The sequence below is a fragment of the Python bivittatus genome, unplaced genomic scaffold (assembly GCF_059951505.1).
Source record: "Python bivittatus isolate LINGU-HERP-01145 unplaced genomic scaffold, Pbiv_v1 ctg000700_np1212, whole genome shotgun sequence".
Classification (NCBI taxonomy): Eukaryota; Metazoa; Chordata; class Lepidosauria; order Squamata; family Pythonidae; genus Python; species Python bivittatus.
The window spans coordinates 87,952,848-88,024,936 of NW_028277098.1; the positions used below are offsets into that span (position 1 = coordinate 87,952,848).

Below are 72,089 nucleotides of genomic sequence, written 5' to 3' on the forward strand. Positions count from 1 at the left end.
GAACATTTGTAATGCCGTTTACATATTTTAGTTGAGTTTTGATTATTTATATTGGGTGTAAATATTTGTAAACCACATAGAGTCACAAATGAGAATGGCAGCGTATAAATTTGAAGATTTTTTTTTTAAAATGCATGTAGCACAGCATTAGAACTTTCTCTACTGAAATGGATATGATCATGTAACAAAAATGAAGGTTTAGATGCATCATGTGAAAAAAGTCATCCCAGATTTATTCTCATATCAACAGAAATGCATCAGTAGATAGTCCAAATAAAAAAACAAAATATAACCCTACAGAGAATTGCTTAAACCGTCCAAACATTCACAATGCAGAGAGAGACATTATTCTTGGGATGCACCATCAGGATGTTCCATGTAACAAGATCCATTTTACAGTGTAAACAGGTTGTGTTCTTACTTTACAAAGTCCAGATGGAAAGGCACAACTTGGTGAAAACTGATCCTAAGCAAATAATAATAATTAAAAAATATAACTGGAGACACACACACATACAATAGTACAGGTGCAACCATATTACACACATCATTTTGTTTTTTTAAAAAAATATTATTATTATTATTATTACTACATCCACATTGTTTCACAGGCCTTCTGCATGAGCAAAGCTGGACTTTGAAGTTGGAAAAAGCCACATTTCTATTCAAGTCCTCTTAATACCAAATCTTAGTTCAGTTTTCCAATGCAGCTAACACACAGGCAGATCCTGCTGATGAAAAGAGAACGGAGGTGGCCAGTGGATGGGAGACTAAACACGACTCTCCCCCTTCCATGACACACACCTCCAAACATATTCAGATATCCCTAGAAGCATATCTTATTTTGGTTCAAATAGTGCACAGTAGTCTCTGTTTGGATCTCAAGTTCGACACAGTGGTTATTGTATAGAAAAATAGAACTTAACACTACCATAACAAATTAATAATAAAAATAATAATGAGGTAGATAACTTAGAATCCAGAAGACCATTCCAGTAACCTTCATACAGTACAAATGCCACATCAGGGTTTTGTTCCAGGCTTTCTCCCCTAAAAACTACAAATATATAAAGTCCAAAGGAAATGTAGGGCTCCCAAAAAGTCCCCTACTCTGGAAATATGGAAATTATTCAGTTCTGCTGTATGAGAAGTCAAAACTCACACAGGTATATGTCTTGCTGGACTGCAGCCCTGAATTGCTAAAGTGGAAATGTCGTCACACACACAAACACAGATGAAACGCCTACTTCATTTTAAATACAAATTTAGGCAGACTCCCTTCCACAAAGCGGGGATGAGGGACAGTGACTGAGAAAGATCAAAGATGCATAAATGGTGGAAAGATTTCCTTTCACTAAGGGATCTGCTTCCAAATGCCATCACCTGAGATTCTGAATGGAAACTGCAGAAACAAAGCAAAACCTCAGCCTTGCTAGGATTCGATTCCCCTTCAACAGTATGCCTCTGTCTGCATGTTGGGGTGGGTGGGTGGAAGGCAACACAGTGCCATGAAGAGTCAGCCTTTTGGCACTGTAGATGGTGCACGTACAATGATGTAGTATTTAAATAAGCAGCAGTAATCAATACAGAGTATTTAAGGTTTATAATGGACAACAGAGCGTGCCTGTTTAAAAATTCAATTTTGGTTTTTAAACAGCATTCTTCTGGGTATATCAGATTCCCATATCCAACAGGCATCATAACACTATTACATTCAAAACCACACCAAATTAAAAACCCACAAACAAACAAACAAACAAACAAAAAATAGGAACCCCTCCAAAGGATGGCATTCTAGGATATTTACCCGCATAATTATTTTCCACGTTATCAGTCGTGAATTCCATGAGTGCCATTTCCCCTTGTCCCTCCAAATTTCAAGAGATACGCTTCTGTTCTGCTCAAAGCCCCACATGGTTTCTATGTAAGCCATCTTAACAAAAGCAAATAAGCAAACAAAAAGAAGAGGTAAATGTTAGAACCTTTGGAATTTCACACTGTAAAACATCTAAGGTTTTACAGGTTTATGCTTCCCCTGTAAGAACTATCTTGCAAGACCCGCATAGAGAGAGAGAAGGATCCTAAACTGGCTTTGCTTTTGTTTTGCGCAAAACGTGGGCATGATTGTACTCTGGGCAACTCTTCCCAAGACAGGCTTAGAATCATTTGCACGTCAATAAGAAAATAAGGATACTTGAGGTGTCATCTCTTAAAAATATAATAGGAATAATAATTCCAATAGTGATTTTTAAAAATCCATTCTTGCCACCTTTCAAGCTTTCTGGTTTTTAGTTAACGGCAATTTTGTTCTCTTCCATGAAGTGAGGGAATTGGTGTTTTGGCACATTGTCTTCAGCAGTGTTGCTTGGCTTTTCCATCTCTGAGCCAATCACAGCCTGGGAACTATCCATCTTGGAAACTGTGGCAGAATTCATTGCTACATTGATTGCTGGACCTCCTGCAATTGTGGTTGGAAGAGAACGAATGCCTCCACTTTGGATCACAGAGATCTCATTGGTTTTCACAGCTAAACCATTACTGAGCACTGCAGCATACTGGTTCCATGCTGATGGATCAAGGCTCACCGAAGGAGTCACCACATCCTTGGGGAACATTTCTGATACCTTCTTTGAATCACTGCCAAGCAGAGCCATCGGGTTGTCAATGGACAGTCTTCTTCCTCGCCTGGCAGAATTGTTCCACATGTGAGTTCCAACGTGGACCTTACGGAAAAGAATGTCAAAATTATATTTCTGTGGATATGGATCTAGGCAAAACTTTGGCAAAAACAAATGGAAACTAAAGCACAGGTTCCAATGCTTGCTCCCTAACAGTGGTTGCCACAGCATCTTGAGCAAAGCTCCCTCCCTCAACTTCTACAACTCCACAATTTTGATCTGGAGAGAAGTGTGTGTATCGGGTGAGCAACCAAAGGCCCTGAGGCTGGTTTGAAGGTTCCTCTGCAGTTCAGACCTCTGGTGATAGCTAATTGTCTCTTACACAATCAGGAGAGAATGAAAAGGACTATTCCCACCCACTCTGGCCTCACCCTTTGGTAGCTTCTAGCCCTATTATCATATACTCCTTATCCATCATCCAAGGACATATAACCTCCACAGAAAAAAAATGTTGCCTATCTCTGATATGTAACTTACCCCACATGTCCTAGCAAAAAAAAAGGAAATCAGGTATGCAATTAAAGAGAAAGGAGGCAATGACATGAGTCCTTCACAAGAAAGAGAAACAAGAGATGACAACATCTCATGAATATGGCACATCCTGTAACATATGCAACAAACAAGCCTTCTGTTCTACAATGGTCGTATTCTAGGTAACATGTTGAGTTTGCTTTTCATTATTCAAAACAAATCCAAAGATAAGCTGTTAGAACATTGCATCAGATGGGAGCAAGCAGAATTTAAAACATAAACGCAGGTCTTCTTTATACATTTCTTTAAGCTCAATGTTTCTTAGAGGCAAGGGGGTAGGGAGAGATTAGGTTAACTGACTCTAATCCCCAGTCTATGCCAGCCTCACTCCCAAACTCTGCACCCTCCACGTGTGTGAACCAACTGCTCACCCTCTCAGCAAGACTAGCAGGAGAATTTAGGCACAGATCTGGAGGATGCTCAGTTTGGGAAAGGAGGATCTACTCATTCAACAGGATGAGTGCAAAGGTATTCTAGCTTACAAACAGCTAACTCCATGGGTGTAGGCACTCTATGTGTTTGGATCCCTGTACACTGAGGCCTCCAATCTCATAAGCAGATAGGTTGATAGGTGTAGATATATTGTCAGACATTTTGCAGAACATGTAAATATTGGGGCAATGTAACCTGTACACGTGGCCCATATCACCCCTGAAGGAACACTGTTCTTGGTGGCCAGCTTTGTTACTGTTATCCCTTCCTTCCATACACGCTACAGAAAAAAAAAGCAACCACATCAAGCAAGATTCTTTATGTCTCTACTTATACGGATCACCATTTCTCAATAATTTTTCCTATTCATTTGTTTGCAGTATGCAACAAGAAGCATAATGAAAAACCGTCACCAGGTTTTTTCCTCATTTGTTTTTTCGCTACTAGTATTCAATAGCTTATGAAGTTCCACACTGGATGAACTATTCTAAATCCATAAAAAGGATTGTATGATAGGAGTCAGCTAGGCCATTTTACACCCTTCATGTCAAAAATACAGAATTCTTTCATTAATTTATACCTCGTAGTCCTAGACTATTCTTTTGGAGGTTGAGGGAAAGGGACCGACCTCTAGTCAGTCTAAGAAATCTAAATCTAAATAGATCAAGATCTTTCTTTCTCTATCACACAAAAACTCCTGTAGTTTGGAAGCACTAGTCAACTATCCAGAAAGGCTTGCTGTGCATTTGAGAATCATGAAACAGCAGTAAGTTATATTGAGAATAAGAGAAATAGGAGAAGCTGTCCCTTGTCACCTGATGCCCTCCCCATGGATTGGAACTAGAAATGAATATGCTATTTGAGCATTCTGGGGGCTATAGCCCTAACAGATCTGAAGGAAACTAAGTTGGAGGGGACTGCATATACTGAATGAATGTTAAGAGCAGCAACTGCATCTGTTAGAGGAAAGGAGGCAAAGTCAGTTTTGGTAGAAAGTAAGGAAGGTGACCTTGATGGAGATATGCAGGATGTGTGGTAGGCAAAAGGGGTTGAACCATTTTTGGACCCTAACAGTCAGACTTGCAAGATTCTGCTATTATAGCCAGTCTCAATAAAAGTAGTTATAGCCTTCCTGGTGTGGTCTACCTAGTGGGGCTGGGTAGGGTGGAAAAATTGGGCTTCCACAGGGTGGAAAAATTGGGCTTTTACCACAGCCTCCAAAGCCAGTGTCTTGCAGTGCTACTCTTTCTATCTTCTACCAAATACCTGAGAAGATAATACCAGCTGAAGGGAATTCCTCAGATTTTGCACATTTCACCTACCTGTTTCACCAGGCTACTGAGGACTCCCAGCCTAGGACTTCCAAATCCTAAGACCAACAGTGAAAGAGGAGCTAAACACACATATCACTGCCTTCAGTTTGCTCACCTTGAGGTTCCCCTTTGTGGTAAAAGCTCTTCCACAGATGGTGCATGCAAATGGCTTTTCACCTGTGTGAGTCCGCTCATGGATCTGAAGAGCACTTGCTGAAGAGAAGTTCTTACCACATGTAGTGCAGATATGCTGCTTAGCAGTACGGCGAGGGGGTGGCACCAGAAGAGGAGGCACACTGGGTGACAATGCAGGAGGGGCAATAAAATGGCTCGTGCTGATGGGGCGATCACTAGACATCTCCATTTTTATAAGAGCTGGTGGGGCTCTGATAAATGATGGGTGGATGCTGCTCCGGCCTGAAGAATAAAAAGATAAGTGTATGTTGGTGTATGGCTTGTGCCGCAAGTTCCATAAAAATCATCCAAGCCCAATTGTATTGTTAAAAACACAGTTGAGTGAATATGTGCAAGTCATAAGGTCATATGCTGAGGACAGAGAAGACCTGATGGAGATGAAAATAATTCAAAATGTGTGGGATGAAGACTTGAGGAATATATACTTTGACAGTTATGGGGTGTACACTTATCCCAGCAAAGCCTCTAGATCAAGGCTGGCTGGGGAATTCAGGGAGTTGAAGTCCACACATCTTCAAGTTGCCAAGGTTGAGAAACACTGCTCTAGATGGAACAGATTGTTGATAGGACGTCAAACCCCGAGAGACTGGCAAGTTCAAGAAACAAGATCCGCTGTGCCCTGATCAAGTAACCTTACTTAATACTTAACTGTTTTGGACCCTATCTGAACAAAGGTGTCATTTTTTATACAACAAAAAATAGACAAACAACTCAGACATTAATTTTGCAGTGTGTGGTATCTTCCAGTCTGTTTACCTGGGCACAATCTTCCATTCTGCACTGGAAACTTGATTCATATGTAGGGATATCTCTACGTATTCCGAGATGGAAGTGCGGGGGGTGGGGAAGGGAGGGCTGGGGCTGTTCTTATCCTACTCACATTGCCTGGAATCTAGCCTCAGGAAACAAATGGTCATGAATTCAGAGCATTTTAAGAGAAAGCCATTGCATTTAAGGTTGTTGCTGCAGCTGTAACAATCCACAAACACTTCCATTATCAAATGAAGACAGGAGTTCTGGGCGCTTCAAATATAAGGCTTTGCAGATACGACTTCGCTCATTTGTTGACTTGGTGCACAGAAAGAGGGGAGAGGTTGTCCCCTAGGCCCCTAATCATGTGGGGTGCTGCAGGGTTCAATGTTCTCTCCCCTCTTTTTAACACCTTCATGAAGCCTCCAGTTTGGGCTTCAGTATCATCAATATGCTGATGATACCCAATCATATCTTTTGACCCCAGGCCTGCCAGGTGAGGCCACTGGAAGTCCTGTCCCAGGGCCTGGAGGCTGTGAAGGCCTGGATGGGGAGAACCAGCTATGACTCAATCCTACCAAGATTGAGTGGCTGTGGATATTAGACCCCCCTGGATTCAAGGACTTTCCACACATACTATTGGATGGGGTAGCATTTCAAGAGTCGTGCACAATTTGGGGGTTCTGTTGAACTCACAGCTTCTGCTTGAAGAGCAGGTGGCTGCTGTGGCCAAGGGGGCCTTCGCTCAGCTCCTTCTGATATGCCAGTTGGACTTCCTTCAGCAGTCGCTAATGCCCTAATCTCCTCAATGCACTCTATGTGGGGCTACCCTTGAAAATCACTCAAAGGCTTTAGTTGGTCCAGAACACAACAGTGCAGGCAATGATGGGCATTCCTTGGTATGCCCATGTGACACCTCTGTTCTATGAGCTGCACTGGTTGCCAGTCTGCTTCTGAGGTGCGATTCAAGATGCTGGTTATGACCTATAAAGCCCTACATGGCATAGGGCCAGGTTACTTGAGGGACTGCCTATCTCCCATGACTTCTATCCAGCTGGTATATGCCAGCAGAGTTGGCATGCTGTGGGTCCCTTCAATTAAACAATGCCATCTATCAGGACCCAGGAAGCGTACCTTCTCTGGCACCTGCCTTTTGGAATGAGATCCCCCCCTGAAATCCATGTGGCTCCCTCCTTCTTGGCATTCTGTAAAGCCTTGAAGACATGGTTGTTCTTCCCGGCCTTGGAGTAAGATAGATAGGGCCCCAGGTTTTTCATTTCTGTTTGTATATTGTGCCTTCTTGTTTTGGGGTTGTACTGGTTTTTATTTTACTATGTGAACCACCCAGAGTCAGTTGGAGCCGGGTGGTGTCCAAATTGAATTAAATAAATAATGAATTAAATACATTGTGCTAAACCACAGAGTAGTACAGGCAGTCCCTGGGTTAAGAACATCCAAGTTACGGACAACTCATTCTTATGAACAGGCTTCCTGTTACTAAAAATGGTGGAGCATGTTCTCCTTCCTGGAGCCAATGAACCACTGAAGCCACACGATGTTTTCATGAACTGCTGAAGCTGAGCATTTTTAATATACAGACTGTTTTCAACATTTTCAGCAGTTCATGAAAACATTGTGTGGCTTCAGTGGTTCATCAGCTCCAGGAAGGAGAATGCCATCTGCCATTTTTAGTAACAGGCAGCCCATTCGTAAGTATGAGTTCCGACTTACACAAATTCAAGTTAAAGACAGAACTTAGGAACAGAACTCATTCTTAACCTGTGGACTGCCTGTACAGATAGACCTGCTCTTCCACTTCATACCAGCTAAGTATCAATCATGGAGATTTTTTAAAAGCTGAACAGAGCTTCTGAATACACCACAATAGCCTAATCTTTTCTGAACCCATCTTTCCTCCAAACTGAAAAAGCCATAACTCACATTTCACACTGCTAGGTTCAGCACAGAATACTTAATTCATTATCAGAATGCTCGACCAGGACCTAGGCTAGGACTAGGGAAGCCCAGTTTAAGTCCCCAGCCAGCCATGAAGTTCCCTGAGCTCAACATGATAAATGGTAAACTCAATCTGCTCAATTTTTCATCAGACTATAATTTTGTGCAGATATCTTTTTTTTTTCTGACTGGAATTTTTATGAACCATTTCAGTTGTTCAAGAAAAGCTTGAGGAAAATATAAAGGAGGGGAGGGGAAAGTAAACTGAGATAATAATTTGAATGGATGCATCATTTTTTTTTAATTAGGGGACCCCCTCAAATGCCCATTCATCTCTTAGGTTCACCCTAGGAATGTATGGTTAAGTGCACTAGAGCACCCAGTAAGATTCAAATCAAATTGATTCAAAACTTTACTGCAAATGTATTTTCTGAACAGATCTGAAAAATAATTGAACTTACTTAGAAGCACCAAATTGAATCTGACCATATGATCTGAATCAATGATCTTACTCAGAAAAATCAGTTCTAATGGAAATTTAAACTTTGAATCAAATCTTTCCACGGCCTTAGTTCACACATCACACTAAGCCATAGTTTGTTTAATTATAGTTTGTTGAATAAGATATTACTGACTGGATCCACTCCTAACAATAAGTCATAAACCACAGCTTACAATCCATGAACATTAAGTTCACACATTGGTCTAAGCCAAAACCAAACCAACCACATTATGGCTTAACATGCTACGTATATGAACCAAGTCACTGTTTACACTTAGGAACATGTATTTTCCAGATATGAGTATTAGCTACCAAGCAAACTGTACAAGTTAGAGGAAAGAAAAATACCCATATATCCTATTTTACAGAGGACAGTTCTTTGTTGGAAGGACTGTCATTCTTCATTTGAAGGGCTACCTGCTTGCTAAGTCTAGTTAAAGAGAGAACAAGAAGAGTCTTGTAGTTAGCCATCAATGTCTAACAACTAGATGCCAGATCAACATCTTCCTCACCCTGGTGGGATACATTAGAACATGGTGTATAAATCAGAACACATGTATTTTCTGCGTATCAGAATCTGCTTTTGCTCTCATTTTGGGTGGGTACCTTTCCTCTTTTGGTGACGCATAAAAAGCCACCCTTCTGAAATGAGAATTTCTCAAGATTCCTACTTTGATTTATAATTCCGTATCATGTAGGGTGAGAAGCCAGAATGTTGTCTGGATAATTTGGTCACAGTTCCCATCCCATCCCACCCTGCACGCAAGGCCAACATAACTACCTGGAAAAAAGAGAGTTAATAATTCAAAACATCCACATGATGCCAAGTTGAGTAGCAGTACTTTCCCACTTGTTCCTACAGCCGTGAGTTTTATTTTAAGTGGTTTTAAGAAAAAGAAAACTAGAGAATTTTCTTGCCTAGGAAATTAATCCACATTTACCTGTCTTTCATAAAGTGAATTCTATATTATACATTGTCTAGCTAGGCTGACTTCAGATTTAATATTGCTGCCCCTGAAAAACATGGCAGAGACCAAGGCAGGGAAGGGAATAATACAGCCATGCAAACAGGATAGCTACTGATTACTTACTTTGCTCACCTCTTTGGTGAGAGATATGGAGTTTTTTTTAGATTTCAAGAGCAATTGATTTTGATCAAATAGGTAGGTGTCATTTTTCACAGTCAATACTCCTGCAAGTAATAGGTACTAGAGAAAAACATGGCGATTGGGGTGGTGAATGGAACTCAGGTTTATGAACTAAAGCTTTCTGGCCTGGGAGGGTCGTGGCATAGACAGCAAACATTTAACTCCACCCATATATTTAAAACACAATAATTTCACAGTAATTGCTAGGATTTTTGCTTCCCTTCTAAGTGACTCACCGTATTCTCCATTTGGGAAGTATAACCCAGGTTCCTCTTTGATCACCTTTCGACCAATGTTACTGTATGTTAGATCCAAAGCACGCTCTCTTTCTGTGGGTGGGACTTCAGGACCTTCAGCCTTACTTCCCGCTACCCCATCTTCTTGGATATTAAAACATGGTGACTTTGATCTGGTGCTCTCTGCCTGACTGTTGGTTGGAGACATGGCTAGAAAGGAAGCCGATTCAGAGGTGATGGGGCTACGGCTACCATTTTGATAGTCCAGATCACCTGCTACTGAGGAAGAATCATTGGTCATGCCATCACTCTCTGCTGATCCGTTATCACTGGACTTCAAACTGCTCTGCCGCTGTAAAGTCAAAGCTGAATTCACCATTTTCATCTGGTTTTCTAGCACTGAAATACCGGAAGGCACAGATGTTGAAGGATCAGTCTGAGCACTGAAAGGTTTAGAAGAATGGCTTAGACCATTTGGTGATTCCAGGTCTCCGTCCACTTCCATGCTTTCCACGTTACTCTCTAAGCAACAGGGATCTCCATTTTTCTCAGCTGAAGTAGCCTCTGTGTCATTATCAGGTGTGTTTTCTGCCACTGGGATATTGGGGATCTGCCCCCCCATATGCATACGGATGTGCTGCTGCAGCACCACTGCATTTGTAAATTTCTTTTGGCAGATGGGGCAGGAGTGCTGCATCTTCAGGGGGGTATTTGCACGGTGCACGCCATAATGCGTTTTGAGGTTGCCTTTGGTGGAAAAAGCACGGCCACAAATCTTACACTTGAAAGGCCTCTCGCCCGTGTGAGTGCGGTAATGCATTTTGAGGGAGCTCTGGCAACTGAGAACCCTATGGCAGATCAAACACTCATTGGGGTCAGCTGTGGCTTTGTCAATGTTCTCCACCAATAGCTGGAGCTTTGTTGTTTCAGAGCCTTGCTCACCAACCTGGCATCCGTGGAAAGCACTCCCACTGCAGCCGGCCTGCGGAGAGCCCTGGTTCTGTTCAGCTCCTGATTCGTGACTGGCTGCGCCTGATGAAGAATCTCCTTCACTTTCTGGAGAAGGCCGAGGCTGGACATCACTCAGAAGTGAACTGGAAAAAGGATCCTTGCTACTTGTGGGGTTGGAAGCGTTTGGTGGTAAGACAGGGCCTACAGAGCTAGGCAGGGTGGTCAAAATAGGTTTGGAATCCACAATAAGGTTAGATTCATCTAATGGGACAGACATCCCATAGGGTATGCCAGTGCTGGTGGGCACGTTATCTAGGTGTTCAGGCACAGGATAAGGATTCATTTTGATATGAGGGTATTTGTCTTTATGCCTCTGGAAATGCACTTTCAGATTGCCTTTGGTGGTGAAACGATTGCCACAAATGTTGCACTTGTAGGGCCTCTCCCCAGTATGGGAACGGAGGTGGATCTGCAGAGCGCTGTCGTTGCCGAAGACCTTGCCACAGAACTTGCACTTGTGTTTGAAGAAGGGCTCCTCCACACTTGGTTTACTTTCAGAGACACTGACATTTGATACTTTCCCTTTCCCCTTCTTCGAGGGGTCGATGGCTGGGGAGACAGTGGGAAGGGGATTCTGGAAGATGACTGAGCTGGATGACTGAGGTAGCAAAGGGCTCAGAAAGCGAGACATGGAGCCTGGCAAGCCTCGACTTGCATCAGGCTTCAAGGAGAGGGCAGGAGCAAGCCCACTGGCCATCGAGACGGCTGTCGGAATACCAATACTTGAATGAGGTAGTTTGACTTGCTTCAAGGATTCCAGGGATAGGCTTGGATTCCCAGCTTTCTGCCCAATTAAAGCAACAGCAGCTGACAGCTGCTGGGACATATGAGCACCCAAAGCTTTGAGGGGTTCTGCAGCAGCAACTGAAGGATGTAGGACATTGGGGGCCATCATGGCAATTTGGATGCGGATCTGTTCTGTAAGCTGGAGTTGCTGGAGTTGCTGCTGCTGTAGGCACATCAACTGCTCCAGTATCATTGGAATGGCACTGAGGCCAGCCACGGATGGGGAGAGAGACTCTGAGGTACACTGGTTGACAGCCACTTTAGTGCCACGTATAGTTTGCAAAGTCACATTAGTGTTTGGTACTTTGGGTTTGGGGAGGAAGCTTAGCCCATGAGCTGTGGGGGCAACAGAGGGCTCTGTTTTTAGATATGTCACTCCTGAAGGTTCAGATCCAGCTTTCTCTTCTCTCTTTTCTGCAGAAGTAGGGCAGCTCTTTATGTGACTCTCCTCGGCCAACCTACCCTCCATTTGGCTCGTTGGAAAAGTCCCCATAGAGCTGTCAGGGAAGGCTTCTAAGGACACTGCCCCCTCACTGTCGTTCATGATGAGGACAGGTGGTGTTTTAGTGCAATTTTTCTTATGCTCAAGAAATTCAGAGAGGTCAAAGAACTCAGCACAGCATTTCTCACAGACATGGGTTTCTTCTGTTCGACATCTTTTGGAATTCATTTCACCTCTGTCACCTGGGATATCTTGTGGACTTCCTAGAAAGACATCAGAAAGAGAGAAAGATCTGAGAGGCCTTACACCACTGACAGCATAAGCAAGAGGCCTTTGTGGGATGACTTTACGGGATAGAAATACACAGATCTGTACATTCTTTTATCCAAATACAGTTTCCATGCCTGCTGTAGATTAAAGCAATTCGAGTCCCTGTGAATTATACTAGGATAAAGACAAGTCTATTAGATGGGTGAATTGCTTTCCAATACACCATTTCTCCTGGCAAGCCTCCTAAATAAGGGTGAGGCTGTCTTTGTGACAGTGGCAAAATTGGCTGCCCACCATTTTGATTTCCCATAGTGTTTGAATCTAGTACTGCTTATGAAGTAGCTACACGCTCAGGACAACATCTATGACAGCTTTTGCCAATTTGACCATCTCCAGATTTGATGGGATTGTAGAATTTCCCATTAGCTTGGATAAGACCCTCCAGCTGGGAATTCTGGAACTTGCAGTCCCTTGCTTCTGTTAAGGTGTGTGATGGATTGTGAGGGTGGCCTTGGAAGTCAGGGGAAAGAGATGCCCCCCAAGGAACCATCAGATTAAAGAGAAAGGAGACTGCAACAGGGTAACGGTCAAAGATAGAAATTTAGGAAAGACCCGCCCTAACTACTCAGGCAGTAAATAGGGAGGGCGGGAGACTTGTGTTTTCAGACTTGCAAGATTCTGTGAATATAGCCTTACAATAAAGTAGAATTAGTTGATCTAGTCTTGTTTCCTGTCTGGTTTACCTGGGAGGGCTGACATCAGTTGTGCTGCTGCGGGCTGAGGTAAATTCTGCCCCAGTTGCTGTGTTAGTTGTAGCATGGCATTCTGTAAATTAGTCATCTGCATGTCTACTTGCTGCTGGTGCTGCAACAACGCTGCTGCCAGATGTTCTGTGAATAGCAGAGTTCCTTGAGGAACAGAGGCCATTTTCAAAATTCAAAAAGTAGGAGACTTTCAAGATCGATGTCAGCCCTCCCAGGTAAACCAGACAGGAAACAAAACTAGATGAACTAATTCTACTTTATTGCAAGGCTATATTCACAGAATCTTGCAAGTCTGAAAGCACAAATCTCCCACTCTCCCTATTTACTGCCTGAATAGCAAGGGCGGGTCTTTCCTAAGTTTCTTTCTTTGACCGTTACCCTGTTGCAGACTTCTTTCTATTTTATCTGATCATTCTCTAGGTGGCACCTCTTTCCCATCTTCCAAGGCCACCCTCACATTCCATCACAAGATGTCAAGCTGAGGGAGGGTGATTTTTGAGAGGCAGCAGCAACCACTAAAATACCATCAGTTTTAGGAAACCTAAATGTGAGTCTTCTGAAATAAATTGGAAAAGCAATTTCCTTGCAAGTAGCCCTACAGATTACACAAGCATCTTCTAACTTTGAATGGAATAGAATCCAGATGCTAAGTGAAAGGAAGCCCAAATCATTCAAGCTTCCCCAAACTATTTTTCTGATATTGCTAGGCGACCACTGAACTTAGGATTTCATTTCAATTATTTGGTATACATATGAAACAATATTGTGGGAAGCACTCCCTGTGTCTTGTAGAGGGAGAGAGGTAGGTGCACTTTCTACCTCTGCAAGAAGAGATGGACATAAATGCACATGCTAGATCTCGGAAGCCATATTGCTTTGTCATGTTATATATGGTAAGAATCCCATTGTGAGATTATGCAATAATTTCACCAAGTTAGTTTTTCTTATGAATGCTCCCCCATGTGGCAAAATTAATATTTTCATTATCAGAAGAAGGCTGAAGAATCTGTAATCAAACTGATAGGACGAATACCAATGGTTATGACGGGGGAAATGCTCATAAGAAAGGATTGCTGCATGAAGTAAATAGGCTCATATCTTGGTCTTTGTGACACAGTAAGGGCTGAAAGAGCACTATACGTACCACGGACATGTATAGTTCTTAGAGAAATGGTGCTGCAATAAAATATGTCCTCTTCACATTGAAATTCACACTCAATGAATTTGCAAGGAATGTATGGATGGGGTTCTGGCCCTGTTTTGTAGGATTTTAGAGGTATAAAATATTTGGGGGGGAAAAAACCCATGGGAGGACACCTTAAAACTTAGGGAACACAAATGGAACTAAGTGTTTGGCACCTTAAATGCAGCACTCTGTGCAGCCGTATTTTCTTACTGATATCAGAACTGAACAGCTAGTAGGAGCAAACATGTGATCCAAGAGAGTGCGCTACGCAATACCAACCGCAGCAGCCCACGCCCCTCCAGCCGAAGATAATTACATATTCATTTTGTGTTTATCCTGGTATTTCTCAAAAGATCTTAGGTAGATGCAGGATCCTTTTCTTATTCTCAGTTGCATTCTCCTTGTGAGAAAGGTGAAACTGGGAGAAAGCGAAGTAGGTCAGAGTTGGGGTATAGACTCTATGTGAATTTGATCTTCAGTCTCATTCAGCTCGCAACACGCAACACACAGCACCATTCTTTTGGCAACTGATGCTGTTGCCTTCAGTCTTGGAAGAACAGCTTGTACCCTTCCTCAAGCAAATAGAGATCCTGCTGTCTTCTATTCTACTAATAGAAGTATTGGCAACCGATGGTTCACATGAAGCTCCCTAGCTGCTAGAGCACCCCCAACATAGTAGTGTCGGATTTTATTATTTATTTATTTATTTATTTGCATTTTAGATGGCAAAACAAGGGGCAAAAAATTGTTTTAAGACCAGCAATTCATCTCCAAAACCCCAATACGTCTACCTAAAAGAGTTGAAATTTTAATGTCACCACATCATATCCATGGCTTCTGTAGCCCTCAAAGACTGAAAAATATTTAAAACTCAGAATGCAGTCCTAACACTAAATGTTTGCTTGCTTCTGGCAAATGATCACCAGGTTCTTCCTATGCTCCTACTTTTCCAAACTTTTATCCTTCTTTCAATCATCAGTGTTCTTGCTTTTACAGTGGTACCTCTACTTATGAACTTAATCCGTTCCGTAACTCTGATCGTAAGTTGAGTTGGTCGCATGTCGAGGTAAATTTTCCCATAAGGTTCAATGTAAATACGGTTAATCCGTTCCGCCCTCCAAATTTGGTCGCACCCCGAAGCAAATTTTCCCATAAGGTTCAATGTAATTACCGTTAATCCGTTCTGGCATCTGCGGACCACGCGTCAGAGGCGGAAAAGTACCCGCGCGCTGCGCGGCGGGGTGGCAACACGCCTGCGCGCTGCGCATCAGGGGCAGAAAAGCGCCCGCGCGCTGCGGCAAAACGCCCGCGCGCCACGCGTCAGGGGCGAAAAAGTGCCTGCGTGCCGTGCATCAGGGGCGGAAAAGCGCCCGCGCACTGCGCGGCGGGGCAACAAAATGCCTGCGCGCCGCGCGTCAGGGGCAGAAAAATGCCCGCAGACCATGTGTCAGGGGCAGAAAAATGGCCGCAGACCACGTGTCAGGACGGAAAAATGGCCGCGGACCACGTGGCACGGGCGGAAAATGGCTCGTAAGTCGAGGCGAGTTTGTAAGTAGAGGTAAATTTTTGGGGCCAGAGCTGGTCGTATCTCGAAAATTTCGTAAGTAGGGGCGTTCGTAAGTAGAGGTACCACTTTGTTTGTTAAGTTCCAGTGAAGTGTAAGTCACAGCTGGTGGCAGTACCAAGCCACTTTGGCTGATCTTGAAAAAGGTGGACCTGATTAGCACTTGGAAAAGAGACCACCAGCAAGTCCCAAGAAAATAAACTAGACTGAGAAATCTAAAAAACATTCCAGAAGGCAACAATGGCAAACCACTTCTGAACTATTGTCAAGAAAACTATACGGACACATCCATGCAGTGACCAGGAACTGAATTCAACAAAAGGAGACTTTACTTTTACCTTAATGAAATAATTCTCAAAATGTGGCTCATGGAAGTCCACCAGGTGGTCTGCCACAGCCTCCTAATGTTCATGGACCAGAGCACTCAATCCCTGCCCCCCAAGTGCCCTGACAGTCAGCTTAGTCATGATAATGGATCAGTGGCTGAACACTGGTTCATTGAAAACAGATTTGAGCTGAAGATCTAGTTGCCCCTAGCCTGCTAGTATTCAAGAGAGTTCTAATGGAGGACATTCTTGACCAGCAAGTTTGTGCTAAGAGTCTTTGTTGCTGTGGCATGGGGTACATAAAACAATCCAAATAGTAAATAGTAGCATTCTTAATTCTGCAATACATTTTAATACATCATTTAATTTTAAAGGCCTTTAAAGATGGAGCGGATGGGAAAGGAATACATGGATACAACCACAATCATTGTCTTGTGTGCTAAAAAAATGTGAACTCCTATGCTGTTAAATACAAAAACAGAGGGAGTGGAGTGCTTAATTGGGTAGTTCACATATTTTCTGAATAGTTATTAGTGGCCCATGACTGCAGGAAATACTGCCTCAGCAAAACTTTGAAACATGAACTATATGAAGTAGAAGTGTTTGAAAAGCAGCATTTTGATATATTTGTAGCTAGCAGTTAATCTGCTAACTAGCCTAAGTAAGATTGCTTTGAAGCTCATTCATCAAGTTTTTAAATATAAACTTTATAAAAGTAAATGACAAATTTACAAAGAAAAGCTAGAAGGGCTGATTTTTTTTAACAATTCACTCATTTTAAGAATAAACACCAGGTTCACTGTTAACAATTACGAACATGTTGTACAGGTAACTACAGAGTTCCTCCACCCACAGTTGGGTAGAGGCACATTGAATCATTTATACCAAGAAAAGTTTTATGGAAGATGCAGAAGAAAGTGTCACATTCTGCTGGAACAAGAGATTCATGTTTTCCCGCCCTCTAAAAGAAAACTGTTTGCGTGTTTTAATGCTAAGACACACAAAAATGGCTTATCAGACAGCAGTGGAAAAAGTGGTTTTGAAACATTTCTTTGAACTCGAGCGACTAAAAACTCCACAGGAATATGACCCCAGGTCTTAGCCTGATTTGCAAACTCTCCAGAATATGTTTCTTAACTAGAGTTCAAAACTAACACTAGGATTCAAGTAGAAGAATGCTGCTAAATAAGCCTTACAGTGTGCCTTGTGGTGTCCATTTCTTGTGGGTCTAACTTCCAACCCAGCTCACTCCTTCTCCTGGACCCAGGACTGACTAGAAATGCCAGTGGAGGAGAGCAAAAAGGGAGAAGAGAAAAAAAAAGTGCAGATACAGTCATCTTCAACCAGCAAGGACTTACATTTGTGCAGGTCTAGGGAAGGGCAAGACCAGGGGTGTGCAAACCTTTTGGAGCCAGTACTCACACTTCAGATTTTCAGAGTGAACCATGGGTGCCCTCACAAAATAGCTGCTCTAGAGAGCAGTGGATGCCACTGGGAGTGCCACAATAGGCATAGTAAATGTCAAAGTATCCATTTCTTAGAAGGCCAAATCATGAGACTCTCTAGGTTCTTCCAATGAGTTTCACCACTCCAGCTTGACTATTTCATGGGCATATTTGCCATCAAAGCACAGAACTGCAGCCACCCACTGTTTTAATTTTCTAAGTATGCCTATGGGATCTATTGGGCCTAGGTAAACTCTTGAGAATGAAGCGTGATGCTTGGCTTTATAGTATTCCAATGTCCAATTTCATTTTCTTTTAATGAGAAGAATCTTGAAATGACAGATGGGCCAAGAGTTTGTGAGGGTCAGATGCTAAGCTGTCAACCACCATGTTGACCATCAACAGCTGGTTTTACCTGTGAAGCTTGGAGAGAAGAATCATAACCAAAAGGGTGCCTCCTTTAAAACTCAAAGAGAAAAGAAACATTTTGCCAACCCTTTTCAAATGAATTTCCATCCAATTGGTTGCCATGGAACTATAAACATCTTCATAGAAAACATGAAGCATGCAGAAAAACTAACACAAGTCAAACCGTCTTGTTCTTACTTCATGCTAAACTATGAAGGGTTTTGGTCTTCCTGTGTTATATGAACTCAGCTCTTACAGTAGCATGCTCTGTAAACCCAACTAACTATGGGTGGATTTTGTTTTTTTTTTTAAAGTGGCCACACAACATGGGAAGCCTCTGAAGAAATTATATGTGAAACAAACATTAGAAAAAAGATTTGTATTCAAATGGTGGCCTTCTGTTTGGAAAGGGCTTTCTTTTTTTAAATGTCAGAGGACATCTGCCAACTAAAAGGGTTTTAAAAAATAAATTTGAAATAGTCTCCCTTTTCTCTGCAGGCTCCATATCACCTCTCAAAGAGCTCTGGAAGGACCTACCTACCTCCTGGAGCAGATCTAGGGAAGGGGAAGCTGAAGAAGAAACAACGAAAAGTAAGTCTCCCCATATCCATTAAAGATGAACGGCTCTGCTAGATACCATGTATTTCCAGTTCTGTTTAACTGTCTTGTTTTTCAAAATAAAATCAAATCTGAGACTAACTTGATTTCAGCTCCGTAATGCAGATGTGGGGGTTTAACAGCCCCCCCATTAACCTGAACATGTGCAGCGTGCAAAGTGTCTAAGCAATCATCAGCCTGATGTTTGTTAGCATTTCCTGCCTCAGCTGGAAGGCAGACAGTATTTTTTGGCACAAGGAGAAGAATGCTTGCAACACGAACGTGCGATCGCTTGCAAATCAACAAACCACAAAGAATAAGCCGCTACTTAATCAAGCACATTTGTTGGGGAACGCAAGTTACTGAAAAAGAAGAGATTTTAAACTGAACAAAAAGAGTTGGTTAAACTAAAAGGTGGATTTATTCTAGAATAAGATAGGGCATTTTTTAAAAAATCATCCCATTTCAGACATTCCAGACACCTGCTAGCAATTACATCACGTATCCTTGCCCTTTTCCCGCACCGTCCATAGAACTTTAACCAGGCTGGAGGGTTGAAGGAGACAAGGACAAAGCTGGTGGCCCCTTGTAAGAGAAAGTGGACTTTGCTTGTCATATCAATGAACATTCCACAAGTCCTCAATAGCTATAAACTTCCTTCCTTTTGGGAAGAAGTACATTGTCTCTTTTCCCCTTCCAGAAAGGTTTTCATGAGCAATGCTATCCAGGTTGGATAGCCAATATCATTACATGAGAGCCAACATGGTGTAGTGGTAAAGTTATTGGGTTTTGGACCAGGGAGGCCCAAGTTACTTGACTAATGAACTCATGGCATGCCTTCAAACCAGGCTCTCAACCTAATTCACTCACAAGGTAGTTGTGGGAATAAAATTAGGGAAGAACCTCATGAAAGCTGTCCTGAGTTCTCAAAGAAAAGGAGGAATCTAAATTTAGTAAATGATTTAGTTAGGCACAAGATATAAGTTCTACCACATCGACACACCTTTTAGGCTTGTGAGGATGTAGTAAAATTGATTACAGTGCTTGGGCAAATGTTGCAGATCTCCATATGGACAGTTTAGCTATCACTCCCTCCCAGGTTTATTTTAACTATGATTTGTTTAATATACAATTGGCTGGGTTTACAAATAAGACTCAACCATAAGCTCCTACTCAAAAATGCCAGCAGAGATGTTTATAGGGGGATGTCAAAAAAGCAAGATGGCAGCCACAAGCCATGCCTCCTGTTTAACATTTGATTGTGCAGTCATGGCCACCAACTTGACTTTTTTTTTGAAGCTATATGACAGCCAGGTCCTCAGCTCACCACCTCTTCCCTGAAAACTCTGCCCAATGAATTGTGATACTTCTGAACAGGAGCCAAACTCTCTTCGCTTTTAAATGAAATGATTGACTAGAGAAACAAATGTTCTATTGATCTTTCATGTACCACAGCAACTGGCAGAAAGTGTTTGGTATCCCTCAAAATGGAAAGCGGGTGAAAATAATTTCTCATTCAAGAACTGATTAACGTGATGTCACAGTTCACATACAGTACTGTGCAAAAGTTTTAGGCAGGTGTGAAAAAAATGCTGTAAAGTAAGAATGCTTTCAAAAATATATACTGTAATTGTTTATGTTTATCAATTTACAAAATGCAAAGTGAGCAAACAGAAGAAAAACCCCAATCAAATCAATATTTGGTGTGACCACCCTTTGCCTTCAAAACAGCATCAATTCTTCTAGGTACATTTGCACCTAGAAGTGCACTTCCTTTTTTGAAGGACCTCGGCAGATAGGTTGTTCCAAACATTTTGGAGAACTAACCACAGATCTCCTGTGGATGTAGGCTGCCTCAAATCCTTCTGTTTCTTCATGTAATCCCAGACAGACTCCATGATGTTGAAATCAGGGCTTTGTGGGGGCCAAACCATCACTTCCAGGATTCCTTGTTCTTCTTTACACTGAAGATAGTTCTTAATGACATTGGCTGTATGTTTGGGGTCATTGTCCTGCTGCAGAATAAATTTGGGGCCAATCACACGCCTCCTTGATGGTATGGCATGATGGATAAGTATCTGCCTGTATTTCTCAGCATTGAGGACACCATTGATCCTGACCAAATCTCCAGCTCCATTTGCAGAAATGCAGCCCCAAACTTGCAAGGAACCTCCACCATGCTTCACTGTTGCCTGCAGACACTCATTATTGTACCGCTCTCCAGCCCTTCGGTGAACAAACTGCCTCCTGCTACAGCCAAATATTTCAAATTTTGACTCATCAGTCCAGAGCACCTGCTGCCATTTTTCTGCACCCCAGTTCCTATGTTTTTGTGTATAGTTGAGTCGCTTAGCCTTGTTTCCACGTCGGAGGTATGGCTTTTTGGCTGCAATTCTTCCATGAAGACCACTTCTGCCCAGACTTCTCTGGACAGTAGATGGGTGTACCTGAGTCCCACTGGTTTCCACCAGTTCTGTGCTGATGGCACTGCTGGACATCTTCTGATGTCCAAGGGAAGAAAGCATGATGTGTCTTCCATCTGCTGCATTAGGTTTCCTTGGCCAACCACTGGGTCTACGGTCCTAACGTTGCCCATTTCTTTGTGCTTCTTTGAAAGAGCTTGAACAGATGATCTTGAAACCCCAGCCTGCTTTGAAATTTTTGCCTGGGAGAGACCTTGCTGATGCAGTAAAACTACCTTGTGTCTTGTTGCTGTGCTCAGTCTTGCCATGGTGTATGACCTGTGACATGAAACTGTCTTCCACAACCTCACCTTAGTAGCAGAGTTTGGCTGTTCCTCGCCCAGTTTTAAGCCTCCTACACAGCTGTTTCTGTTTCAGTTAATGACTATGTTTCAACCTACATATGAAATTGATGATCATTAGCACCTGCTTGGTATAATTGGTTAATCATATACCTGACTCTAATCCTACAAGATCCTTGACTTTGTGCAAGTGTACAAAGTGTGCAAGTGTAAGAATTGATGCTGGTTTGAAGGCAAAGGGTAGTCACACCAAATATTGATTTGATTTAGATTTCTCTTCTGTTTGCTCACTTTGCATTTTGTAAACCAATAAACATAAACAATTACAATATATATTTTTAAAAGCATTCTTACTTTACAGCATTTTTTCACACCTGCCTAAAACTTTTGCACAGTACTGTATGGAGGTCACTGCAAGTTGCACCATTTTAGCAGAGGTACAGAAAAATGTGCAATGCAAACGATCCCCTTGGAAATAACACCCCATATTTAACCTGCAGACTCTCACGTGGATGCTGTCAATTTGCAGCATGTATATCTAACTTTCCCTATTCCAAATTTACTTTGGACAATCACAAGATCAAAAGAATTCAACTCAACTAGTTGCTAGTAAAAGCAGCCCACCAAAAGTCAAACTAGGTCAATGGTTGGGGATGTGGCAGTTCAAGTCTTAACTTGCTATTGCACCTATACATGTATTTTTATGACACTCATATGTTCCTTCATGTGGGGATGGAACCATTATCAGAAACATACCAGTTGGAATGGATGCATCCGCGGCCTTCAGTAATGAAAGAGAGCGGTGGTACAAGAGCTTTGCAAATAAACCTACCTACAGAGATTACAAGCGTTTTGAAAAATGTAGTAGTTCAACTGAAGCCATGAATTAGCCACTTTCATTAAAAGCTTGAAAGAACTAACCTTTTTTCCAACTGGCACATGCATACATGAATTCTAGCTCTGATGATGAGAAGCAGAGCTTATTTTTTTTAGGACAATCAGGTAAGTAGATGCTGACAAACCTTAGAAATACTGGCAAGATTAGCCCTCTTCAGTTGGAGGACCTGAACACGTGCAGAGAATGGGGCTGCAATATAGCCCTGCCTCCTCCATTCCTGAACCTCCAACATTCAGCAGGGATCTGAAAGGAAAGTCTCCTCATGTTGATTTGAATATACATGCAGTTCTCTACGTGATCCAGAATTCTAATAAATCAGGCTTCCAAATCATGCAAACAGCTATTCTTGCATTCAAGCAAAGAAATATACAGCATTCCTGTAGACTTTCAGGTGATTACATGGTGGACAGCAAAAGAAAGGGCATCATGTGTACCCCATTCTTTATCCATTTTGCACTCTCTATGCATTCAATGAACAGGGCTAGATAAGATTCTAAAGCTTGAAGACCAAATACAGTATATAATGTTGAGGAATCCAGAAAGGTAATGCCATTGAGTTTTAGGTATAGTGTAGAAGAATGCTTACAATGGTATATTAACTCCACACGATTCACACTGCAGAAGAAGGTCAAGCTGAACAAAAGAAGCCAGCTACCAATCTTTGCACAATTCCCCAACTATGAGGAACCAAGGTCTAGTAAGTAACCCCAAGGTCTAGGGCAGCTTGGTACTTTTTGACATAGGAGCAGGTCACTCACCTGTAATCTGCTCCATACAAAGAATGATAAATCTAAGTTCAAAAGAAACAATCAGGGGAACCTCCTAATACTAGGGGAGGCCAGTATGAATTTTGGGCAGGGAGAATCAGCAAAGAAAATCACAGTAAAAGCCTGTCTGAATTATCTGAGATAAGACTATGATAAGAGATAAAGAAGATCCAGCAGCTTTGAGAATGGGGAGGAGGAAATGAGAGGAATAGATGGGATGTTGAATTCTCCAACCACCATTTTATAATTTTCCATCCAGTGTATCTAATATTAGGTTATGTTCCTGAGTAAGGGCTACCTGTCAACCCTGATTCAGCCAGATAAGTAAATCCAGGCAATAAGGAAACAAATGAGCAAACAAAAGTAAAATTAGACCAGCACAACTGTGACTCACCAAATTGTGTCACACTGTTCCCATACCCATTATCTTGCAGCCCTCCAGAAGACATGATGCATCTTCCATTTTGCTACAGGAGATGGGTGTAGATAAATAATTCACAAACCAAGGAAGGTGAGGCTGAGCTTGATAGGTCACAGATCATACCGGCCTGGTTTTAAATCTTAGTTGCCAAGTAGACTGCTTCCTGCTATAGAGAAAGCCTACATGGGAAGAGATTGGAGGGCAACATGCAACTCTCCCCAAATACTTGTGATCCTAGTACCATTTTGAGCACATTTACTTAGACTTGAACAGACGTAATCAAAACACCCATGCATTAAGAGTGCCTTTTACAACCCCAAAAGAAACAAAAAAATCTGAATCAGCACAAAAGCCTACTTAGCCCAGCATCCTGCTTTCTCGCCATGGCCAACTAAGAATCCTCATAAACCGCAAGCAGGGTTTGAAGGCAATACCTCTAATCCACTGTTGTTGCTCAGCAATGTGCATTGAAATGCCCAGACAAGTTCATGCATTAGGCTAAGCCATACCCTTCTTTACTTTGGTTTAGCATGCTGTGTGAATCTTGTCATCATGACTGATAAGCCATGGTTAAAGACTTAGCATAATGTACAAATGCCAGCCAATTATGCCTTTTTTCAGTCACTGGAGTGCGTGTGAGCAGTCCTCACCATTAAAAATGAAGTTTAATGGAGTTTAACATACCTAGTTTTACCTCTTCTTTTGTCCAAACAGTATCACCATTTTTGAGCAGTTTGCCACTGAAACTGGGTATGATCTAGGAGGGATTGGGTGACTATCAAAAAAACAAATAAAAAGAGGACTGCTATTCACCTTGCTTTTGAACAAATATAATCTGGTTCCCTCCAGGTACAATGAATTTCATATTCCATAATCCCATGTTGGTTAAGAATTAAAAGACTCAATGTTCAACATACCTAAGCTGAGAACAGCTATTTTATCATTTATCAGAATGTAAATCTATCCATTACTTAGACAAGAGACCAGAAAGAATAGCTCATCCAAGCCTCCCTTCGTCCTCTCAAATTTGAGAAAATACTGTAGAAGACAGGTCTAGGTGTAGGCTGAAATTTAGATTTAAATTGGGCATACTCTCTGGGGAGGATAGGAGTTAGGATTCCAATGCATGTGGAAAAAATCACATTGGAGAAGGGTAATCTAAGGTATTTTAACCCCACATCCAATGTGTGACTATCAGATTCTGTACCCCTTCCCAAAATATATAGGCATTTTATCTCTTAAGATGTTGTAAACTTACTGAATAACTCAAATGCACCGAACTCAGCAGAGAAATTTAGATTCACAAGAAATAGGAAGCAGTTCTTAAAGTGTAGATGACATCATGCTATATTGAGGCCCGATGCTATAAACTGGGCATCAGTATTTAGCACAAGTCTATGAAGTTTTCCCTGGTGCCCTTTGATAATCTGATTTAATTTACTCAAGTGCTTACAAGTGCTGATATGATCCAATTTGTTCCAAAAGAATTCTCATGCTTCAGAGAATTATTATATTCATCCTACTCCATTATGAGGATTAGTTTTTAAAAATTTGTTTTCGAAAGTTGTCCGCCAAGGCATAGATTGTAATTCCCAAATAGGGCACAATTCAGCCAAGGTTAAGCGCTTTGAGATCTCATTTCTTGGCAGAATATGGATGGTTTTGCTCCTATTAGAATTATACCATTGTCAACACTGTGATCAGATCATGTTACAAGTCAACATCTCTGTCCCACAAAACAAGCTTTTTACCTGTCCCACAAACAGGTGGGACATTAACCACCTGGCCAATACCAAAAGCCACTAATGCCAAATTGTTTCTTGGTAGACATTTGACCAAGTATTTCATGCACATGGTAGGTTTGGTATGGGGGGTGGGGCAGGAAGGGTGTTGCTTTATTTGGTTAAACATTTCCAGTATCCCAAGCATGACTAAAGATAACACCATTAGATATTCTCAGAGTTAAATCAATACTAATTAGTTACACATGTGGCCCAGTGAGAACCTTTTGTGTTCAACTGTAACAAAAAATTAAAATGTATGAGGCTTTTGATTTTGCTTTCAGCAGTTTAAGTTAAAACACAAATCAAATTGTCACAGCAGTTTCTGAGTATCACACCACATGTCAAGCAGATGATAAAAGTCTCCTGGATTTTAAAGTCTTGCACCAAATTAGGGAAAATGCAAAACACCAACACATTTATGGAGAGATCGGAGATTGCTAAACGTGTTTACTTGCAAATAAGCCACACAGAAGAGAAAGGAATTTACCCACTTGTAAATGGGCTTGGATACGCTGCCTTGGAACAGCGTGTCATATTAACTATTTGAAGGAATGGCTTTTTTTTTTTCTTCAAGTGACAAACCTTTTTAAGAAACATTAAGCTTTAGTGAAGAAGTCCATCAAGGCTACTGAACATGAATTTAAAGGATTAAAGAGAGAGAGGGAAAATGTTGGAATCCTCAAGAGTCATTTGGATGGATCAAATTAAATAAATCCGCATGTTTATATCAGAGGGAGCAGCCTTCTAAGCAAAACAGACAAACAGACAGATACAGGAAACAAAAGAGACTTAAAATAAAATTAGACTGATGGCATTTCACAAAAACAGGGTCACAACTGAGGTGTTATCTATGCACAAAAGAGTCATGACTTCATCCTTATTGGCTAATACCGCATTCCTGCCAGGAGCATTCGATAAGCATTTAAAAAGCATTATGATAAACATATCAAAAAGCATTGATAAACATAACACTATCTAGCTATGTAAAATACTGCAAGATCCATAAAAGAATTCTTAACGAGTGATCTGGGCTGAGTTTGAATTGAAAGATCAGAGCTGGGGGAAAAAAATAGACATCAAACAAGCCACTACAAGCCATAAGCCATGTATTTGAGTAATAACAGAATATCTCATTCGATTGCAAACGGCTTGCACTGCACCGCTGGGGAACAGAGAGAGAGAGAGAGAGAGAGAGAAGAGGGGAACAAGTTGCTTCTACCTTATCCAAGAATCATTTCTTCCTCCGCACCGCCTCGCTTCCACCACCAAGCCCCTCCAATTATAAACAAGGCAACTCCAGACCACACTTAACACTAGGGCAGTGTTTTAAGACCAAGCAAAACAGCCCCAAACCTTGCTGCCAAGGTCAATTGCAGGAGAGTCCTAATTGTAAGCTTGACATCAACTTACCACCCACAGAAGGCAGGAGGAGGCAAAGGTTAGAGCAGAAGTTTGTCAAAAGCGTCATAAGCTGTGAGGCTTCGGTGTAAAGGCCCAATCACTGCAGCCAATATAATGTTTCACTTGCATTAAAAAAAAAAGGTGGGGGCAGAAAGAAAATCATTGCGAAGGCACCTCCCCACCTCCCTTACCTTCCCAGTACCCTTCTCTTGTAAGCACTAAACTACTTTTTTGCTGAAAGAAACTTTCTTTTACCAAGGAAGGCTTGTTTTGCTTCATCTTTTCCTTTCTAAAATAAAATGATCTCATGCTTGTTTGGGGTGGGATATTTGGAGATCTCTTTCACGCCAGTATCTGTCAAAAAGTGATTGATGGAATAAGGAAGAGCTCTCACCGCACTGTTTTACATTTGTTTTTCCCTTTCAAATTTAATCCTTAAAAAACAAACAAACTGAAGATGCTCTAGTTATTCATATGGAAAAATATTGTCAGTCAAACCCTGCATATTAAGAAAAATAAATTTGGCTTAAGGACAGTTAGCAGTTGCAATGGGCAATAAAATCCTTTGGAGAGTGGGAAATGCTAATTTTCAGTATGAAATGGTAGCTCTTAAGTAAATCACCTATTTTTTAACCCATCAAATTGATTGCCATTCCCACTCCACCCCCACCCCCAAAATTCACATGATATTCTTTTGCAAATTTCTATCTGCATTTCATTTCAGGCCAAAAAAAAAAATTGATTGAATTATGCCTCCCTCCCAGATGCAGGAAGATGTCCCTAAGAAATCTTTTTTACGGTTTTCATACCTGAAAGTGCATCAGCTGGATATAGCTAAGCTCTTAGACTTGTTCCATGCAGACTGTTAACAGTCTGATATCCTCTATCAGTTTCTCACCTTTAAAAAAATTCTCCACACCATTTAAGTACAATCCCCCAATATAAAAATAAAGGGTAAGAAATCTACATTAATGCATCACAATTTCCATTCTTTGGAAAGCACTTATTATTAGATTTTTATCCTGCCTTTATTTTTGGATAAGTAAAGATACCTAATGCCTCCACCTCCTATCTTCCCCACAACAACAACCCTGTGAGGTAGGCTTGGCTGAGAGAGAAGATAGCCCAAAGTCACCCAGCCAGCTTCTATCCTTAAGGCAGGACTACAACTCAAAGAGTCTCCTGGTTTCTAGCCAGCACCTTAGCCACTACACCAGATTGGCTCTCTTATAAACCCTCTGAAGCAGTAGCTAAGGTTAAATATGAAATCTACAGGCTCAATTCCCTACAGTACTTGACTACTACTATCTCTCAGGGTTATCCTGAGGTTACAAATGGAAGAAGAAACAAGGGCCGCATTGATACAACACACACAGAACCATCAACCGTTCACTAGCCACAATAGTGAGGTTCACTTTGCAAAGGCCCAACCAAACTAACCACATTAAGGCTTATATTTTCTGATTTATTGTTAAAGCAGAACAGCTATTCCACAGCAGATCAAGGTGTTACCTGCCTCCAATAACTCTGCCACATTAAATCCCACAATCCTTAAAGTACACAAGATGCTTGTTTGCCTATCTGAGTATTGGCCAATTTTTTGGATTAGGACTCCTACAATCCCAGACTAATGGCCATATTGGCTGGAGCTGACCAGAGCTGAGGTCCCAAATATCCGGTTCTCTCTTCTTGAGCACTTCCCTTTCAGAGCTGGAATGGATGGAGAACCACAGTGGGGTTCAGACAGTGTGTTAAACTATAATTTGCTTAATAGTTTTTTATTGGATAAATGAACCCACTCTAGCTGGGTTCACGCAACACGGGAGCCAAGCGTGTTTTGGCTTTGTTGTATGTGAATTCAGCCAGAGAGTTTAAAGAAATTTGGGAGATCAAACCTCCTGCTCAGTGCAGATTCTAACAGTGATTTAATTGATTGGCTGAACTGGATCTGCTGCAATTTGCTGTTATACAGGAGTTGGTCCAACTCATCTGAAAGGCACCAAATGGAAGTTGTTGTTTTTTTAATGTTATAGTAGCATCATCGGCTTATTCTCTATTCAAAAAATTCATTCAGTGAATCTTTAGCAGCGTCCTGCGAAGATAGGCGTCTGGGTGTCGCTGTCCATTTAATCTGATCCTTCAGACCCTAGGCATTAAAAACCCCAAAGCGGTGAAAATAAATCCACATTTCTAACCCGACCGGCCACGCAACACAGGCCGCGTCCCCCAGGTGGCGCAGCAGAGCAATCGAAACGTCCCGGATCCGCACGAGAAACAAACAATTCAGGGCGATTTAAGAAGAGTGGATGCTTTTCCTAGATTGATAACATACTCAAAGATTTATCAAGACGTTGCCTTTTTTCTCTCCCGCCTCATTTCTTCATATTCCGCAACGCCAAAGCGACAACCCAATGCCGAAGCCTTGCTGCAAATTAATTTGTGCGTGTGATAAATTGATTTAAGAAGTATTATTTTGGAACCTGGGTGCTCTGCAGCGGGAGCACGAATACACTTAAGCAGGCACATCTAAGTAATCGTCCGATTACTCTGGCTCCCCCCTCCAGCACGCAACTCCAAAGGAGTTATTAACCCTTTTGTTTCAAGACAGTCTCCGGGGTGGGTTCTCCAGCTGCCGGCAGCGAGATTTACATGTGGAAACATCACCTCCAACGCGCCCCCCCCCCCCCGCGCCAGCTCCATCCTAACCAGATGCACAAAGGAAAAACAGTCATGCATTAAACATGGGATTTATAGCCTTCTGGCTCGCTCCCCGTTTTCTTAAATCACCATTAACCGGGCTCAACAATTGCACATTTGGACTGAAAAGAAAGAGGCAGGAGGGGAGGGGGAAAGAGACTCAAACCTCCTGCGGCTTGCACCCAGTACTGCACCCCCTTTCCAAAATATACATTTCTATCAATTGTGATGGCGGATCATTTATCATGGTATCTTCACCTCCCCCCCCCCACTTCCTTAAAATAAAATTAAAAGAGGACCTCATCCCAAAGTTTGCATTTATGCCTGAGGAGCGGGGGAGAGATCTCAAATAAATCTGGGAGAGAGGCATATGGATTAGGGAAATATCTTAGACATAGTTTCCAATATCTATTTTAAAGTATTAGATTGTCTCCCCACCCCCACATCCGAAACTGCAAAGCTCAGGACTGTCTGCTAAACTGGCCATTCCTAAAGTGTCTTCCCTCCCTGGTGAGTCCATTCATCTCCCATGCGCCCCCCCCTAAAAAAAAGAAAGAAAAAAAGAGGGATCATGGATCTGAAATCCAGTTTTCCAAAACCTTTCAGGTTTCAAAGCCCCCATCTCAAATTCAGCACACCATCCTGAAATGTAAAGCCCCCCAATTTATATTTTGCCCAGTTCTGAGCTTTTACCAACTGCTTCTCTTTCAGTAACCCCCACCCCCATATCAAAAATCATTTAAATCTGCGAAAAGATAAAAACATGATCATTCTTTCTAAGCTATCAGTTATAAGAGATCAGCATTAGGAGGAGAAGAAAAAGTCGTTCCAAGCAGCTACTTCGGCAAGATTTTAAAAGCTCGCTGTCCTCCCCCCCCCCCCCCCCCACCATATTAGCTCACGGGAGTTATTTTAGGAAGTCGGAAATCAAAGATGGCTGGAGGTCAGGCTACAAAGGTCCCGAGCGATTGTAATCTCTCTCGGCGAGTTTTTAGTTATTAAAAGGGAGAAGCAGCAGCCCGTCCAAATAGGGACACAAACGGGGGGGGAGGGGGATATCACAAAAGGTATTTCGCAGTGTTCCTCTCGGCGGTCCCCTCCCTTCCAGAAATATTTAGGGAGTTACCTTCTGGCCGCGACTCTTAGCATATAAGGCTACGATTGCCTCAAAGTAATCTTGGGGAGGGGGGAGATGCTAGAGGCACCCTACAGTTAGGAGGCGAAAAACTTTTCCCAACCGGAGGGGGTTTGGGGGAAAGAGAATCGCCCACCAGGAAAACCTGGATTTTTTGAAAGAAAAATAGTCTGAGTTAAGAGTTCGATTCCCCCCATAAATTAAAATTTTTCCGAAGCTAGATCCAGCACGGACTCGTAAAGGGAACCAAGGCACAGGGAAAGAATGAAAAAAAAAGGGGGGGTGTCTCACGTTAAGAAATAAAGATATACACACACTCTTTCCGATCTGCTCCCGCATTCGTGAGAAATCAGGATGAAACAGAAGTGGTCCAGATACAGAAAGGGTCTGTTTGGCTCAGGATCCCGGTCAAGGAACCCCGATGCGCAACGGGGTAGGTGGGAGAAAGAACCACTCACACGCGCACAAAAGCAAGCAACCCCCACCCCCGCCTCAAATCCGATCCCCTAGTTGATTTCTTTTTCCCATCAATTAAAGTTGGTAATTGACCGGCGTTCCCCCGGTCTTCCCTTACCATTTGCTACATCCGGGGACTGCTGCTCGTCCGAATGGATGTGCTGGGGCTTCGCCTGCTTGCGCCTCGACATGGTGCACACGCATCGGGAGCAAAATAGTAGCAATTATTTTCTTCTTCACAACAAATTCCTGGAGTTGGGAAATTACTCCCAAAGAGCGGAATGCGCATGTCAGAGTAATTATGATTATCAATAATGCATTGCGATTTATCATGGGTCCCTGACAGCTGATTGGCCTGAGTCCAAGAGCTCACAGATTATTCAAATAAGGTCCATTGATCAGGGAGCAGAAGGGGACGCTGGGCACTGTAGTCTCCCTCGCCCGCTCCAGTCCGCCGGGCTCGCCCGTGTAATTGAAGCGTGGACGCCGGACGCCGCGCGCAGGCGAGGGGTTTCGCGCAGGAGGCTCGACGGCCCGATTGGGTGGCATTTCCCTGAAGGGCAGGGAGCGGGAAAAGAGCCGAGCGGCAGCTCTCGAGTCCATCTTTGAAAGTAAACAAACAGCCGGGGCAGAACTGGTTTTCCTAGGCGGGCGCCCTTATCTTCCCTGGCATTGTCTTCTCCCTCCACGGGGAAGTTGAGGTCTGCTTGTGCGCGCGCGCGCGGCAGGGATCCTGCGAAGCATCCCCAGCTGGAGAAACGGGATTGTTCCCTCCCCCGTTACACGAAAGAAAACCGCTTCTCTTCCGTCCTCCCCCGGAGGAAGCGCCCGTGCGGACTTATCCTCTGCTTCTTTCCGTCAAGAAAGGGGGGAGAAAAACAAAAAAGCGCTGGCTTCAAAGCGCCGCGCAGATTTACTCGGAAATCAGAGCCATCGAGCTCGATAGGAGAAGTGAAGAAAAAAAAAAAAGGATGGTAAAATCTCTCTTAGGCGTTGAGCTGATACTTTTTTTTTTTTTTCCAATTAGTTCAGTGAGAGTTGCTTCCTGCGGTTGGACTCTCGAAGGCTCGTGGGGTGGGGGTGGGGGTGGGGGGCTCACATTTAGGCTGCAAAAAATCCGGAGGACCGTTAGGTGGCGGGAGAGAGCCTCAGAAAGCTCTCGGCTGCCGCTTTGTGGTCGTCCAGAGGTATGCAGCCCAGATGGGGTAGCTCCGGGTTTGTGGGTTCTTTAGCTGACCTGCCTTGGAAGGGGGATGGATTTTCATTTGAGAAAGGAGGGATTCCTTAAAAACAAAGGGATCGGTACAGAGGACTTGAAGCCTCCATGAATCCGACAATCCGGTTTCAAGCAAATGTTCAAGATAAGATGGTCCTTGGGGATAAAGGACAAGCTTGCTAAGATTTCCAAACTCTGAATGGATTACTTTGTAAAAGGTCGCAAGTACAATTCTGCGTTGTGACATAGAATATGCAGCCTTTACACTGGGTGTATTTCCATAATGTGCTTACCCAAAGTTAACTAAACTATGGTTTATTGAGTTAACCCACTGTTCTTAGTTTGTGTGACATGCTAAGTTGAGTTCATCAAACACAATTTCTGAATTGCTTTCTGGAATCAAATAGTACATTAAACACAGTAAATCACAAAAAAACATAACCTGTTACAATAAAGAAAACTTAACTGGTTGTGTGTATGCTAAATCCCTAACTCATTGGCTTAAGTGTGGTGTATGAATTCAGCCATGAAGTCCTAAACCAATCTCCTAGCTGTTTGTGATTCAGTTTGCTCCAATGAAGGACAAAATTAATAGGAAGCACATATACATTCCTCTTGAATGGCAAGATGTTTTGCAGACACAATGGTCGCAATAGACAACAGCAGTAATTTATTTTGTGTTTAAGTAGTTCACACATTTTTCTAAGCCCAAAGCAAACGAGCTGCACTATAGCTTTATATGATACTTAAACCAAGCCAGTGTTTTGGTTAGAAAAGATTCCCTGGTCTTGGTTTATTAGTTGTTACTGCCCCACTCTAACCTAGTTCACACTTTCAACTAAGCCATAAAATGGTTTGTTTGAATTTGGCTTAAGATTATATGGTATATTTTTTGTGTGTGTACGTGTGTGTGCACCTGCCTTTGAGTCAGACTTGACTCCTGACGACTGCCTGAAAAGTCCCTGCAGTTTTCTTGGCAAGATTTTGGAAGTAGTTTGCCATTGTCTGTTTCCTAGGGCTGGCAGAGAGTGACTGGCCCAAGGCAGGCCTAGAACTCAAGATCTCCCGGTTTCTAGCCTGATGCATTAACCACTATGCCAGACTGGCTCCCATATTCAGTAGGTGGTTAAAGAAACTGTGGTTTATTGCAATGTGTGAACCTAGTCACTCTCCAAACTGGCAGACACAGGAGAATTGAACTAAGGCTGATTTTGATGACCTACATAAAGCCATCTAGCAAGTACACATGGCACCTTCTTTAATCATATGTTTGTTACTCCTTTTCTACATCCAACACTCATGCTGTTAGGGTTCCCTCTCCAGCAAGACTTTTTTTCCCCAGCTGATTAAGGTCTAAAAGATTTTGTTTAAAAAGTTGCAAATGACACAAAGCTGAGATTACTGATAGTCTAAAATGTACAGTATAAGGAAAATTTGAGATCATTATGGTAGGTTAGAGAAGTGTGAGGTGGTTATTAATACAGAGTTAGCCAGCATCAAAGTTTCCAAATGATAGGAAATCATAGTTTCAGTATATTCTGCTTCAATAGTTACAATAAAGCAGATTCTGGTTGAATGTTAGAAAAAGCCACCCAACCATAAGCGCAATTCAACAAAGGAATCAATCTCCAAAGGAGATAATGAACTCTTCTCAATCAATGGGTTCAACAGAAAATGGACAACTGTCTATCCTGCAAGGAGCAGGGGTTTGACTCAGTGGATGAAATGGCCCCTCCAACGCAATTCCTTGCCTAAAGAAAATTTCCATTTTCCAGTCAGCGGGGAAAAAAAGAAAAAAGCCTTGTTGAATTTCTTACAGCAGTGCAAAGAGAAACAGGAACCTGTCTGGCAGTGGCCCGAGAGTCATTTGCTGAAGATGGGTTTGTGCATTGAACAAGGGGTTGGATTGAATAACTTAAATGGCCCCCTCAATTGTATGATTCTAAGGAGTTCACCCAGCAAATAATGACGGAAAAACTGGGGCTTCAGGTAGAACGTGGGACAAATTTTGTCCAACAACAACAATGGGTGCTTACTAAATAAATTAAAAAAACACACACACACACCTTTGGATATAGGTTTGATCCGAGCCAGGGACTCATTTTTTGGCCATGTGCCAGTCATTGTCCAAAAAATGACTGAACTCATTAGGATGGGTTAACACAATTAACATAAAGTAGAAGACTATTGGTTTAATGATAAATAATATAGTTTGCAAAACTTTTGCGCCAGTATAAAATAATTATTTTCAAGCATCCAAAGAGGTTTGTTGTCTTTAGAGATGTAGTCTAAACTTACCTTTCAGCTGAATTATTTTACATATAGAAATGTGCGCATACACTCCCTTCACTTTTATACTGATATACCAAATGTGAATGTCAAAATGCTTGCATGACAAACAACAATTTTGAATAATGTCAACTGTGCTTAAAACTGGTTCTCCCACAATAAGCACAGAAATAGCAATTTGGAAAGGCTTGGATCCAAATCCTTGTGGAGCACTGATACACTGAGTAAGACCAAGGAAAAAAAGCTTGAAGAGAACTACTCTGAAATAAATGGCTTAAGGAAGTTTCCACTGGGATGTGCTCATTGGTATAGACTAGCATTACAGATTAATCTAGGTATAAATTCATCTACAATCTACTTATCTGGGAGTAGGTTCAGTTGAATATGATTGGATTTACTTCAAAGTAAATATAGAAAACAGCTATATATCATTTTATTTTGATAAGCCAAATTAGGTTTGCAGCTTCAAGTAATGCAGTAGCTATACATGTGGTGAAAAGGCTTAAAAACGTAGATGGTAATTTGTAATACAAGTAGTAAATAAAAGAAGTAATGTCAAACATTTCTATCCTCTGAGGAGAGTTTTTAAGTTCAGTTTATCTGAAGAAGTCTCAGGCAAGTTTAAGGAAACGTTTTATGAAGAGAGCATAATTTAAAAAGCGAATTGTACCCTATAGCATGGATAAACAACAATTCTGTGGTCAAGGCCCCGCTTAGCTTTTTATGGTGTGCTAGGGGCCTGCATACCCTCAGTTCAAAACCTAATTTGATTTCATTATGTTTTTTACTCCTCAATTGCATATTTAACAGTTCCCCCTTTCCGTGACACCAAAAGCAGGGATTTAACCACAGCTTCTGGGGCCACACCCCGGGATTTCATCAGCCACGGCTGCTGCATCTCTGTTTATTGGGGTTCCTTGAGAACACCCATGACAACTGGGAAAATCCTGGCAGATGTCCATTTTTCTTATGAACATGCTTAGCTAAGAAGAAAAAAAACAGAGAAGGAAAGGCTCACGGCTAATAGACTGTACTAGGATCCCTCCCTGCTGTTGTGGATAACGTACATCCATCTTGTTCAGTGTCATGCCTTTGCACAGCCATCATGGGCAAAGACTATGTTTTTGGTAATTTTGAGGGCTGGAAGGCACCCCATTAGGAGTGCTTAAAATACATCTGATGGGGTTCTTGACAGTGATATGGAATCCAGTGGAAGTAAGTGATCATAGGAATTCATGAAAAGCAACAATGTATAGGGCCTGATGACATCCTTCAAAATGGAAAGGGCTGCTGCATAGAATAAGACAAGGACTTGTTCTCTGCTCCTGAACTGAGGGAGGTCTAGATTTAATAATGGGTTAAAGTTACAGAAAGCTAGAGTTCAAAGGTAGATTATGACTGGATGCTGGGAGAAGCTTCTTTATGGTGAGAGGGAACAGACAATGCAGCCAGTTATCTTGGGAGGCTGGACTGATTCTTTGTACCTCCAAGCAGAGGCTCAAGAGGGTTACATAACACTTACACTGAGTAGGAGACTGCAAATTATGTTTTTTTAAAACTGGTTTAGCTCTTTATTATAATCATGTTTCTACCTGCACACCCCAGTGATTTAATTCTATGATTATTGCTATGTAGAATTTGCATTGCACTTAGTATGATTTTTAGAGAAAAATTTACACACTCTAGAATAACCTGTCAAACAGACAGCCTGCCATTTTAAGGGGAAAAAAGAAAAGACACACTGTAGAAACATCAATCAGTGGAACTTGATTTTATAAGATGTTGTTATGCCCACCACCCTGAACAGGATGAGGTAGTTACATTGGTTGCTAATAATTGTGTGTTAAAAGTGAGTTCCAGTATTGTTGACTGTAGGCTTCTAACCACCAAATGGTTGTTAATAATCTCACAGATGAAACTCCTAATGTGGAGAAAATTGTGAAATCTGACTTCTGTTGTTAAAATCAGGGGGGGAAAATCCATCCTATTTTGGAAAAAAACCCCAAAGAAAGCGCAGTAATTAAAGCACACCCAAGAACGTGTTGAATGTTCTCATTAGAAATGAAACAGCATTGGTATGACTGTCCTTCTTACACAATCAAATAAATAGGATGCTGAAGTAGATGAAGCATGAGGGGTCAACATGCATACCTCTCCAATGGTGCCTGTGGGATCCCATGTATATGGATATCCCAAAATCACACAAATTGCCAGAGTTCACTATTTTTCAGGGATCTTGCCCCAGAACTCTTGTAGGATTTCAAGGGCAGGAATACTGACTGCATTGGGCAATTCTCATGTGATTTGGGCCATTATTTATTTATTTAGAAATTTGATACTTAAAGGAACCATTGAAGCTAAATCATGGTTTATTTTAAGCAAAGGATTTTGAATAAATAACAGTCAATTGAATGCACACATCAAATTAAATCAACAAAACAAGATTTGTAAATCACAATGCCTGGGTTCAGTAATATACTCAGCCAAAGCTAAAGTAACCATATTATAGTTAGCATGATAGCGATTATGTGATTGAGTGATTGAGTCGACTCCCATCCTGATGATGTTCTGAAAGGCACTGAAAACCTGGTTTGTTCTCCCCAGCCTTGAGGCAGGGTGATTGGTGAACCCCTGTAAGATTTTTCTCTTGTAAGATATTCTTCTGCTTTGTATGTTTTTTTCCTGGATACATATTTATTCTTTATTTTACTGTTGTGGCATTTTATTATATAAAGTTAGTTGGAGTCAGGCATGTTTTAAACCTATTTATTAATTTTAAAATAAACAAATACTTAATTTAAAAATAAATAAATAGATATCAATGGAGGCGAATATGTGTAGCTCAGGGTTGAACTGTGGAGTCCTTGGGGTTCTCTGAGCTTGGTTCTTTTCTCTTTGCAATGTTTGCAAGCTCAGAGAACCCCAAGGACTCCATAAATAGATATTTAATTTTAAAATAAATAAATATTTAATTTTAAAATAAATAAATAAATAAATAAATAAATACTTAATTTTGAAATAAATAAGATGAACCAGCTTCATATCCATATATCTGAACTTTAGGAGTTGATAGTAAGTACTGTTTTTAGATTGATACGTAGAGGTCGGTAACCTATGCCATGTCAAAGGTTGCTGAACTACAATTCCCAGCAGCAGCTGTACTTCCTTGGGGTCAAGGTGCTGTAATTCAGCAGCATCTGGTATGCTACAGGCAGTGGCATACACAGATGTGTATACCAAATTCTACAAGATGGTGGGTGTGTTGTTGTGATCCAAGCTCCACCCCTTCTCTGTGTGTGTTGATGTATAAAAGGATTGCAGCCTGTATCATGGCGTCATCTTGCAGATTTTGACAACCCCCCACACTCCCTGATGATCCTGTCTATAGGTTGTCCACCCCTGCCCTAAACCAAAGCATACTTTGCATATTATCTGAATCTGCACATGGTTATTCAATAGTGAATTCTTCTTCTAGTCTCCAGATATAGAGCTAGAAGAAAATTACCAAGTTTTCCAGCTTAAGTCCTGATGGCTTCATAAACACATCCATCAGGACTTAAGCTGGAAAACAATCCCATACAGTACTTCTCTAGAACATGGAGGTTAACTATATTACTTACGCAGGCTGGGTTCTAAACTTTAAGGTGGTTTTGGTTTACTTTTGGTTTAGCATGTTGTATGAACCCAACACTGTGGCTTATAAATCATGACTAATGTCTTAACATGATGGGTAAACTCAAATGTGGTTTATTAAATCATGGTTAAGCAGGCTTTGGCTTAGTGCAAAATGTGAGCCAGGAGAGAGAGAACATGATCATCCAGTGAGCCTCATGAGATTTGCTTCGGCAACACAAATGTGTACAATGTGGAACTGGAAAAGCAAAGAGTGCCTTTGTGACAAGAAAAATTGGAGATGTGTGGGGGAGGAAATTCCCATGTGTGTTTGTTTGCTTTACCTATTTTCATGACCATGATTTCTGCTAACAATTCTCCAATAACTATTTTCTCACTGTGTTTTGGAATGCACTTTGATCAACCTACAAGGAGGAATCGACACAGTCATAGTAAGAAATGAACTGATATCTGGAACAGGTAACTTTGAGCAAACTTCTGTTAGTATAAAAGAAAGCTGAAAAGGTTTATAGGAACTGTAATATTTTGAAAGAGACCCGAACTGGCTCCACTGCCTGGAAGAATGACAAGTATGTGGGCTAGGCAAAGAAACAAACAAACGCTGGGATGTTTGTTAAAACGCCTAAGCTTTTCATCTCATCCAAGGTAAACAGCATCAGATCTATTTTTCACAGTATGAAACAACAGCCCCTGCTCTAGGGGGAAGAAGAGATTGGTGGAAAGCAGGGATTAATTCCATCCACTGTTAAGGCTCAGACATGACTCTAGGCATGGATTGTCCAACCAGATTGATCTGCAAACTTCTGCCATGTGAAACTCATGCATGCATAAGACTTGAACTGTATGATGCACAGGGAGAAAAGAGTGGAATTTTAGCTTGCACTTCCCATCCAACTGGACTGGCAAACTGTGGCCCACAGCAGGCCCATTTTTCCTAGCCCCCAAATCCCCAAGATCATCAACAATTTATCAGTTTGGAGCAGGCTTTTTAGCTTTCTTTTAAAAAAAATAAATACAGTAACTCTAAAAATAGGTACATGAAGACTCTGGTAAGTTTAATATCTATTTTGAGTGAAGCCTCTCCCCATTTCTCAAGTAAAAAAGGGCTAAAAATGTTAATCTCCCTGCTCTAGTGACATTTCTGAGTCAGTACCATGTTTCCTGTGGCTCTCAAAGGCTGGAAAATAATGTAGAATGAACTGTTCTTTAAATGTGGGAGAGGGGAAAGCCCCACTTCTGATCTAAAATGTGATCTGCTACATATAAGTATAGGGATCCATGGACTTAATTCACTTTTTTCAGACAGGTATTTTGGGAAAGAAGGCAAAGTCTATGATCATCAATGTGGTATATTGGCTGGACAGGTTCTGAGCAAAACTGAGAGACACATTTCCAAGAGACACCAATGTAGATTTGAGCCAAAGCCCAGTGATCAAATGGCTACTCAGCTACTATGAAGCTCTTTTGATGACCTTAGCCCACATGTGCCACAGGTCAGCAGGCCAAATGCATGGCCCGGGAGAGATTTCTATACTGCAGCTCCCATAGTTTCTTGCTGTTATCTTTGCTACCTCAAGTTAATGAAGTGGTAGATATAATGCAAGTATCTGGAAGATATCAATTGGTGTATCCTTGCCATGAAGTTATGTTCTGGATTCCAACTCCATCATCTCCATGCAACTTGCCAAATTATCAGGGGTTATGGGAATTAGAGTCCAAACAACTGGAAAACACTAACTTGCCTACCCCTGGCTCTGAATAGGCAAGAACATGTCCACATCCCTGCAGAACAGTGAAGTTTGCTGAGTGGCCTTGAGCTGCTTCTACTGCCTGAGATCGCACATCATGAAATATATTTTGTTAAATCACAGTTTATGGAATAAACCTCAATTGGCTATGTTCTCACAATAGAGTCATAGAATCATAGGGTTGGAAGGGACCTTGGAGGTCTTCTAGTCCAACCCCCTGCCCAATGTTCTCTTAATTTAAGAGAACATTAAGCCAAAGCCAAACAAACCATCTGATGGTTTAGTGTAAATCAGGTCTTTTAGCTTCATCTATCGTAGATAAAATAGAGAAGGGAGAGACTCCTATCCGTTGCTTTTAGCTCCCTGGAGAGAATTTGATTCCGATTGTACTGAACCATCCTAGGCCAACAAAGAAACAGCTGCTCAGCCAGATGTACTCTGAGAGCATCTTCCAAGGATAAAAAAAGAACAAGCCCATCTATGGAGGAAAGACTCAGCACTGAAGAAAGGTCAAATTATTTTAGCACTGAAGGTACAACAGCTCACCAGATATCTGGCTCCTGGCTGTAAAAATACAATAATGTATGTGTGTGTGTGTGTGTGTGTGTGTGTGTGTATGTATGTATGTGTATATATATATATATATATATATATATATATATATATATATATTTATCTGCGCTCAGTCGTTACCGACTCTGCAGTGACTGCCTGGACGAGTCCTTGCAGTTTTCAAGGCAAGGTGTTTCGGAAGTGGTTTGCCAGAGCCTCCTTCCTAGGGCAGAGCCCAGCTGGCAAGCGCAGGAGGCGGGGTTTCCATTGCTTCGCGCCCTTTTCGGGCGCGCGTGGTTTTTCGCACTTACCGGCAACTGCTCCCGACTCCTTTTGCAAGGCGCCGCCAGCATTTTTCCTCCCACCGGAGTGAGAGTACCCATTTATCTACTCACGTGAGTTTTCAAACTGTTGGGTTGACAGGAACTATGGAGGAAACAGGAACTCACCCTGCTAACGCGAAGGCTGGACTCGAACCGCTGAAGCGTCGACCATTTCTGGCCGGCAACTTTCAGCGTCATTAAGCCGCTGCGCCACTGAGTCCCTATTTATATTTATTTAATGTAATTATTTAAATAAATAATTAAATGCCCTTTTTTTTTTTTTAGTCTTTTGTAACATTTGTAATCAAGGTCTAAGGCATCCAGCTCAGTCTGCTTCTGGGGAGGAGGTCTATTTAGCCCCCCATAACTTAAACAGGAGCATTCTGCAGCCTACTGAAATCAGAAGTGAACAATGCAACCCTTTATAGAAACACTGGAATGATCAAAGGGCCTATTGCAAAAACATTGCAGCAAACAACTGAATAACAATACCATTTCTGGATTTGTGGTGGGAAATGCAAGATAATATGCCCATTGGCTTTATAGACATATAACATTTTAAAATAATATCCTTACCCCTCGCCCCTGAAAGAGGAAGAACAGAATATCCCAGCCCTGCCTTTTTTGAGAATGTTATAATGTGATGGTTCTGCCTTCCACCCCCAATTTTAGCCTTCAGCAGTCAAAATAATAATGAGACTTCAAAAAGATTGCCCATGCAGGGAGGGCTGCAGGCAGGGGGGTCAAAAATCTAGTTGGTGGCCATGCCTGAGTGATTGAAGTCCTCCCTCTTTTTATGTGCATGACAAATACAACACATTTTTTAAAAGGCCAGCCTTTAATCATGTGATGGCAGCCACCATTTTGAATTTTTTGACCCCACCCCTTTCTGGATGCCCCTGTCAGACAATCCCAACAATAAATAAATGCATGGAGCATAAATTTGGTTGGTGTGTGTGTGTGTGTGTGTGTGTGAGAGAGAGAGAGAGAGAACCACTGCATATGTGAGTAAACCAGCCTGTAATTTCTTACCATCCAAAGTCTCTTAAAGTTAATTATATCTTTGAGATCATTGGAAGCTATGTGTTCAAATTATGAAACATTACTCATGCAATGAAATATTCATCAAGAGTGAATAAAATATTCTAAAGCAACATTTAAATGGGTGGTAACAGAACAACATGTCAACTCAGAACCAAATAAAATTAGCTGCGTCACACAAGACTTATAATCTGGAATTACCCTATTCTTTGAATTTGCACAATGTATTTAACCAGAAACTAACCAAACAGAGTGGGTTTGCATAGTATGCAAAATCACCAGAATACCAACTAAGGTTCAGGCTGACCAAGCTAAGCCTCTGCTGGATTTTCATTTGGTATCGTTAAATGTGTTTTAGGTTGTTTAAGACCTAGCTTTGCTCCTATGTGAATGTATTTGATTAGAGCCACCAAAGTATCTTTTGGAGACTTGTTCAGAGATGTTTTAAAACTTCCTGAGTGAAAAATGATGCATAAAATAGGAAATAAATTCTGGATACTTTTCTTCAACAAGCTAGCAATTAATCTTGTGATTTGTCATCTTTGATGTTTTGTTTTATGGCCAATTTCATAAGGGGTTTAATTAAGCAACTATTTTTGGTCAGAATAATTTCAGTTAAGATAAAACATAATACTTTGAGAAGGAGAGATATTTTCATGCAAATTTTCCCAAGTTGCAAAAATTCAACATCATGTTCTTTTATGTTTTAGAAGGAAAAAAAGACTGAGGAAATATTCCATGCAATAAGTCCATAAAGATTCCCAAGTATACACCTATGGGATTTTTTAATTTTGTAATTGCATATGTTTTGATAAATTAATATATTCAGATGGTGTTGAAAGATGGATGCATTTCTTTTTCACTTCGTTCATCAATGATAGGAAGTTATAACCCTTCTTGCCAAAGCCTGTGAATGGCTAATCAGAAGCAAATCCTATTGTGTTCAATAGGATTGATAGAAGAAAACATACAAGATAGGGCAACTTCAAGAGCCTTATTATTAGGGATGTGGTTTTCATAATGTACCACATTGTTTCCAAATTAACCAAAATTTTGGACTCTGTCTTTTCCACTGAAAAAACAAAGTAAATCTTGATGAGTGTAAAAAAACCATGCTAAAATCCATTTAAAGACTGCTTAAAATCCCTTTATTTGGTCTCTTCAAAGGCTGCGGAAGTAACACATATTTTTATGTATATTTTTAGCAATGCATAGTTGACGACTCAGAGATGACAATCAGATGTCAAAGAATGCACATTTTAACATAAACCGACTATGCTATTCATCATCCAACCTATTTAGAAAAGGGTTTTCCAATTTAATCTACTTCCTAGGTAATTTCGTTTCCTAAATCTAGTGTTAGATTTCTTTTGCATGTCCCTCTGAGGCAAAGGCAGTTACTGCTATGGAAATCTTTTCCAATGTGTCAGACCATTATTCATGTCCAAATATCTATGAAGTGCCAGGCATTTTGATCATACACTTCCTGTTACATCTTCTGATGCATCCATTGGTGGCCACTGCAGGTGACAGCATCCCCAGCTCAGCTCCTGCTAACTTCATGGGCACATGTATTTCCTTGGCAACAATATGAAAATGGTTTGCTTTTGCTTCTTCCGATAGCCTTAGGATCCCTTGATGGTTCCCCATCTAAGTACTCTCTAGATTGGACCCTGCTTAGGTTTTTCAACATTAACCAAGATTGACTAGGTGATGCCAACTACAGACTGCTGCCAAAAGCATGACTATGTATCTGGTACTCCTTTCTGTTGTGATCATCATCACCCTATAAAAGGAATCTCAAGAAGTGAACTCCATGGGTCGTGAATCTACTGAATGGCTACAGTTAGGCCACAAAGTTCTCGTACTCTCTCTGCAATCAAGACTGTGTTCTTCTATAATCTGCCAGAGCTGACTGTTTGTCAATTACCTGTAACATGGGAGTGGTGGTAATACATGTTTATTTTCTACTGATAAAAAAGAGATACAGGTTGGTAGTTTTTTCTGCTACTTGCTTTATTGAAACTTCTAGAAGAACTAACTCCAGTGAGTCTGCAGAAATACAATATATATAGATACTGTAGACCAAGGTAATCAAGTAACAGCACAAGATTACAAGCATGGTTAATCAATCCCTTAACAATAATAACACACTATAATGCACAGCTGTTTCTGACTGTATAGGAATCTCCTCAGCTTCCCATGTGGCCTTGTGGCTTGTCAGTTGCTCATCTGTGTTTATCGAGTTAATATATTTATATGTCCCTTAATATAACTAGACTGATACATTGAACCAAGCCACGTAACTGTAGTTGGTGGAATAAGATATAATTGGCTGAGTTCACATTCACATATCTCACACTAAGACAAAACCACATTATTCTTTAGTGTGCTGTCTATGTTTCCAGGTTAGTTATTCCAGTCCTGTAGTTTTCAGAAGTGCTCATCAAACTTGGTATTATGCCAGAAGCATCTGTCCAGATCCTTCAAGGCATTTGCCCAAGTGTGCTAGATTCCAGTGGCCTGAAAATTACTAGGCCTATTAGGTTTAAAATGGAACTTTGAATGCAGAAAAAAGGGTGGTATAGGTGTGTGATACAACAGCCCAATATCCAGGACAATGTAGAAATAATATATTATTCCTCCCCACCCCCCATGCTAGGGTGCTTTAATCAAAGACCACATAAGCGAGTGGTGCAAAGATCTGCTTTTCTCATTCTCCTCTTCCAGTGAGAACCTATCCAATATAAGACAGGTATTTGAAGTCCATTGATTCGTTGTACTAGGGCTTCTGAAGTCCTGATCTCAAAGAAATTAAAAATATATATATTTATCCCCATACACAGCATGATATCCTTTCGCCAGTGCATAGGAGTTAGCTCTTGCTGGAATTCCAATTAATTGTAGATGACCAGGGACACTGCATGCCTTTAACCCCCCACCCCTCCCCTTTGTTTATCATTTGGAGCTTAATGTTACCTGCATCTAAAGGTAACCTGACCTCTCAAAACTTGGACTGACTTCCTGATTTATTTATTTGTGCTAAATCTCTCTGTTCAGGGATGACAGTGGAGAGGAATCAAACAAAGCCTTTCCCTCCCCTTGTGTCACAGGAGTAAGCAGAGGGCAAAAGAAAACAACATGATTCCCAGTCTTAGATGCCCCTTTTAAAAAAATAGCTGCTTGGAAAGGTTGAACTGAAAAGTTAAAAAAACAAAAACAAAAAACAACTTCCTAAAAGATGACAGGGGCAAACAATCTGACTTGAAGGAAACCTTACTTTTACTTAAAAAGAGCTTTGTTTGTCATCCCCTCCCCACCACAAATATGCATATCAATTTCATCCAGTCCTGCAGTTTCCTGACATCCTGGATGAGGATTGATGAAACTTGTAATCTAACTCATCAATAATGTTGGGGAAGGCCGTGTCCTTATTTTATCACACCTTTTCTATACCTTTGAAAGCTTGAGGCCAAATGATAAGTATGTATAAAAGATAATCATGATTATTCTTCCAATCCAAAGAAAGGTTGGAAGTGCATTTTATAAAGGGATTCGGCTTGACTGTCAAGCAGAAAAATTACTTTCCAAAACCAGAACCAAGTATGATGTAAAGGGCTGACACTGGCCAAAGAAAGACTGAGGTTGAAAATGGGCTGGATCCAGTTGGGGGTTGCAGAAAAAAAATATCCAGAAAAAATTCTAGTGTATCCTTATAGGAGAGTTAGTTGGGTGGCAGCAGCATCTGGAGGTGGGGAGCAAGGGGGTCGACTCATGAAAGCAGAATCGTAGCATCATGAGGCAAGCCCTGCCCCATTTCTATGTCCTTTGGAAAGTTGCATCCTCAAAGACGCGGGGCTTCTAAGGTGATGTCACTCTTGACATTCTGACAAAGGTGTTGACAGTCTGCAGATGCTGTTCAGCAGTGGCTCATACTGCTGACTTCTAAGCCCCTCCCTCTTTCTGACCATGTAATCTAGAGCAGGCCTATTATGAAGGGGTCAGAAGGAATTCCAGAAGCCATGCTCTGCATGCTTTCCCTATGTTGTTTTTTAAAATCTGCAGATGCTGATTAGGTGAAGAATTCACCTGGATCCTTACAGCATCACCATATGAAATTCTACTCCAGTTTGAAATCAGCTCCAGAGCTGTTATTCCACAACATAGCTGCATCCAAGAGTTAAACCTATCAATTTCTGGCTTAGCTTCAATGAATTTTGCATTGCTTTGAAATATGGAGCTTATGGGCAGTCCAGTTCTTCACTGAGAGGACTTCTTACCTCACCCTGCTGGCTCCTGAATTCAACCATTACATGTCCTCTCTTGGTCCTTCCCCAGGTGACTGGGAAACTTCCATGTCAAGACAGGCACTTGAAAACTCCAAGAAGTAGTCTGCAGCAGTCAACTGATTGCTTCTTGCAGAGAAGAGAGCTGTTGTCAATTTTACCCCAGCTTAATGTGCATCCAGGAAGAGTTGCAAGCATCTGCTAAGAGTCAAAACAGCCTGCATCAATCCCAGCTGCAGACTCTTACTGCAAACAATCATGGTTAGAGCTACCATGAACAGTTCAGGTTGCAAATATGTGGAAATGCTCTTTTGGTTTCACAGCTGGAAGGGTCTTTTAAATAGAAACAAAGGGAATGGTGATCCTGCAGCCAGGTAGGTTCCCTTCATAGCAACCACTCATATTTATTTGCAAGTGCACACAACATCCTAAAACCATTAACAGTGACATGGCATCTCACAATTTATTTTTCTTTTGTGTGGGGTGTGGCAAGAGGAATGTTGTTTTTTCAAGAGCCAGACTAGCTAAGGGGAAAGTCTTTTGTGTTGACTCAGTGGTCAACTGAGGGAGGATCGCGGTGTTCTCTCTTGGTGTTTCACGGACAGCAGGAACAAGTAAGAAAAATTGGGAATCAGCTTCAAACTGGTGATAGTGTGGAAATGCCCTTAGATCTGCTAATAATAGTGTAGTTGGAGGCAAATGGGGTTTTTTTTCTGTCTAATCTTGGAAGGAATGGGGGAAGGTTGTCTTAATTTCAGGCAGGTGGATGCCTGAACTTGGCCCACCATATAACTAGCAAAGAAAGTACTTTCATGATAGAAGTCTTGTAAGATGTATTCAAGAAGGGCACAGAATTGATGGGCTTCCTTGATTTAATCAGGCATAGTAATTTCACTGCTTCTGAAATTCCATATTTTTAAACCACCATCATTTCAGTCCTGGGGGACTCTCTCTCATGAATTTGCTCATAAAACTGCAGTGCCACAAAGGAAGCAGGATACCAGTTCAGGGTACCATGCCCTGCCCTGAGGGTAACAATTTTGCAGGATTGCTATTTACAGCATCTAGTGATTTCTTTCACTGCAGTGAAACGAAAATGGCCTACTTCAGATCACAAGCAGCACAACAGCATTCTTACGATGTTACATTCAGTAGTTGCCATCTCTGAAGGACTGGAGGCTGTGGGCTATTATGTTCAGAACTTGTTATATTTTTTTGTTGCTGTATTTTTTTAAACTGTATACTGAATCTGAAGTTATAAGCTGCTTAGAGTCATTTTTGATTGAAGCAGCATATAAATCTCAAATGGCCTCATTTGTAGAATGAGCTAGAATATCTTCAGATGCAGCAGGATTGGCTTACTACAAAACTCAGCAACCTTTTCAGGTGCCAGGCTGCCATTGTATAAAGTTGCATGCTTGGTGTCGGGAGGGATGGATGGATAGATTTTTTTTAAAAAAGTCTCACTAATTAAAGTTTGTGTAGTGCTTTGGATTCCAATACAAAAGATGCTTTGGAGTAAGCAGTGGCAAACACCTAGCACTGCAGCAACTCCTTAAGCCAAAAGCTTATTTTCCTGGGATCGCTGTGAAAAGCAGCTGTGCAATTGTGGGAACAGATGTAGCTACTTTAAAGAGTTGTAGACAAGTGCTATGTGAGTACCCCTGTGTGCTCCAAAGTATCCTATGTGAGTACCCCTGAGTGCTCCAAAATATTTTGAATCTAAAGCACTGTACAGCTCTAATAGAGAGACAAGATCACACTGTTTCCAGCTTGTCGTTACAAATGCTCACACCATTTTGAAGAAGACAAATAATGCACATTACAGTTCAGTATTCAGACAGGACATTAAGTCTATAATCTAAATCAATTTCTCCAATTGGTGTCCTACAAAAATGTTTGAACTCAAATTCCCAGGCAGTAGATATACCATCTCGGTGAAGGCTAATCTAAAATTACCTAATTGAGCTGCTGATTATACCTTTGGTCATAATGTCCTCTCCTGCTGGTTCCTTAGTTAGTGTGGTAACCCAGAGTTTCAATATCTGAGTTACTCAACATCTCCTGAAAACTGGACAAGATTAGTAATCACCCTGATATAGTTTAAACTGATGGGAGGAGGGGATAAATGGCAATTTCTTATATTGACCAAGCTTCCTTAATTCCTCCTCCTTTTATGGCTTGGAAATTATGTATTGATTTTGGTGGGCTTCTTTCTGCAATCACAAAAGAAAAACTAAATTACTTGCTGCGAAAGAAAAAAAACCTTATTTGTTCATCTTTTGGAAGAGAAACAAGATTTTTTTGTGTTTGTGTATGGAAGAAATACAAATGCATGAAACAAGAGAAAGAGGAACAAAATAAGATGATGCAGGGATCAGTATAGGGAGTTTAGTCAAAAGGTCCATCATGTATGTTTGACAGCAGACCAATCCTATGCAGGTGGACTCACCTGCCCAGAAAAAGAGCAAAGTTGAATAGGGACCATCCTGAAGGAGGGAGGCTACCCTGGGTGCAGGGGTTTCTGCAGGGGGGGGGGTCAAGATGCAGGGCTTTGATCACATGGTTGTGGCCACCATCTTGACTTTCTTGACCCCTTGAAGACACCCCTGCCTGGGTGGTACAGAGCATTCTAGCAAATCAGTGCTTTATAATTGTTATTATCACCCAAAGCTGAGAAAGCCATGGGAATACACTACATGTTCTCCAGATTCCAGATGTGGGCACAAGGCCAAAAAAGTTGGGGATGACTAGCAACACTCTGCGATGTGGTGACTAAAGTCATAAGCCTACCAAATATCTACACTGGATCACACTACCAAAATTCGGAGAGCTCTGATGCGTGCATGCTCTAGTAACCTGCAAACTGTGGTTATGGCAGGGAGATTTGAGAGAATCCCATATAATGAATGCCTTTGTCACTGTAAGTCACCAGCCACTGAAAGAACAGCCTCTATGCTTCTATACTGTTAATCCTATTGAGATCTACAACACGAATTTATCATACCTTCATTAACTCAATATCCAGGCTGTACTGATTCTTTTATCTCTTATTTTTTAGCTGACCAGAGTGATGCACACTCTTATAATGTCAAGTTTTGTTTAATAGCCAGCAAGATTTGACAAGCCCTCACTAGGAACAGTATGACTTGATTAAATTTGTTCCAAATTTATAATAACTGTTCACTCTCCTATTTACCTGTTTCTAGCTATGTTTATGAAGGTCTTTTCACTGGAGCCTTAGTCTCAATGTTCAAAATGGTGTACCTGAACTAAAAAAGTTTTGCCTGAACTTGCTGTATTCAACTGATCTTCTATTCTATTTTGCTTTATATAATAATAATACCCAATTCCCAGTCCCAAATCTTCAAAACAAATAACTTTATTACAGCCATAAGGCCAGAAAGCAGTTATATAAAACCTAAAAAGTAAGTGAATATAAATATACTGTACATATATTCAATTTTCAAGTAGTAAGTATAAATATAAGATACATAAGGAAAAAGAATAAAATATAGAATATAAAAGTACAAGTTTTAAAAGTTCAAAAACAACAGAATAAAATAGAAGAAAGTGAAGGAGAATTCAAATCTTCACCTATGGCAAATAGAACATATAGAGGTGCAAAAGTGGGCAACCTAGAGGGATCTATTTGGGTTCTTCTCAGATGAGAGGAGCAAGAAAGAGAAGTTGCCCTCTGTGCTTGGAGATGTCTTCAGGATGGGGTAGGTGGGAGTCATCCTAGAGTTCCAAATCTTGCCCATCCCTAGATTAATGTGTTCAGTCTGTCATCTCCATCCTGAGACTGACTTTAAATAGCAGATCTCCTGGCTGAAACCCTGGCTCTAATTTTGGGATTTCTTACCCTTTTTTCTTCTCCTTCCTTGATAAAGAGTCATACAGAATTTTTTAAAAAATGTAGACTTGTCTAGGCTATTTTCCTTAGAGATCAGCACAGCTATCATTGCTTTTCCCTTTTACAAAAAAGGGGCATAGGAGTTATATTATTTGTAAGTTGCCTATGAAATCATGCTAGGAGGTAGGAAGAATTGTTGCCTTCAGCTTGTATGAGTGAGCCATCTGCGATTCCATCCTGGACAATCACTGTACGTTGCCATCACAAAGGCAGCACCCAGCATACTGTATAAGCGGCCCCTTTGACTGAAGGCTGTATGAAAACAGCAGTACACTGATTTCACAAGACTTGCTCCACCAGGGAGTATTTTGTCTGGGCTAAATATGAAGTAATGCCAAAAGTTTAGTTTGATGCACTGGAATTTTTGTGAACATTAACTCTTAATACCAGTTGAACTGCTTACCATAATCAGCCCATTGACTAAATCCTTTGTGTTGCTTATTCATTTATTATTATTTCTGGGCACTCGATAATATGCAAAGACAATATAAAACGCTTGATTTAAACAGCTGAGCCTTATATGAAACTGCTCATACATCAGATTGGCAAGGCTTCTATCATCATAAAGATCTCCTGTCCCTTTCCATGCTAGTTTGTTAAGTTTTGAATGGATGAAATCACACCCACATCCACAAAGTTTATAAGAAGCAAATATAAAACAGCTGGAATATGCAAAGAATATAAAGCAATTTTTTTTTTACAAGAACATAAGCTAGGAGTGTCTTCCTTGATTCCGTCTAATTATTGTCATCCAATAAACATCTAAGAATATAATCCTGGTTTATTGCAAGGCATGTAGCTCTGATGCAAAGGGGAAAAAAGAACAGTGATGGATGAGAAGAATGGATCTTGACAAAGATGAGCCAGAAAATGAATACGAGAAGCACAGAAAGAGATTGCTTTGTCACATCCTAGACTTCTGAAAGAGAGACCAGGATCACATATGGCACTAAGTAAATTGTAATATGTTTTATATGTTTTTAGCTTAGCATGATATGCAAATAGGCAATGAATATTCAGTTTGTTTTAGGGCAGTAAACCATAATTTGAAACTGTGCATTGGTGTTGGCTTGCTAATCATCACGGTAGCTTAGTGTGATATACATATGGAGAACTTGTGGTTTCTGTTCTATTTCCTGGTTTATTTTTGGTTTGTTAATAATGTTCATCCCAAACATCTTTCCTCTGAAACTGATTCCTTGATTTTTGTGAAGTTTACTTTAAATATGTTAAAGGCTGTGGGCTTCATTTAATGTCTAGTTAATTATTTCTTATTTGGATGTGAAAAGAACTTTCCTCGAAGTAACCCAAGAAATCCAGCTCTTGCTTGGGGGTATTTATTTGTTATGGAGCACTTACCTACTCTACCCACCCTTTCCATATCAGTAATACGTAGATATGGAAGAAAATAAAAGCTGCTCAGATGCATAAGTGGCTGTTGTTGGCCATCAGTTCATTCCTCTGCTTATTCTGGTTGATGAGACCCTTCCTTCCTTCCTTCCTTCCTTCCTTCCTTCCTTCCTTCCTTCCTTCCTTCCTTCCTTCCTTCCTTCCTTCCTTCCTTCCTTCCTTCCTTCCTTCTTCTCTATGTGTACGGATTGCTAGAATATACTAAAGCTTTCATCCTATCTGAGTCCTCAGCAGTGTCTTCTGCTATGACATGGCTAGCCAGTGGCCTGAAAATGAGGACATTTCTGCTAGCACCAGAACTAGGTGTACCATATCTGCATTGCATCCACATAACCACTAGGTGGCAGCAAAGAGGTGGAGTTATCTGTCCACTTTGCTGCCATCTGGTGGTCCTCCAAAACTGTACATGTAGTAGCTCTTACTGGAATCCAGCACAAGTAGAAAATCTGTGCCTATTACAAAGGTGTTCAGGCAGTGTGCAAGCTAATCTTGACTTTAGCTTCTGTGCTGAGTTTTTATGTCTGCTCAGATTTTTAATGATTTTATGTGGTTCTCCCCTTATTTGTTGTTTATGACAGTTTTACTGTTGCATTTTTTGCCTACTTGAAGGTTTTGGGATTGAAAGGCAAGGGAGAATTCTCAAATAAACCACAATATTGATAGCAATAAATAAATAAAGTAAATAAAAATAGGCTTGTATCTAATATTGCAGCTTATGTATTTCTTTACAATGGAACAATTCAGATAAATGTATGTGGGTCACTAAAACAAAATGGCCAAAACATTTCACTTTACATTTGTAACGTCTTGACTGATATCCCTCTATATTTTGGTAGCCACCAAAGGCCAAGTTAGATACAGTGTTATTAATGACTTTATATAGACTTTAATTCTTAGCTCCTAAGAATGGTGTCAGTGGAGATTGATAATCACTGAACCATTTATTTTCAGTAGAAAAAAAGTTCCTATTGGTGCTAACAGAAGGCTTGCTACTCTTCAGTGTAGATTAAGAAGTAGAGGGTGAAGGGTTAAACTCTCCTTTTTCCCTTGCTATTGTCCCAGTCTGTTTTTATTCTGCCAACAGCATGCCTGATATTAAATATATATATTAAATATATGCCAACAGCATGCCTTATTTAAAAATAAAATACTAATAGTATTGCAGCGTGTATTTCAAAATATATTAAAGTTTCACAGGAGAAGTGCTGCAAAATAATTAAAATATCCTAGTTTATATAATCAAAAATTATGCTGCTCAAATAGCTTTTGAGCAGAGCAATTTCCATTAATTTAACTGTCTTCCCATTTTTATTTTTTCATATTTCACAGTTTCTCTGGCAAGGCTTATTGGACAAGCAAGAAAATATTCTATGCATCCTTTCCCACTGAATGTAAACAGAGCATCTTCAGATAATGCCACCTGTATGTTCAAAGAATGCACATGGAGGGGTGGGAGGGTAGAAACATGCTCCAACCTCAGCTGATCTCACCCATGTTCAACTCTTCAGCTTTTCAAGAAATTGGAAAAAATGGGTAGATGTATGTGCATACCTCCAGTTCCTGAACGGAAATTTTGATTCTGCAGACCAGCCGATCATTTGGAGAGTATGTGATCTAAGACTCAGCTGTTGCTTTGCTAGGTGTGGTCAGTACAGTTAGCCTAATTCTGCTACTTTGCACATTCACTTAAAAACATAATATTTGCAGTGCTTTAGGTTAGGCCTCTATTGTACTTAAAATTTGTGGCCTTGACGTAATTGATCTGCATGAAGAACCAATTGAAGCATTTAATTGGATCTGCAGCTTGGTTCTAAGCTTTTCATAATATATAAGTCCTAACCAATCCAGTCTTGGCTCTGCTGAGATGTATTTGAAATTGTAGCAGTTAGCATTCCAGTTTCCCCACTGACAGGCACATTAGCCTCTCCCCGTCTCTCAGCTGATGAACTCAAGGCAACCATTACTTCCTACTACCCCAAACTTCTATTTAGAACATTCTGGAAAACTTCCCTGTCCAACTTTCTGCGTGATATTTTGCAGCCAGCTGGTTCTCCTAGGGAAGAGGAACCAATTTTCTTTGTCAGTTTTCCTTCTGTTTGCTTCACCTGGGTACTGTCCGCTGGAAAAAGTTGCAAGGCTCTGCAAACAGGTAAAACAGCCGGCATCAATTTTGACTGCATTTTCTCACTTTTACCCCAGTAGCAACAAGCAACTTTGCTTAAAGCTATTGTGAAAAGTATCTGGTTGAAAAAATGGCAACATACTATCTTTTTGGCTTCATAGCTCACAATGGCTTCTAAATTGAAACGAAAGGAATGGTGCCTTTGCTGTTGGGTAGTTTTCCCTAGTAGGAACTGCTCAGGTTTTTTCTTTGTCTTTGCAAAGAGCTGGAACAATACAGATATGTGCTGGAAAACATGTATATAAGGGAAATGTTGTTACTGCAAGAGCTATGGCAATTTGGCAAGCAACGCTTTTTTTGCATACTGATTTTTTTGTATATTTCTACTGGTTGGCTGGAGGAAACAATGATATCTTTTGCACATGTTTACTCAGAAGCCAGTTTCACTTTATGCAGTTCCAAATGAGTGTGGATAAAATTGAAGGTTCAGTCATGGCTAACTTTAACCAGATTGGAGCTAGCAGATACAAGTTTAGCTTTCAAGAAGGGTTTTAAAAAATGAAACAAACAAACAAACAAACAAAAACAAAAACAAAACAACCACACAATAAATCTTAGATGAGAAGAATGCAACTAGGAAAGGTAACAGGTGAACCTGTCATTAAAATGCATTTTTATTGTAACACCCAAAGAGGATGGTATGTCAGTGTGATATATTAGTCCAAATAAAGTGACAGCTTTTTTATAAACAGAAAGATGTCTCAGCAAGACTGAGCTTAACTAAGTGGGCAGATCCAATCAGGCCTCTTGCCATCCCAATACTTTGCCAAATTGCTTTTGATTTATTGCAGTTATGAGTTTTAAAAGGATGTAAAAGGATATGGTTTTCTTGAAAGGAGGGAGAAAAACAGTAGTCCTCAACTAGTGTCCATGAAGGCTATAGCTCACACCGTGATGTCAGTAAGACAGTGGATTACGCTGGTCTCATCAAAATTCTGATTTAGAGGTCTTTCTGATGATGTACCTCATTTGAAAGATAATCACAACTGAGTAGAGAAATGGAACTAACTGCTCAGGGAGGATCAGCCCTTTAAGGGTGGGCCAAACATTTAGCTAGGGCAATGAAATGCTGCTAAATCAGCCTTTCCTACCTTCCTTTCTTCCTTTCCTGCCTCCAGGTGCACTGGGGGAATCGGAGAATTAGTTCCTAAGATATCCGAAAGGCATCAGATCTTTTATTTATTTGCTTATTCCTTTCAAATGTTCCATGCCACTTCAGTCATCAAATTCTAAGTGGCTCACATATAAAGGCAGTATCAGCAAAATAAATATACAGCAACCATATTCATATCTTCCACATATAAAAATCAATCATAATCATCCATAATCTTCCAATACATCATACGGTAAATCATCAGAATTTAGTCATCCATCACAGGATTCTTCCACTGCCCATGCCTCAGTCCCCAAATGATTTTACAAATGTCCTAATAGTAGGAGTAAGAGGGCAGATCTTATATCTGATGGGAGGGAATTCCATAGGAGATTGCAGAAAAAGCTTGCTTCTGAGTTCCGTCCTGCTGCATTTGGGAGAGATTAGGAACTCTCAGCAAGTCCCCTCTGTGGGCATGTCTTGGGCAGGGAAGGAGTAAAGTGGTCTTGCAAGTAGTCATGCCTCAAGCCATGTAGGACTTTCATTATGACCAGCAACTTGATTATCCAGAAATAAATTACCAACCGATACAACTCCTGCAGTGTTGGTGTTATATGACAATAATGGGCTGTCTTTGTTAGTATGCAGACCAATGCATTTTGTACTACTTGTAGTTTCTGGGTGGTTTACATGCTTTTCCTTGTAAAGCATTTTATATTTGTCTATGAGTATAAGGATATACTCGTATCCATGAGATGATGAGTATAGCCAGGAACCTCTGTTCTAGGAACAGATGCAACTAGCACACCAGTTGAATATGGCCACAGCCTCCATTTGCTGTTCTAGCTCTAGCTGAGAGTCAAGGAAGAACCTCAAGATCTCACTAGGGGACACTAAACTAATCCAAATCTAAATATGGTATTATACCAGAATCGGTTAGCTTCTGAACCCACAGCTACTCCAACTTGTTAGGTTAAACCTCAGTCTATTTCTCCCCACCAAGATTCACAGCCATTAGGTCAGAACTTACCACATCTCCCAGATCTTCTGGAATAGAGATGTACAACTGGCTATCATCAGCATATTGATGATAGCATACCCCAAAATGTTGGATGACCTCCTCTACCAGCTTCATGTAGATGATAAATAAAGTAGAGAAGACAGTCAAGTCCTGTGGCACCTCATACTTAAGTGCCCAAAACTTGACTTCTCCTGTCACCCCCCCACCCCCCACAAAAAGAAACCGTCCACTTGGAAGGGAGGAAATACTAGAGAATTGTGCTCCCAACCCTCAGCCTTTGAAGGCAGTCCAGAAGACTGATGGTACTGAAAGTTGCTGAAAGATCCAGCAGGACCTGTAGGATCACATTCCCCCTATCTAAACCCTACCATAGGTTGTCAGTGAGAATAGCCAATGTGGTTTTCATTCCATGATTGAGTTTGAATCTTGACTGAAAAAGGTCTAAAGAATCCATGCCTTTGAAGCTGATGTCCCACCACTTTCTCAACCACCTTTACAAAGAAAGGAGAATTGGAAACTGGGCAATAGTTATTCAAAACTGCTGGATCCATGTTTGGCCTCTTGATGCAGGAAGACTGTGCTTGACGAAGAGTTCCCAATCTTTTGCAAGCATGTCATGGGCTTTCTCATAAAATAGCTGTCATAGAGAATTTGCCTACCAACTGATTGATGAGAATACTCTTCACCATCCCCTCTAACATTAATTTCTCATAATACCCTCTATCAATTCATACATTTAACTTTTCTGAGGGCAGTTGGACATACGTCCATTCAAGCCTGAAGCTGCAGCCAGTCTCCATCTTTATTTTCTAGGAATGGCCTTGAAGCTGAGAGACATTCTTGACCATAAAGTTATTGTTGGATGATTTGCTAGTTTTCTAAATATATTATTGATTTCAGCCCAACTCAATCCACTGTAGGATTGATGAATTGTAGAATCATAGGATTGGAGGTCTTCTCATCCCACTACTCAGAGCAGGAATTCTCAGATAATCCCAGACAAAAGGCTCTACAATCTACAATATGGCTAAGTAAAGTCTGTCTTATATGGGGGCGGGGGGCGGAGTAGGGAGGGAGAGAGAAACTAGTTTGAGTGGGAGATGATGAACACAAAGAGGAATCTATTTGTTCCCCTCTTTTTGATGATGAACGTGAAGAGGAATGATGAACATGAAGAGGAAACTATTTGTTCCCCTCTTTTTAGTTAGGCTCAGTGTTTTAGATACCAAAGGGTGTGTGTGTGTGTCACGAAAGTGTGGGTGGTTGCTGTGACTTGGAGCCCCACATCTTTGTTATGTGTGCATGATACGATTCACGAAAAAGGGGTAGCTTCAATTGTGCAGCTACAGCTGTCATCTTGATTTTTTTTTTCACCCCTTCTGTAGATGCCCCTGGCCAGTAGTTACTGAGCATTTATATTTTTTACCCCTGTTAATATTTTTTTAAAGTAGACCTGTTTAAGTTATGGCCAAGAATTGTTCTAAGAAATAATTAAAGTTACCACCAACATCAAGCTGGATGTACAGTATTTAGAAGTTGTCTTGTAAAGCTTGTGGTATTCTGAAAAATATTTGTCAATTGAGAAATAAAATGAAATAAAAAACAAGCCAAAGAGGAATGTCTGTGAATTGACATGCTGTTAAAAAAAAAAAAACCTGTAGTCATGTGGGTGGGCTGAATTGTGTACGTATGTTTTCTTTTTAAGAGATGCACAGAGAGGGTTCAGCTTCTTTATTGGGAAGCAACTGTTCTGTATCTGAACTTTTCCCCAGGCAAAGTAAAATATTTTGCTTATACAGATTTTTCATAAACATTTCTTGGGATGTACAGGGGGCGCGTGACCAAGGAGGTGCATTAGGAGTAAGCTAAACAGGATGGTATAAACATAAGAATGGCTTGTAATAGGAGACTAAATGATCTGGCCTTTCTGCTTGTAGAAATTACTATTTTGTTTGCATAAATACAGCTCTGCTAGCAATTGAGAGCCAGTGTGGTCCTTCTGCAGGAATAGTTCTGTTTAAAAAAAGAACTGTTCTCACCACTGTGGAGGAAGGCAGGTGGTCAGGCAAGGTGAGAAGAAAAACTGGTCCAGTCCAGAGGTCATCTGCCTGAGGACCAAAAATTGGTCTTTTTCATTTCTTTCCTATTTATTTAACTCTTTCCTTTTACTTTCCTTTACTTTCTTTTTCTTGTATACAGTACAAATTTGTATTGTTTTTACTTAACAAAAATACTTCTTTAATAAAAATTAATTTTAAAAAAGGAAACCATGGCTGTACTGGTGCTAAGAAAACTGCGTGGTGTTCATGAAGTCAGTGGGAGCCTTGCCCAGTTCAGAAGAGACTTAGATTCATACAGCACTGGATCCAGAATTTAGCTTTCAGAAATAGCACCCTGTGGTGTTGCATAATCTCTAAAAATTGAAAATGCAAATTACGAATGATTCTCTTTTGATGCAGTTGAACTTTTGGGATACTATGCTGAAAGTTGGCTTTATTCCACTATTAGGGGAGGTGTTAGCTGCTCTACTGTTAAGCAAGAATAGAAAATGTCCAGTCTTGCCACCTTTGGGAGCCAGGCTAAGATATATTATAGGATTAAACAGAGAAGAAAAACCAGATTTTCTAGATTTACCATTGTGGTTCCTTTAGATATAATTTATTGTATGAATTGCAGGCAATTTACTGACAGTTATATCTGGAAAAGTTTTGAAGCAACCCCTCTCTCCACTCCAGAGACATCTATTGCACTGGGGGGGAGGAAGGGGAATGATGAAAGCAATGCCATGCTAATGCAACACAAACTCTGCCCCTTTTGTAAGTGCATTGTGACCTTGTATGCACGTACAAAAGGGGAAGAGTTTGCATTACGAAGATGCAATGGTACTTTTGTTACTTTGATAAAGTGATGGATCGTGCAGGCACCTATGCCTCAGCCTTTAATTATTGCGAGGTTATACATGTCTGCAGGTAGAGTGCATCACTTTAAAACAGGTCTTCGCTTTAGTAAGGGTGTAAGTCCTATTTTATAGAGAGGGCTCTCTATGTGCAGAGCTGTCAAGACCCAGTTTAAAAGACTATTAAAAAGGAAGCTGTGGGTGGGAACTTTGAAGCTATCCATCAGCATTTGGTATTTTGGTGACAGGCGGAGCAGGTACATAAGTCTCATGATGAAGAAATGGATTGTCTTTCTATTTAAATAGAATATTTTAGAACTTTGTGGAGAATAGATGATATATATACCTATATAGTCATAAAGGACACGAAACAGAAGGCAGGAGGCTGTGATCTAGATAATAGTATAATATAAATTTTATTGAGCTGTTCCTGGAAAGGAAAGAGGTGGGTGGTATGACCTAAGCCTACAATGCCTGCAAATGTTCTATCGCCATTCAGTGTTAAGGCCTGAAGTGGGAGTTTAAGCACATTCAGTTCATAAGGTAAAGTTCTGATCACAGAAAGGGCAATTGGCTAGACAGGCTTAAAATAATCTTGCAGATCTTTGTGCTCATCAAAAAAGCATCTGAAATTCCTTTCTTTCTGTAGAAACAGGTTGGGGTGTACAGCTCTGATCCTCCCTACGTGTATTTCTATGGAACATGTAAAAGACAAAGGGAATATGAAGGTAGATTAAACACAGGAAGACTATGCAGTTAAGAAAATCAGGACATTTCCATGCATGGCATTGGCACCGTTTTGGATTAACTCTACATCCCTGTAACCCCACATGATTTCCTGTTGGGCAACTAAATCAGTTTACTTCTGGTGCTGCTACTGTACAGTGCTCTGAAGACAGGGTTCAAAGTTCAAGTCCAGAACTCATGAGAACAAATACAGGTTGGTTTCAAACTCTTTTGGAGGTTTTGGGAAGAGAAAATTGGGGTGTTGAAGTAGAACAGGTGCCAATGTACTGGGGTATGATTAGGGTTTTGGAGTGGACTGGGCCAAGCCAGATTCAAGTCTCTGTTCCATCATAGATCTCACCAGGTGATTGACTATCTTTGCACAATGTGCTTACCCTGGTTGACTCAATTTTATGAGTTCACATATCACAATCAACCATAGATTCACCATCCAGGCTGGATTCACACAAGGCTCAAATGTGGTTTCTGCCTTATCCTTTACTGTGTCGTGTGAATGCAACCACCATCTCTTAGGCCAACCTACTTTACAAGGTTATTGGAGGACTGAAGTAAGGAAAGACTATCATGTCTCTATTGAGTTGAGCCTGGAAACAGTTTTCCACTGCCTTCTTCTGGGAACATTTCCAACCCAGTCTAGTCAACAACCCTGGGTTTTCCTAGGCTCTCCAATGCAAATACTAACCAGGTCTGACCATGCTTAGTTTTCTTTTGAGATGGGTCAATGTCATTTAGATGCTGTCACCTGAACTGGATCCCAAGAAAATCAGGGTATAAATATATTAATACTCCACAGGGTATAAATATATTAATAAACAAGAGAATGGTAGCATTTATACTTGGGCTTATTAGGGCAGCTTCCTTAACCTGGCACCATTTGGATGTGTTGAGAAACCCGGAATAGCAGTTTGGAGCTGTAGTCTCCATACACAGGAGTGGCATTAGGAGTAGCACTTGGGAAATGCTTTTAAGGAGTGAGGACTAAGAAACTGTGCCAGAGTCAAAGAAGTTTTCCATTGGCAATTGAAACAAGCACAAAAAACACCCCAGCCCCAGCCCTCTAGTATATGAATATTTAAAGAAATGCAGTGAGGAGGAGAGGCTGATTCCTTTGCCCGGTAGATTACTCTAATGCTGGGCTGTGTGTTTTGTGTCTGTGGCTAGGTGTTAAATTAATTATTGCTGTGGGAATGTTGACTGAAGTAGAGAGGGAAACAACAGCTGTGGAAACCATTCTCGATCAAATAACACTCCAGTGGCATTTCCAATTAAAGCAAACCAGGCCTTTCCCACCTAAGGAGCAGAGTCAATTTCCATGAAGAGTAAACAGGAATACTGCTTATGCCCATCTTACTACGAACCTCCTCTCCTCTCCTTCTCCTCTCTCTCACCCCTCCCTCCTCCGGATTATATTTCCCTGATTATTTGGGGCTTCCTTAGCTGATGAAGTTCTTAATACAGTTCTCTAGCACTTCACAAGGCTGTATTTTGATTTAATGTGTATTTATGGCCTTAGAGTCTTGCAGAAAATCTCTAGGGACTTGTGGCTTTGATGCTTCTCTCTGTCTTGACAACAAACTCCAGAAAGCAAGATTAAAAAAGAATTGGTTGTTCCATGGAAAAATATAGAACAAAGGGACTGAGGATGGAGGGAGAAATTCCTGGAATCTCTTTGCAAGATTTGTTCCAATATGAAGGGTCACCCAGAGATCTTCTGAGAACTTTGTGATCTATTAAATTTTACAAATGCAAACCAAGATATTTTGCTGAGTGGGCTGTCTGACAACCAGATTCTTTTTGCAGAAAATTAATTTCTTCTTCCGTTAAAAAATCTTGTGATTATTTTGTTTTCTGAACACTTATTTTGTATCCAGAATATTCTCCATATTTATGGATTATGTTTATTACCCAGAGATATTCTGAGAACTTTGTGCTCTATTAGATTTTACACTGATGCTTCTGAAGTAATCAAAAGCATTTCAGTGGCATTCATCCTTAATGTAAAAACTTGCAGAACCCTAATTGGCTTTTTTGCCCCAGGATATGCATGCTTTCTATTTAGAATCATGTATGAAATTATACATTACATGTTATTTTACTTAAGTATTTTAATCTTGTAATGTAATTAGGTCCTAGGAGTCGAATAATGAAGGACAGCATAGTTCCTTAACAAATAAACAAAGAAATAATTTGTACAGTTTGTCTTCATGTATTCTTAGCTCAGGAAGTAACACCAATAAACACAAAAACAGTGTAAAAGAGGAAGTGGCTTTTTCACATTTATTATGCAGTCCTATACGTTTTCTACATGGCCTATTTCTTCAGACATGGGATGAGGGAATGCAATTTTAGCCATTCACATTTGTTTTTGGAAGCATATGGGGAAGAAATCTATCGGATCCAAGTTATTAAAACACTCAGTGTAAGTATTTTATTCCACAAATTTATTCCACAAAATTCCATAAATAGAGCCATTTCCATGTTCATAATTCAGGTGAGAACACTTGGTTGGATTTATTACAAAAGTAAAACACTCCACTTTTCTGGTCTGAAGGACTAATACGCCCGCTTAAGATTCAAAGGGATTCTTAGATCTTCTTTTCATCAGTTACATGATTTTACCACTGATTTTTTTGTTGTTGTTCTGGAAAAATGCATTCCTCATTAAGGAGAAACACAGCTATGTGCCGCTTTCTCCATGCTCTGAACAGACATTGCAAAGACCTCTGGACTCTAAGGACAATTTATCAGGACACGTTTTCTAGGCAGGCAGGTTGGTTTCTGACCAAATGGATGAAATGAATTTGACTGTATTGTTGAGTGAGGAAAACAAGCAACAGGTCCATGTGTTAACATGAGCATGAATCTGGAAGAACGTTGAGCTGAATTCCTGCTTTATAGTAGGTTGCACCATTTATTGAAATGGCCAGCCACAACAGAAGAAAGGCTCTAAGGTATATGCAGAAGATGGATAGTCAGTAGGGTAATTTCCACTGCGAAAGTTGAGGATTCTGTCCCTATTTAGATCTGATTCCCTTAATAGTAGAGATCTAACCTATTTTCTCTGTTACCTAGATTCTAAGTGGGCACATTATATGACTAGCATGGTTTGGTGTGTATGTGTGTGTATATATATATATATGTATATATATATATATATATATATATATTTATAGTGATACAAATAATAATACAGACAGTACAAATAATAATTACATGCAAAACTACTAAATTTCATTTCATTTCAAGTATTTATATATAACAATATAACAAAAATTAAATGAAACAATTAAAACTAAAAAATGAAGTTAAAGGACAGGAAAAAAGAGAAAAAAACAGGAAATATATATATATATATATATATATATATATATATATATAATAATAGCCAAACTTCAGAATAATAATAGTATAGTATATTCAATTTTTAAATAGGGAATTAGGTGTAGACCATACGGAATCATATTGTTCGACAACCTCTTATGGACTCTTTGCTGAAAACGAAAAAAAATGAACTGGTGATGTATGGATTTGCTGATTAAAAAGGGTTCAGTATGGGAAAAAGGGAATTATGATGTAACTTTAAAGAGGGAGGAGAGACAGTAAGTTTGTAACTGCTGTAAAGATCGTAAACTGCTTCTTTCTCTTTCTCTTTCTCTTTCTCTTTCTCTTTCTCTTTTTCTTTACTTTATATTATTTCATGTTTATCTTTGATTTCTGTGAAAATCTTTAATAAAAATTATATAAAAAAGGAATCTCGTTGCTTGATGTTGCCTCTCCTTTGATAGAAGGCTGTCTTGAAGGCTGAGAGCTGATGTATATCATTAAACCAAAAATCTGGTACCCACAAATCTTCCAAGAATACAAAATCACCTTTTTTGCAATTGACCAAGCAGGATATATCCAAAGCTCTTCATACATAGACAAGTTCCAAATATTTGGAATATAATCTAAGATTACATTAACATCTCTGACCTTAACTTCCTTCCAAGAACCTTGTTAGTATAGCCTGATATCCAGCCATTGTGATCTGTAAAATTATGGTTTATGGTGTAAAGGTTATATGAGAACCAGGCCATCATAGCTTTTAAATCATAGTTTAAAAATCCTAGCAGAGTTTTATCTATAAATTCAGCTACTGTCTTTAGTTCTCCCTGTTATTCTGCAAACTTTTAATTTTAAATGGGCTGTATTTTTAACAAATTAATGGAGTACTGCTATAACTCATTGCATTAGCTGGCTTTATGATGTATATTTTTGTGGTTCAATGTATCTTTTACTGTATGAAGTAGTTTGTGAAGGCTGCACACTAAAGAATAATATATATATTATTATAGAAAGCACGTACATATTATTCTTTAGTGTGTAGCCTTCACATATGTACATTACTTCATATATGTACATACGTTATATGTATGTTATTATAGAAAGCGAGACCCAGTTTGGTATAGTGCAGTGTTGTCCAAACTTGGCCACTTTAAGATGAGTGGACTTCAACTCCCAGAATTCCCCAGCCAGCCATGCTGGCTGGGGAATTCTGGGAGTTGAAGTCCACTCATCTTAAAGTGGCCAAGTTTGGACAACACTGGTATAGTGGTTAAGGCATCAGGCTAGAAGCCAAGAGACTGTGAATTCTAGTCTCTCCTAGGCACAAAGCCAGCTGGGTAACCTTGGGCCAGTCACTTTCTCTCAGCCCTAGGAAAGAGGCAGTGGCAGATCACTTCTGAAAAACCTTGCCAAGAAAACAGCAGGGACTTGTATAGGCAATCTCTGAGAATCAGACGACTGAACAGATTAAAAAAAAAATATAGAAAGCATGGTAAGTACTGTTATTTATTATATTTCTAAATCTGCCCCTTCTCTGACCTTGACTGTGAAACAACCTGAACAGGAAAAGTTTCTGAGAACACTAAAAAGAAAAAACTGTAAAAGTGTACAACGCGATTAATAAATAGCACAGAATGATAACAATAAGCAATCTGGATGTAATAGCATTTAAATTTTATAATCTTCCCCATACCTTCTACCACTATCCTCATGGCTCCACTGTGATCCACAAGCCTTGTTTATAGTCTCTACCTGCTTTGCTGAAGAGATTGCAAAGATCTGAACTGTGGACATTCAGTTTCCCAGCCCATCCTCTTAGCTGCTGCACTACATAAAAAATCAGAAACGAATGTCACATAAGCATGGTAAGTTAGCAGTACTGAAATCATCAAACTAATTAAAGCACAGGCCTGGTACAGTCACCAAAAGGAACACAAGTAGCTTTCTTGAGCAAGATTAGACTGATAGATTATATATTTAGTGATGGTATGAAAGGTAATCTTAGATAAGACCTTCTCGCAGAAGTTTGTGAAAGCATACTTTAAAAATCAGGGTGACAGAATTATAACAAGAGGATGTGAAAGAGGCGAAATTTATTTGGTATAACCTATAGAAAGATTTTATGGCTGAACCAAGAGCATTATAAATCAGCCCCTCTGTAAATGCAGTAAAACCATTGTTTAGTCTGCATGATTCATACCCCAAACCTCACTATTCTGTGTTTTGATCTTATTGCTGCAATAAACTGTCTAGACAGCAATTAACAATCTGTGTTTCCTTCAGATGTTTTGGGTGCTATTGTGGGTTGAGGAACTCACAGCACTTGCAGGCCAAACTACCTGTCTATGCCTATCGATGATCAGTTTTGAATATTTTGAACAGCTAACCACTTTAGGGGACTTTTCTTATGGGTGGAATCACAGTGAATGGACTGTTTGCCTGGAAAGAGGAATTTAGATTGATGTGTAGACATGAAAGGAAATAGCGGACAAAGAAAGTAAAAGTATTTCTAGCATCTGCAGTTTTTTGTTCAATTTTTCAAAGCATTAAACAGGGTTAAGTTTATGCATTTTATGATAAGGCATTGAAATAATGCTACTGAACTTTTCTTTTTCCTACTTTTCAACTTAATACCTTTACCCCTCAATAATGGTGGGTATATTATAGGCCATTTGTAGTTTGCATGTGTTAGCGGCTAATTCGTTTCTAAGTATTTGTCTATTTAATTATTTCATTAAATTTGTTATGGCCGCCCATTCCAGTAGACTCTGGGTGGCTTACAACGTCTAATACATACTTAAAGCAATTAAAAACATAGACAGAACAATTAGTCTGACCAATTTAATTGAATAATGTCGCAATATATTTCAAAATGAATTTATATATTAAGGTTACTCTTCCTTTGCTGGACAGCATAACAATTTTTCTCTAGGTTTAGCTGTAGGCATTGGTTTGGATCTAGGCCAACCTTGCCTAGCTACACATCTCAAGAATAATGTCCAATGATGCTGGCTGGAAATTTTTAAGACTTGCAGTTGCCAACATATGGATAGCACCAGCTTGGAGAAAGTTAATTTAAATTAACAGTGGTTTCAGACAGTATTGTTAGGCATTCACTCTGCCTCACTGAATTTTGTAGAATTTTGTAAGGGGTGATATATAATATTCTCTGCCATTTGTAAAGTTCTTATATTTTCTCACTACTTCATCCTTCTTTTTAAATATTAGGAGGAAAAAAAAAACTGTTAAGGGAATCAGAATAACCTCACAGTGCTTTTGACTGGTAGACCCAACCTTTCTAGAAGCATGTCTAGTTGATCATATATATAAATTATCACAACTAATTAAGTGCCCAATGATTTCAAAGGAATACGTTAGACTGGGAGCAATTCATTCTGTTGTGCAGGCTAGTTACCTTGGGATCTATTTCAGGCATATTGAAAGATATGAAAAAAGATTGCATCCTGTGTGTACCGTTGTGAATTATTTCCCTTCATTTTGTGCGTGGATGACACCGTTGAAGAGAGGGAGGGTTGTTCTGTTCAGCTGTTTAGTAATCTGAAGAAAAGTCAAGCTATAATGATCTCAAAAATAAAATAAAATTCAGATTGAAACTTTTTGGATGAATTTAAAATACTGATTGCAGATGTTTTCAGACCATTAAAGGGATGGCCAAAAGGTTAGAAAATGTGAGAGATAAGTCACAAGCCAGTTTTTCTCAGAGAGATGCCAGTTATGTCAACAACCAACAATTCCTTGGCTTCAAGGCCAGGATGTGCAAGACAAAGAGTCCGCTGTAAGAGCAATGGGTTAAACTGCAGTGGGCGTAAGAAGAGAACTGCATCTTCATACTGACAGGGCAATCAACTATTTAATGCAGTTTAATTCTAATTTGCAATAAAGATTCTTAGCTGCCCCATGTAGAGAATTTGAAAGACTTCAGCGGAGTCTAAGCCAAGTGGCCTAAATAAGCAGTGCAAGAGGGGAGATTTACTGCTAAATTCTGGTTTGGGGAGGGTGTTGGCAAGTTTAAAATTTTATTTGGCTGACCTTAGTGTCTCTCTTTACAGAAAAAGCCTGTGCAATTCTTTTCATATTTCTTTCCTGTCTCTATCTATAGAAAAATAAATATTTTTCTTAGGTAGAAGATTCAGTTTACTTAAAGCAGGAGCAGCAGCACCAGCAGTGAAATATATTCCTAGGGTAAGAATTCCAACTGTTGTTTGTGGATGGGAAGTAGTTCATTAATATCTAGCAGTAAGCAATTCACACTTGAAGAACTTTTGTTCTGACGTAGATTTACAGATATATGAAACATAAATGAGAAGTATAGCATTAAACTGAGGTTTCCCATACCTTATTGCTTGAAACATTTTGGATAAGCTAATGTGGCAAAAGCATTTCTCACCACATCTCCAGCACAACTCAGTCCTAGAAGGGTTTATCACTCTATGATACCTAAATTGGTCACTGGCCAGGAAGAGCAATCAGTGGGCAAAAAATAGGTTTCTGTGCTTGAACTTCTTCTGGATTGAGTCCCAAATAAATTGTTTGGAGGTTTTCTCAAACAAACGACCTAAATGAAGACCAGGTAATCCATAATTTCAGGAATGAAATCCTTTATTTCAATCATTCCATTTATAGAGAATATCTTTGATTTAAATTTAAGATTCATAATCAGTTCAGTTTACAGAAGGCTCTGCCCTTGTCTCCTGACATATTCCCAGCTATGAACTTCTACTTTTTTTTGGTGCTTTCAAGTCAGTATTGACTCCTGGTGACTGCCTGGACAAGTCCCTGCAGTTTTCTTGGCAAGATTTTTCAGAAGTGGTTTTCCATTGCCGCTTCCTAGGACAGAGAGAGTGATTGGCCCAAGGTCACCTAGCTGGCTTTCATGTCTAAGGTGGAATTAAAACTCACAGCCTCCCAGTGTCTGGACTGATGCCTTAACCACTAGACCAAATGTTCTAGCCATAGTATTCTTAATTGCCTAAAGATCATGATTTTGTTCCTTTCTCTCTTGTCCATTATGCTCAGGAGCTTTTCTGAGGTGCTATTTATCTCTCCTTTCAAGAATCAGTTCATGATCTGTCTTTTTCTTGAACCTTTTGGCTATACCTCTTGTATTGTCCAAAAGAAAGCTTAACAGGGTCAGCCTCTACATGTTCATTCAAAGGTAAAACTTACTCCCAAATGTATACATAGGATTGGAGCTTTGGAGCAGTTCCTCATCCTCCTCCCCAGCTCAGAAAGCTTCAGTATTGGTGAACATCTGTCTTGCAATAGGAAGGTCCCAGGTTCTATTCCTGGCATACCCAGATAAGCTGGGAAAGCCTTTGATTTGGAATATTAGAGAGCTACTGCCAAATCACATCTATAAGGTTGAGAAAGAACCCTAGAACTGGAAGGAGCCACTTGTCTCAGTGAGAGGAATCCAAATTCCAGCATTCCAGACCAGTGTTTCTCAACCTCAGCAACTTTAAGAGTGTGGACTTCAACTCCCAGAATTCCCATGCTGGCTAGGGGAATTCTGGGAGTTGAAGTCCACACATCTTAAAACTGCTGAGGTTGAGAAACACTGCTGTAGACAGATGGCTGTCTAGTTCTGTTTGAACACAACCAATGAACAGGAGCTCATGACTGCTCTGGGTAACTGATTCCATTGTTGATCTACTTTTACTGTTAGGAAGTTCTTTTAACATTCAGTCATAATCTGCGTTCCCATAATTGAAATATATGATCTCATGTCTTGTACTCTGGATTGAGAGAGAAGAGGTCTTCTATGTAACATCTTTTCAGATATTTGAAAAGTGCTATCCTCCCATCTGTTGACTTTTCTCAAGACTAAATATTCCCTGCTCCTTCAATCTTTCTTCTTAGGCCTTTTTCCTAATCCACTGATCATCCACTATACTACATATCAAGCCAATTAAAGGCCTACAGGCTACATTTACACATTCACACAACATGCTAAAACATATCAGTGTGTTTTAGCTGTTTGTGAATAATCATATATACTCATGTATAAGCCCACCTGTGGATAAGCTGACCCTTACAATTTTACTATGTTTTAATTTTCACAATTGGTTTATCCATGGGTAATCCACAAATTATCCATTTTTCATGGTATTTTGCTGAAAAATTCAAGGGTCACCTTATCTGTGGATGGGCTTATACATGAGTATATATGGGATATACAGGTACAAGTGGTCCTTGATATCTGACCACAGTAGGGACTGGAATTTAGATTGCTAAGCAATTTGGTTGTTAAGCGAATCGGAGCTGATTTTATAATCTTTTTTATGGTGTTGTTAAATGAATCACTGTGGTCATTAAGTGAATCACATGGTTGTTAAGCAAATCACATGGTTGTTAAACAAATCCAGCTTCCCCAACGGACACTTTTTGCTGGAATTCACTAACAACTACATGATTTGCTTAATGACCATGTGATTCGCTTAATGACTGTCATAAAAAAGGTCGCAAATTGTGATCACATGACTGTGGGGTTGTAAAGCACTTTTCCAAGGCTGTTGTAACTCTGGACCATTGTTAAATGAATGGTTGTTAAGCGAGGACTACCTGTACTTTTAAAAAGTATTACCATATAGACTCATGGATAAACCGATCCATGGATAAGCTGAAAACAATTTTCAGGGTGTATTTTGACACTTAAAATTCTTGGCTTATTTGTGAGTATATATGGAACATTTTCTGTGAACCTAGACAGTTTGGTGATTTTATGATACAAGGTAATGTGCAAACTCAGCAAATGGGTTAATTTGAGCTGTGTAATCCTTGTCTTTCTCTTCCTGCCTGTCAGTTGCCTTCTCTTCAAATGTTTTCTGATTTTTGTGTATAATATTTTTATAACACATACTATGGACGTTTTATTTATGAGCCAAATATTGTATCTGCTGATGGTCCCTTAGTATTGTTGCTGTTCATTTCACAGCTAGAATTCAATTATCTAAAAAAAGTTTTGAAATGAGATAACTTTCAAAGGAGATAAATTAAGATAAATTAAACTTAAGACAAAGTTTAAATATATATATATATATTTCGATACAAATTCTAAATTGATATATTTACTAATTTAAGATACATCTTGAACTGAGAAAGAAAATGAAAACATGGTAAGTCCAAACTGAATCATTCCGAGGTGGTCAGATTTTTATGAAAGTCTAAATCTGATATGGATTAATTAAAGAGTAAAAATGTGGATAAGCTAATTTTTTAAAAATGTTGTTTAAATTGCAGCTGTCAGTCATAATCAGCTGGACTCAGGTGGATCCTTATGAAGAGAGTATATAGTTTAAGCATATTCATTAGATTGGGATGAGAGGTTACATACCACTTCCTGTTATTCAATCAGTGTAAAGAATAGTATTGATAAAAACGTGCTAATAATTCTTCCTTTCTGTGTGAAACGTATAACCCAGTCCCTTCAGCCACTTCCTGAAAGCAGTTTTAGAAATATCACTTGTGTCGTTCTTTGGATTACTGTTTCAGCTAGTAAACCAAGATGAAGTGCACCATCAGATTATAGCTCTGTTTTGAAAAAAAACCAAAAAAAGCTTTTACTCAACCACGCCCCCACTGTGGGTGGCTTGCATCTTACAATAAGTGATTCATAGAAGTAATGGAAGAAAAATGTTTTATCTTCTCTTTTTCCCCTACCTCACTCAATTTGGGACAATTTCTTTCTCACCCAACAGAACTTCCCCTTAGAATTAATTTGATATTGATCAGCAAGATGGGCGCCTCAGTTGGCTGAAGAGGATTTTTTAAGCCTGCAGGAAGCAGAATGTGAGGGGCGAGTTTCTCTTTGTTTCCTTGCGTTAATTTCTTTTAGGATCCAAGCCATTGTACCAGGAGATTGGGAAGCCAAAGCCTGGAAGCTATTATTATTATGGTTGGTCGCACAATCAGCCAGATATTTGGCCTGGATTCGGCATTTTTATCTACCTATCGAGTCCTTCCCTGGGGTAGGTAGGCAGATGTTGTTATTTGATGGTGTTAAAGGTATCGTCGCAGGATATAAGCCTTTTGCAATTGACTGATGGCGATTTTGTCAATGCAAGAATGGTAGCAACAATGGTGCATGGGAATATCTGCAAGAAATACCATTTGCCATTGTTATTACTGTTATTATTATTGTTATTATTATTATACCACTCAACTCCCAGTGACTTATTTAATAAATATTATTAGGAGTGCATTAAATCTAAGAATAGCAGCTAAAACCAAAGATTTATATAATAATATTTAGCTTTTGTCATCTTAAGAGATTTTATATTTCTTTCTCAAAGTAGGTCACGAATGCCACCCGCAAATTGCTATTGAAGGGATATTGAGAAATGGTCATTTCTTGACTCGCTGTTAATGCTCATAGCCATAGCATTACACTGGCCAGCTTTACACAGCCAACTAAGACATAATGTGGCTTAATTCTGCCTTTGTGTACTCAGTTTTTAAACCATGGTTTGTGACCTACCATATTCTGAAGTGAACCTAGACAATTATGGTTTATTTAATATGGCTTAAAACCATATGCAAACCAGCTCCCTATGTTATCATGCAAAAACTTATGATAAACGTTATTTATCTCTTACCTTTATTCACTAACTTTCCTCTATGGGACTCACCACCATTTATTCTGACAATCCATCTGTGAGTAGGTTGGACTGAGTGAGAGAGATTGCTTCCAAATCACTCAATTCTGACTGAATAGAAATTTGAACTTGGGTCTTTCCAATTGTAGTCCAAAACTCTTGTTATCCCAACACTCACTCTCTGTCTGTCTGTCTGCCTATCTATCTAGTTTCTTTTTCCAGCTTGCTAAGAACTCAGAGTCTGACATATAATGACACATTATTTCAGCTTTGCATGGGAGTTACCTTTATCTTAGTAAGACCATTCACTTTTCTTGTTTTTGCTCTTCATTTCCATAAACAATATGTGTGGTTCTCCATGCCATTCAGTCTGCAAATAAAGGCACAAGGCTAAGCAAATTTGCTTCACACCAATTATATTTGTGAGGTCAGAAGAGTTAAGCATTAAAGAGTACTGTTAGGAAGGAGCATTCAGAAGCAGTGTGATTTGCCCTGTAAAGTGGACCAAAAAAACCCAAAACACATGTGGCTTGGCAGAATAAAACATTTAACTGTGAGGCCTTTATCTGTTAATAAAAGGTTAATAAAAGAAGAATCCTTCATCCTTAACTCTTATGAGTTGCTCCTTTTTCACTCCACACCCCAGATGCACTGCTACACTTCTTTGTTTGGATAGCACTGATAAGCCCTGTTCCTGGAGAAAAACAGCACTTTTCCAGTATCATTGTTTGCACACTATTTTGTTGCCTTTTGAAATAGCATATTTGGGACAATGGACCCCCCCCCATGTTTTTTAAATGTCTTTATTTAAGTGCATGTAAGTGAAAAAAAGATGTATCACATTAATTGATTCTATGTACTCCTTTATTCAGATGTGTTATTGGCAAATTATGAACAAAATCAGTTCTTTATTGAGATAGAAAAGAAATCCAAA

The 72,089-nt window shown here is 40.1% G+C and overlaps 1 protein-coding gene across 1 annotated transcript; it reads right to left on the reverse strand.

Annotated features, from left to right (window-relative positions):
- Positions 1 to 212: 212 nt before the first annotated feature.
- Positions 213 to 31,528, reverse strand: SALL4 (spalt like transcription factor 4). The gene is made up of 4 exons (XM_007443375.3): positions 30,982 to 31,528; positions 9,742 to 12,243; positions 5,070 to 5,371; positions 213 to 2,723 (listed from the first exon to the last, which is right to left on the reverse strand). The coding sequence occupies exons 1-4, from the start codon at positions 31,052 to 31,054 to the stop codon at positions 2,289 to 2,291; spliced, it is 3,312 nt and encodes a 1,103-aa protein (XP_007443437.2). The 5' UTR covers positions 31,055 to 31,528; the 3' UTR covers positions 213 to 2,288.
- Between the last annotated feature and the right edge of the window lie 40,561 nt (positions 31,529 to 72,089).

Coding starts and splice junctions, on each gene's coding strand:
- SALL4 (XM_007443375.3), bottom strand. CDS start 31,054: ATGTCGAGGCGCAAGCAGGCGAAGCCCCAGCACATCCATTCGGACGAG. Junction 12,244..30,981: donor GTCCCCGGATGTAGCAAATG/GTAAGGGAAGAC, acceptor ATGTCTTTCTAG/GAAGTCCACAAGATATCCCA. Junction 5,372..9,741: donor CTTCCCAAATGGAGAATACG/GTGAGTCACTTA, acceptor TTTATTCTTCAG/GCCGGAGCAGCATCCACCCA.